The 63,232-nt window shown below is 43.1% G+C and overlaps 1 protein-coding gene across 2 annotated transcripts; it reads left to right on the forward strand.

Annotated features, from left to right (window-relative positions):
* Positions 1-33,758: 33,758 nt before the first annotated feature.
* USPL1 (ubiquitin specific peptidase like 1) lies at positions 33,759-57,702 on the forward strand. 2 transcript variants are annotated; one of them, XM_075265975.1, is made up of 9 exons: positions 33,759-33,862; positions 40,693-40,863; positions 43,200-43,328; positions 43,421-46,142; positions 47,031-47,120; positions 50,124-50,253; positions 53,092-53,217; positions 54,365-54,519; positions 55,616-57,702. In XM_075265975.1, exons 2-9 carry the CDS (start codon positions 40,738-40,740, stop codon positions 57,199-57,201), a joined length of 5,064 nt encoding a protein of 1,687 aa, XP_075122076.1. In that variant the 5' UTR covers positions 33,759-33,862; positions 40,693-40,737; the 3' UTR covers positions 57,202-57,702. The 2 variants fall into 2 exon arrangements, with proteins under 2 accessions (XP_075122076.1, XP_075122077.1); XM_075265976.1 differs by lacking the exon at positions 33,759-33,862 and having other exon boundaries at positions 40,610-40,863.
* Positions 57,703-63,232: the final 5,530 nt, after the last annotated feature.

Genomic DNA, 63,232 nt, shown 5'->3' on the forward strand with positions numbered 1-63,232 from the left:
CCCATATTACACTGTACATTTATTATATATAACACCCCATATTACACTGTACATTTATTATATATAGTACCCCATATTACACTGTACATTTATTATATATAGTACCCCATATTACACTGTATATGTATTATATATAATACCCCATATTACACTGTACATTTATTATATATAATATCCCATATTACACTGTACATTTATCATATATAATATACCATATTACACTACATTTATTATATATAATACCCCATATTACACTGTACATTTATTATATATAATATCCCATTATAACACTGTACATTTATCATATATAATATACCATATTACACTGTACATTTATTATATATAGTACCCCATATTACACTGTACATTTATTATATATAGTACCCCATATTACACTGTACATTTATTATATATAATATCCCATATTACACTGTACATTTATTATATATAATATCCCATATTACACTTTACATTTATTATATATAATAACTCATATTACACTGTACATTTATTATACATAACACCCCATATTACACTGTGCATTTATTATATATAATACCCCATATTACATTGTACATTTATTATTTATAGTACCCCATAATACACTGTATATTTATTATGTATAGTACCCCATATTACACTGTACATTTATTATATATAACACCCAATATTACACTGTACATTTATTATATATAATACCCCATATTACACTGTACATTTATTATATATAACACCCCATATTACACTGTACATTTATTATATATAACACCCCATATTACACTGTACATTTATTATATATAGTACCCCATATTACACTGTACATTTATTATATATAGTACCCCATATTACACTGTATATCATATATAATATCCCATAATACACTGTATATTTAGCATATATAATACTCCATATTTCACTGTACATTTATCATATATATCACATATTACACTACACATAAAATATTCCATATTATCCTGTACACACATATAATATTCCATATTGCTCTGTGCACTTATAATATCCCATATTACATTGTACACATATATATTATACCATATACTGTACACATGTATAATACCCCACATTGCACTGTATACTTACTATATATAGTACCCATATGCTGTACACTTACTGTATATAATATCCCATATTACATTGTATACTTATGGTACATATAATACCCCATATTACACTGTACACTTATTATATATAATACTCCACATTACACTGTGTACCTATTATATATAATACCCCATCTTACACTGCATGCTTATTATATGTAACATGCTACATTACTCGGTATAGCAAAATGTAATACCCCTTATTACACTGTATACTTATTATATATGATATCCCACATTCCACTGTATACTCACTATATATTATATCTTACATTACACTGTATACTTATATATAATATCCCGCATTGCACTGTATACTTATATATAATACCTCACATTAAACTGTATATTTATTTTATGTAATACCCCACATTACACTGTGTATGTATATAATCTCACCATACACTCTACTGTATACTAACTATATGTGATATTCCATATTACACTGTACACTTATATATATATTATCCAATATTAGACTATTGTATAGTTTTTATGAGTGATACTCCCTATTACACAATAAGGTTAGTTTGTTTGATATCCTTTGTTACACTGTATGGTTATTATCTATGATTTCCCACTTTATACTGTGTTGACCTAGTATGTATACTGTATGCTATCCCACATTACTGTGTATAGTTATCAGATATAATAACCACAATACACTGTATAGTAGTATATATTATATCAAACCTTATCTATTTATTTATTACACTGGATGATTATTATATGATATTCCATATTACACTGTAGAGTTATTAAAAAGGGATATCCAACATTACACAGTACATTTACTATACATCACATCCGAAATAAGGCTTCTTGCACACAAACTTTGCCAGCATGCTAGCAGAATACTTATACAGTACGCTATAACACGTACCTAGCTCACATTCCTGTCCATTTAGCGGTCCTGGCCTACTGCAAGAATGCACAGGTCCATGGAGGGCATGGGCAACACATTGATATCATCCCTGGGCCGTCCATGCCATTTTACTATTTGTGTGCATAAAGCCTTTTATTGTATAGTTATTATATATGATATTGAACATTATGTTATATAGTAGAACTTCATGTACACAATCGTCTGCGGGTCAGTGAAAATGGCACGGATGGTATCCAGGTGTCATCTATGGCTTTCACTAATCCATTCTATTATATAAAGATATAAAACCTGCTCCAGTATTTGTGGCTCTTAAATGTGGCCTGGACATACAACTACGGCTGTGCGTATGGGCCCTTTGAAATATATGGTCCCATACTTTTATATGCAATTGTGGATAAAATTGTGGTCATGTGCATGAGACCTTATTATGTATGATATCCCACATTAACACTGAATAGATATTATATATGATATTCCACACTACACAATATGATTATCATATATTATACTACATGCTATATTTTATAGTTATTAAACGTGATATCCTACAATAGACTATCTAATTAGTGTGCATGATATCCCACATTCCACTATATAGAATATGTTAATGTGATATACCACATTACACGGCTTAGTCAGTATACTATATACAGTGTTGGCCAAAAGTATTGGCACCCCTGCAATTCTGTCAGATAATACTCAGGCCCGAGGGGTCAGACAAGGCTGTAGCCTGAGCCCAACGCTCTTCAATGAACTAGCTACAGCCCTGGAGGCCTCACCAACCCCAGGCCTTACCCTGAACGACCGTAAGGTGAAGTTCCTGCTATACGCTGACGACCTCCTACTCCTGTCCCTCACTGAGAAAGACCTCCAAGAAAGCCTGTCAGTGCTGGAAAAATTCAGCACCACATGGGCCCTACCCATCAACCAGAAGAAGACCAAAGTCATGGTATTTCAGAAGAAGGGCCACAACAAAGCCTCCACCCCACAATTCACACTGAACGACTCCACACTGGAGAAAACCAACAGCTACACCTACCTGGGGCTGGAGCTCAGCCAATCAGGAAGCTTCAAAGCAGCAATAGAAGCCCTGAAAGCAAAAACCTTCAGAACCTTCTACACCATCAGAAGACAACTGTACCACCTCAAACCACCGGTGAGGGTCTGGCTGAAGATATCATTCTGGACTCAAATACAGGGCAGCAGCCCTGGCTCTTACCACCACCAAGCCTGGCTGAGCCACAGAGCCCCGAGAAAAACTGATACCCCGCAACCAAGCATCAGCCATCTGCCAAGCCAAAACCCCCAACATGCCCTGAACAAGGCTCAAATAAAAGGAGTCATTGAGAGACACAAAGAGCGGTACATTGAGGAATGGAGAAGCGCAATAAATAACTCCAAGAACCTCACCATGTACCAGTCATTGCAAAGAGACTACACCATGGCCACCTACCTGGAGAGAATACCCCACCCCAAACACAGACAGACCCTGAGCTGGTACAGACTGAGCGCCCACAACCTGGAGATGGAGACGGGGTGACACAGGCAGACGTACAAGCCACGGGAGAACAGACTGTGACCAGGGGGCCCTAGAAGACGAGACCCACTTCCTGCTACACTGCACCAAATACTCAGCTGTGAGGGCCGTCTACTACCAAAGACTCTCTGCCCACATCCCAGACTTCATATCTGCAGACGAGAAGAGGAAACTCTACATCCTACTGGGAGAAGAAGAGGCCACTGTGGAGATCGCTGCCCAATATGTGTTCAGCGGTCACCAAACAAGAGGAAGATGAGACTCCACCGACTGTTATACCCCAAACCACCCACCCCACCTCCCCATATAGCGGTCACCAACTAAGAGGAAGATGAGACTCCACGGACTGTTATACCCCAAACCACCCACCCCACCTCCCCATATAGCGGTCACCAACTAAGAGGAAGATGGGACTCCACGGACTGTTATACCCCAAACCACCCACCCCACCTCCCCATATAGCGGTCACCAACTAAGAGGAAGACGAGACTCCACGGACTGTTATACCCCAAATCATGGGGGTATCATACTGTGTGTGGAGTACTCTGAGCGCATTATATAGTGTGGGAGGTCCAATAAGGCATTATACTGTGAAGAAAGGAACAAACGGGGGGTGATTATATGGTGGAGGAAGTACTAAGTGAACATCATACTGTGTGGGAGGCACTAAGGGGGTATCATACTGTGTGGGAAAGTACTACTAAGGTGGCATCATATATGGAGATCCCTGCAGGAGCATCATCAAATGTAAATGTAAAGCACCATGGAATTAATGGTGCTATATAAATAAATAATAATAATAATCATCACTGTGGAGAGTAAGTCAGAATTATACTGTATGGAAGTAACTAAAGTGTCATCATTATGTGTGGGAAAGCACTAAGGGGCATCATTTTTATTATTTTTAGAACATCATTAGTGCTGTACATTTTAGGGTTTACATATAAAATACACAAGAACAAGTTCAAAACTAACATAGTGACCAACTCATATAGTGGGATAGAGGGCCCTGCCCACAAGGGCTTACAGTCTATGAGGGAATGGGGCAGAGACTGTTGGTGAGGGTAGAAGCTGTCCAGATGCTGGTTGGTGGTATTGGGGCTGCAGAAAGTTGAAGGCTTCCCTGAAGAGATGAGTCTTCAAAGTACTCTTGAAGTTTATGATTGTAGGGGTAGTTTGTGCTCTGTATGTAGTGTATGTTCTGTGGAGAGTCATTCTAGGGACTTTAGTTTTTGTGGAGAGGCACTATGAGGGCATTATACTGTGTGTGTGGAGCTCTAAGGAAAATTCTGCTGTGTTGAAAGGAGCAAAAATGGGACATTATACTGTATAGGGTGGCACTAAGGATCATTAAATGGTGTTCGAAGGCACTAAGGTGGGTTCATCATATGGTGTGAGGAAACACTATAGGAACAATGTATTGTATGGAAGGGACTAAGGGGGCATCATACTGTGTGAGATGCTCTATGGGGACATTGTACTTTGTGGGGTGGCACCATGGAGTCATCACAAGAATTGTTTTAAAGTTAGGAAGCGTCAATATGATAGTCCATATTTTATTGCATATTTAGTATATATGATATCTCACATTGTACAGTATAGTTAGTATATATATGTTACATTACACTGTATAGTTAGTATGTATGATATCAAATAGAACACAGTATAGGTTCATGATATCCCACATTACATTGTATAGTTAGTTAAAATTATGTCTTACCTTACACTTTATAGTTAGTATAACCTATGTCCTACATTACAGTTAGTATATATGATATCCCACATTACACGGTATAGTTAGTAAATTATATCATATATTGAAATGATTAAGGAGGCGTTCACACTATGGTTGTTAATGTCCATTGCTGTGTTCCGTCATAGGTTGACAGCAGCGGACATTAAACTGTTGCAGAGAACGGACACAGTTCTTTGTCAGTTCCCATTGACACTAATGTAAACAACATGAATCTATATTCTGTCATGTTTGTTTATTTTTATAGTGTAAGATAAAGTCCTGTGTGCACAACTTTATCTTCTGTTACAAAGGTAAACAACACATTGTGGAATATAGCTTCTGTCATGTTATTTACATTAGTGCCAATGGGAAATGACAAAATCAATCTGTGTCCGTTTTCTGCAACAGTTTAATGTCCGTTGCTGTTATCCTAAGACAGCAATGGAAATTAACAACCGTAGTGTGAACGCCACCTGACATTTATAAACTTGTCTAATTTCCTAAAAAGTAATTCATTAATGATTTATATAATAATAATAATAATAATAATAAGTGTATAATATAAAATATTTTTTACTAATTAATCATTTTGTTTTGCATCTGGAGTTGGAGTTATTAACTTTTTTCTAACGCTCAACTGACCCTGATTCCACAGCCCGGCTGCAATTTTTGGTCTGTAATATGTATTTTAATTAAAGTACAGATCATAAGTTATTACATATTACAAAGACTGAATATAATATACAATATACACTATAGGATAATGTAAGACCCAGTTCACATCTGTGCTCAGGTTTCTGTTTGGGAAGTCCGCTTGAAGCCCCCCCTGGACGTAAACCTGTATGCATTAAAAAGTGGTCACCTGGGAAAACCGCAGATCCCATAGACTATAATGAGGTCCATGTGATTTCCGCTCGGTGTCTACACGAGACATGCAGAAAGAAAAGTACTACAAACAGCAATTTTCTCTCCGCATGTTTTGTGTGGACACTGTGTGGAAACTACACGGACCCCATTATAGTCTATGGGGTCCATGTCTTTTCTGAAGGTAACCGCTTTTTCATGCGTATAGGTTTATTATTATTATTATTATTTATTTATATAGCACCATTAATTCCATGGTGCTTTACATTTGGGTTTCTATTCCGGGGGTCCCCAAGCGGACTCCCCGAACAGAAACCGAACACAGATGTGAACCGGCCCTAAATTCTGTTTTATCAGGGCCCCTATAGATGACCGCCTCTGCCAGAGTTTTCTTCCTTTTCCTTATACTGTATGTTCTTGAAGGTTTTCCTAGGAATCTTCTATTGCTTCCTGCACAGCTCTGATGTTGTCTGGTGTAATCTGAGGGTCTTGTTTGAAATCGGTTCTCAAACGGCATAGATGACTCTTTTTGTGTGATCTGTTCCCCTCTTGCATTATCAGAATCACCGTTTTGTTTTTATAGAGGAGTTCTGCATGCAACTGCCCGAGCCTGCTCTTCAAGCTTTCATACTGCCATGCAAAATGTTGAAATCTCTTTCTCATTGTGAGTCGGGCTCATTCACATGACTGTGCCGTGTACTCGCTGATATTCTGGTGTGTCTTTTTCCATATAATAATATTATTGGGAGTGTTATATACCATTGCAAAGCTAACAGTGCGCTGAATACAGCACACTCTCAGTTTTGTGTTTATCTGCCCCACTTTCAGAGATAGCAGTGCCATTAGTTTCGGCTACTGATATCACTGCACTTTCATGGAGGCCTGGCTTACAGCTCAGTCTCATTGCTGGGTGGTTAGAAACGTCCTTTTTCACAGTCCAAGTCTTCCATCATTGTGGCCTTTCTCACCATCCTGCAGTTGCGCTGAGCTGCAGTGATTTCAATAGCCAAAAATACCAGCACCCATATCTCTAGAACCGGGCCAGGACAGTGAGCTATGGTTTTTTGTACTTGTATTATATGGTAGTTATAGAAACAACCAAGATGAAGTTAGCTGGTTCTGTGAAGGCCCACCATATATTACAGTCTCCTCAGCTAGGTTGCACCAAGGTAAGTAGCAGAGTACACAGGCTGGTAGTAGTGCTGGGCAAATTGGCTGACAATGAGCTGGATTCATCCGGAATAAGAGATAAGATAATCCTTTAATAGTCCCACAGTGGGGAAATTTCAGCATGTTACAGCAGCATAGTAATACAAGTACAGGATAATACACAGTAATATATTACAGAAGTAGACACACATATGCTGAGAAGAGAAGATATACTAGGAGTCTATAGCAGCTAAGGAACAGAAGAAGAAAGAAGGAAGATTTCAGAATCATTAGTGTTCTGTGCGGAGTGATCTTCGCTTGGTCTGATGTAGATTATACAGCCTGGTCGCGGTTGGAAGGAAGAACTTGCGATAGCTCCTTCTCACACTTGGGGTGAAGCAGACGGTCACTTACAGTGCTGCCAAGTGCCATCAGGGTCCCATACATGGGGTGGGATTTATTCTCCCGCATGGAGGTCACCACAGACAGTATCCTTCTGTCACCCACCACCTCTACTGGGTCCAGGGGCTCCCCAAGACAGAGCTGGCCCTCCTGATCAGCCTGTCAAGTCTATTTCTGTCCCTGGTTGATATGCTGCTCCCCCAGCAGGCCACACCGAAAAAGAATATACTAAACTGTTAATTTTTTAAATGCCTAGGATCACTGCTGATGCCTGTGATTGGGTCTTAGTGTTGACAAGGGCAGACCGAGCATCATGACGCGCAGCGTGCCCATGTCATTGCTGGGGCTTAATCAAAGGCCTCAGCATTGATCCTGGGTATGCAATGTCATAGAAGAGCAACAGACTGTTCTGGTGCTCTTCTGAGACGTCACACACCCGGAAGATGAAGAAACACGTTGTGAGGAAGCCCGAAAGAGGTGAAGGAAGGTGAGTATAAATGTTTTTTATTTTTCATACCTCCCATGGGCCTACTCCTATTATAGTCTGGGGTCTAGACCCCAGAGTATAATAATTTTACGTCTGGTTCTATCCAAACACTGAACTGAACAATCACTTTGTCCAAACACCGGATAAAACTAATCTTCAGTGGTTTGTCCATCTTTAGAACTTCAATGCAGGTCAAAAGCTAGGACCTGTGTCTTACACATTTGTGGAATATCCCATAAATTTGCCATAAATTACATTTTTGTGAAAACCATTTTAATTAACTCATGTTTGTGGTTATCATTTTGCAAAGAATGTTTGGGCATAACACAACCACTACATGTCTGTCGTACCTTTACACACCAACCATAATTATTTATAGAAATAAAACAAAATACACAATGTATGAATTTCACTGTTTTAGAAATTGATGTTTTTGAATACAACGCAATTAAAACTATTCGCACGAACATGTGCTTTGTCAGTATGTTTTAGTCATGTTTTTTGCGGCTACTATGCTGACTCATTATTTTCTATTGCCCCCTATATAAATCTGTGTATAATCACGGGTTCGTGTATGTGACTGTGACCCTGGGGCAAAACTCAGGAGATGTTTCATACCTGTCCATTTTGAGGCCTGAACTCACTGAAGCAAATCAGTGGGCCCATAGTGGCACCAGCGGCATATGCATATCAGCTCTGTACAGTGCAGAGCCATTGCTACACAAATTCGTTTGTATTGGCCTACGGCTGAACTTAAAGCTATTTTTATTAAAGAGCTGCATCGATTTTTAACCCCTTCCCAACATCCGCCATGCTAATATGCCGGGTGTTTAACTACTGCGGCTGCCATAGCTGCCTGATGCCAGCTGTTTCATACAGCAGACCAGGGGCGTAACTACCGCAGAGGCAGCGGAGGCGGCTGCCACAGGACCCGGGCCATTAGGGGGCCCGGTGACAGCCGCTACCGCTTCGTTTTGTTTTTTGGTTTTTTTAATAGGCCGTTACGGGCCCTATTCACTTGCCGATCCTGGCTGGGCCGGGATCGGTAAGTGATACCGCGGGCCCCACAAATACTATCATTATACTCGGGGTTCTTTGCAGACCCCCGAGTATAATGATCGGAGGCCCGGGAGAGGTAAGGGAACGTAACAAACACTGTTACTTACCTCTCCAAGATCCTGCCAGGCCTCCTTCCTGACGTCCTTTCTGACATCTCTGACGTCACATGAACCCGGCCTGCGTCTGCGTCATGTGACGTATGACGTCATTTCAGAAGGACGGCAGTGGAGAAGACAGCGTAGGAGCCGGGGGACAGGTAAGAAACAGTAATTTTTTATGTTTTTATTCCCCCGGGTTTCCGAATATTATACTCTGGGGTCTGAAAAGACCCCAGAATATAATAATTGTTTATGGGTGTCCACTATGGGGTATAATACTGTGTGCAGGGGACACTTTTAGGGATGATACTATGTGCAGGGTCCAGTAAGGGACAAAATACTGTGTGCAGGGGCCAGTAAGGGACAAAATACTGTGTGCAGGGGCCACTAAGGGACATAATACTGTGTGCAGGGGCCAGTAAGGGACATAATACTGTGTGCAGGGGCCACTATGGGGGATAATACTGTGTGCAGGGGCCACTAAGGGACATAATACTGTGTGCAGGGGCCACTAAGGGACATAATACTGTGTGCAGGAGCCACTAAGAGACATAATAGAGTGCGGAGGAGGGGGCCGGTCGAGGTCTTCGACGTCGGTGTCGGTTGGGGGGGCCATGTCAAAAGTTCGCCACGGGGCCCCGCCATTCCTAGTTACGCCACTGCAGCAGACATCATGTGCTAATGCCTGCTCGCTGGTATCTACCCCTCTGGTGCCTCCGTCAAGGCTGACTGAGGTTCCATTTTACCAGCCTGGCGCCTGGGGGCCACCATTTTCCCAGAGCAAGCTCCGGGGCCTGTGTCCCATTTCTAAGACAGCTGGGAGCCTTGTGAAGGCTTGCCAGCCTGTCATTCTATACCTTCTATTGCAGGCTACGCTATGTAGACTGCAATAGAAATGCCAGATTTTTGCAATGCATTAGCATTGTAATGCATTGTATTAGAAAAGAGACTAAGTAATGTCAGGGTCTGGGGTTGCTTTAGTCCAAAACAAAGGTAGAGTTTCTTTTCACTCAAAAAGGTAGTGCAGCAACAAAACGAAACAATACAAAAATAAATACCTGCCCGGCTAGGCTCTAACTAAACATAGAATAGGTTACCTCACCTAGAATAACAGAAATCAAAATCCAGTAGAATCACTCAGGACACAGCTCCAAAAATATGACCTCTCTGTTGCCTCTCCAGCCAAGCTCTGCCCCAAGTGTTGCTGCTGGAGCTGACTTCTTAAGCCTCCCTTGATGAGCAAACTCTCTGCAGCTTAGTCGCTGCTGGAACATCCCCAAAGTATGGACTGGAGGGGGTGGAATGACATCCCCAAAGTATGGACTGGAGGGGGTGGAATGACAGGTCCCACTACCAAACAACCTGCCATTCCTAAAAATCCAGCCCAGTAACCGGAACTCTAAAATAACCCTCAGCAGACAATAGTTATCTGCTGAGAAACATTCTTTCTGGAATTTTCTCATCTCACCCACCTGAGTAGTCTGGGTAAGATGTACACCCCCTCCATTACAGTATCTTGAACCCCAGCAGGTCTGATCACTAATATAATGCAACAATGCACTGTAATGGTAATACATTGCAATGCATTGTATAATTGCTGTACTTAAAACAGCCTTTAAGAGGCACATTTATTAAGCTAATTGCACTTTTTTTTTGGCATAAATTGCCCCTTTTTGTGGTATTTTTCTGACCTGTGCTTTATCTATGACACATACAGCGTTGGCCAAAAGTATTGGCACCCCTGCAATTCTGTCAAATAATACTCATTTTCTTCCAGAAAATTATTGCAATCACAAATTATTTGGTATTTTTATCTTCATTTAATTTGTCTTCAATGGAAAACCACAAAAACAATTGTCAAAAAGCCAAATTGGATATAATTCGACAGCAAACATAAAAAAGGGGGTGGACAAAAGTATTGGCACTGTTTGAAAAATCATGTGATGCTTCTCTAATTTGTGTAATTAACCGCACCTGTTACTTAACTGAGGCACCTAACAGGTGGTGGCAATAACCAAATCACACTTGCAGCCAGTTGAAATGGATTAAAGTTGACTCAACCTCTGTCCTGTGTCTTTGTGTGTACCACATTGAGCATGGAGAAAAGAAAGAAGACCAAAGAACTGTCTGAGGACTTGAGAAGCAAAATTGTGAGGAAGCATGAGCAATCTCAAGGCTACAAGTCCATCTCCAAAGACCTGAATGTTCCTGTGTCTACCGTGCGCAGTGTCATCAAGAAGTTTAAAGCCCATGGCACTGTGGCTAACCTCCCTAGATGTGGACGGAAAAGAAAAATTGATGAGAGATTTCAACGCTAGATTGTGCGGATGGTGGATAAAGAACCTCGACTAACATCCAAACAAGTACAAGCTGCTCTGCAGTCTGACGGTACAACAGTGTCACCCCGTACTATTCGTCGGTGTCTGAATGAAAAGGGACTGTATGGTAGGATACCCAGGAAGACCCCACTTCTTACCCAGAGACTTAAAAAAGCCAGGCTGGAGTTTGCCAAAACTTACCTGAGAAAGCAAAAAACATTTTGGAAGAATGTTCTGTGGTCAGATGAGACAAAAGTAGGAAAAGGCATCAACATAGAGTTTACAGGAAAAAAAAGAGGCCTTCAAAGAAAAGAACACGGTCCCTACAGTCAGACATGGCGGAGGTTCCCTGATGTTTTGGGGTTGCTTTGCTGCCTCTGGCACTGGACTGCTTGACCGTGTGCATGGCATTATGAAGTCTGAAGACTACCAACACATTGTGCAGCATAATGTAGGGCCCAGTGTGAGAAAGCTGGGTCTCCCTCAGAGGTCAGGGCTCTTCCAGCAGGACAATGACCCAAAACACACTTCAGGTCAGCACTAGAAAATGGTTTGAGAGAAAGCCCTGGAGACTTGTAAAGTGGCAGCAATGAGTCCAGCCCTGAATCCCATAGAACACCTGTGGGGGAGAGATCTCTTGATGGCAGTTTGGAGAAGGCCTCCTTCACATCTCAGGGGGGACCTGGAGCAGTTTGCCAAAGAAGAATGGTCTAAAATTCCAGCAGAGCCTTGTAAGAAACTCATTGATGGTTACCGGAAGCGGTTGTTCGTAGTTATTTTGTCTAAAGGTTGTGCTACCAAGTATTAGGCTGAGGGTGCCAATACTTTTGTCCGGCCCATTTTTGGAGTTTTGTGTAAAATGATCAATTATTTGACTTTTATTTTTTCATTCTCTTTTGTGTTTTTTCATTGCAAGCAAAATAAATGAAGATATTAATACCAAAGAGTTTGTGCTTGCAATCATTTTCTGGAAGAGCATGAGTATTATCTGACAGAACTGAAGGGGTGCCAATACTTTTAGCCAACACTGCATGTCGCTTTTATTTTTTTCGAGATTTTATGCTGACCTCACTATTTTATTTTTTATCAGGAAAATGGGGCATGGCCCAAACGGAGATAGTTGCAAATGCTCTCCAGTACATAGGCAGCATAAAAAATCCTGTCAGATCAGATTGCATTACAATAAGGACAATTGCACCATTTTTTCTAACAAAAAAGGAGAAAAATACACATAGCTTAGGTTAGTTCCACAACTGCTCCTGTATGTCGCTTTTATTTCTTTCGAGATTTTATGCTGACCTCACCATTTTATTTTTTGTCAGGAAAATGGGGCATGGCCCAAACGGGTCAAACTGGGTCTTCCAGCAGGACAATGACCCAAAACACACTTCAGGTCAGCACTAGAAAATGGTTTGACAGAAAGCACTGGAGACTTGTAAAGTGGCAGCAATGAGTCCAGACCTGAATCCCATAGAACACCTGTGGGGGAGAGATCTCTTGATGGCAATTTGGAGAAGGCCCCCTTCACATCTCAGGGGGGACCTGGAGCAGTTTGCCAAAGAAGAATGGTCTAAAATTCCAGCAGAGCCTTGTAAGAAATTCATTGATGGTTACCGGAAGCGGTTGTTCGTAGTTATTTTGTCTAAAGGTTGTGCTACCAAGTATTAGGCTGAGGGGGCCAATACTTTTGTCCGGCCCATTTTTAGAGTTTTGTGTAAAATGATCAATGATTTGACTTTTTTTTCATTCTCTTTTGTGTTTTTTCATTGCAAGCAAAATAAATGAAGATATTAATACCAAAGAGTTTGTGATTGCAATCATTTTCTGGAAGAACATGAGTATTATCTGACAGAATTGCAGGGGTGCCAATACTTTTGGCCAACACTGTAAGTAGACACCACAGTAAAACAGGTCTTAAAAAAATCTGCATCCGCATCTTCAAGAAATATGGCCAAAAAAGGGAAGATGATAAATAACCCCCATTGGATTCAATTTGTTCTCACAACAGTTGTCAGACGTCCATTTTTTACTGACATGTAAAGAAGCCTTTACACAGCAGTGAAATGTCGGGGATGGGATGCAGCTATAGCCACCTTTAGGCTGAGGCCCTATTCTGCGGAAGCACACTGTTTTTAGTTGCAGATTTTGCTTTTTTTTTTTTTTTTTTTAATTTGAGCCAATGCCAAGAATGGCTACAAAAAGGAATGAGAACTATATACAGTGCCTTGCAAAAGTATTCGGCCCCCTTCAACTTTTCAACCTTTTGCCACATTTCAGGCTTCAATCATCAAGATATCAAATTTTAACTTTTGGGGAGGAATCAACAACAAGTGGGATACAATTGTGAAGTGGATGAAATTTATTGGATATTTTTAACTTTTTTAACAAATAAATAACTGAAAAGTGGGGCATGCAAAATTATTTGGCCCCCTTGTGTTAAAGGGATTCTACCATTAAAACCCTTTTTTCTGTGGCTAACACGTCGGAATAGCCTTTAGAAAGGCTATTCGTCTCCTACCTTTAGATGGGATCTCCGCCGCGCCGTTCCTTAATAATACCGGTATGTAAATTAGTTCTTTGGCAGTGATGGGGACGGGCCCCAGCACTGAAAATGCGATGAGGGCGCCCCCACCGCTGCCCGAGAACAGGATCCTGCGCCGCCTCCATCTTCTGTTGGAACCTCCCCTTCTTTCTTCGGCGGCTTCACCTCTGTCGGCTCTGACACTAGTAGAGCCGACTGCGCATGCGCGGCCATAGTTCCGAGGCCGGAATTGCGCGCATGCGCAGTCGGCTCTACTAGTGTCAGTGGCAGAGCCAACTGCGCAGGCGTCAGAAGAAAGCCGAAGAAAGAAGGGGAGGATCCAGCAGAAGATAGAGGCGGCGCAGGATCCTGTTCTCGGGCAGCGGTGGGGACGCCCTCATCGCATTTTCAGCGCTGGGGCCCGCCCCCATCGCTGCCAGAGAACTAATTTACATACCGGTAAAAAACGGTATTACTAAGGAACGGCGCGGTGGAGATCACATCTAAAGGTAGGAGACGAATAGCCTTTCTAAAGGCTATTCCGACGTGTTAGCCACAGAAAAAAGGGTTTTAATGGTAGAATCCTTTTAATACTTTGTAGCGTCAACTTTTTGCTGCGATTACAGCTGCCTGTCGCTTGGAGTTTGTCTCTATCAGTTTTGCACATTGAGAGAATGAAATTCTTGCCCATTCTTCCTTGCAAAACAGCTGGAGCTCAGTGAGGTTGGATGCAGAGCATTTGTGAACAGCAGTTTTCAGCTCTTTCCACAGATTCTCGATTAGATTCAGGTCTGGACTGTGACTTGGCCACTCTAACACCTGGATACGTTTATTTGTGAACCATTCCATTGTAGATTTTGCTTTATGTTTTGGATCATTGTCTTGTTGGAAGATAACTATTGGTCCTAGTCTCAGGTCTTTTGCAGACTCCAGCAGGTTTTCTTCCAGAATGGTCCTGTATTTGGCTCCATCCATCTTCCCATTAATTTTAACCATCTTTCCTGTCCCTGCTGAAGAAAAGCAGGCCCAAACCATGATGCCGCCACCACCATGTTTAACAGTAGGGATGGTGTTTTCAGGATGATGAGCTGTGTTTCTTTTACGCCAAACATATGGTTTTGCATTGTGACCAAAAAGTTTGATTTTGGCTTCATCTGACCAGAGCACCTTCTTCCACAGGTTTGGTGTCTCCCAGGTGGCTTGTAGCAAACTTTAAACAAGACTTTTTATGGATATCTTTGAGAAATGGCTTTCTTCTTGCCACTCTTCCATAAAGATTTGTGCAGCGTACGACTGATTGTTGTCCTATGGACAGACTCCTCCACCTCAGCTGTAGATCTCTGCAGTTCATCCAGAGTGACCATGGGCCTCTTGGCTGCATCTCTGATCAGTCTTCTCCTTTTTTGAGATGAAAGTTTAGAGGGACGGCCTGGTCTTGGTAGATTTGCCGTGTTCTGATATTCCTTCCATTTCAATATGATTGCTTGCACAGAGCTCCTTGATAAGTTTAAAGCTTAGGAAATCTTTTTGTATCCAAATCTGGTTTTAAACTTCTCCACAACAGTATCTGAGACCTGCCTGATGTGTTCCTTGGTCTTCATGATGCTCTCTGCGCTTTAAACAGAACCCTGAGCCTATCACAGAGCAGGTGCATTTATACGGAGACTTGATTACACACAGGTGGATTCTATTTATCATCATCAGTCATTTAGGACAACATTGGATCATTCAGAGATACTCACTGAACTGAGCGGAGTGAGTTTGCTGCACTGAAAGTAAAGAGGCTGAATAATATTGCACGCCCCACGTTTCAGTTTTTTATTTGTTAATAAAGTTTAAAATATCCATTTTATTTATCTATTTTATTTGAAATATTAACCCTTTCCTAACATGTTAGGTATTTAAATATGGTGGCCATTCAGCGACCAGGTGTTATTGCCCGCAATCAGTGTGGGCATTAACCTTCCCATAGCCTTGGGCAAAGATGAACAAGGTACCATTTTCACAAGACCACATGGGTGTCATCATTATGAGGTAGATTGCCGATTGCACTAGGCAATTTTATAGTGCATTGTAGCATATTAGCCTTGTATCAGTGATCAGACACCATGGGGTTCTTAAAATAACAGCAAGAGGAAAAAACGTAAAATTATATATATATATATATATATATATATATATATATATATATATATATATATATATATATATATATATATATATATATATATCATCACAAGCACAACATTTTAGTCTGCTGGTGTGGCAGCAAAAACAAGGGTTACCAACAGATCGCATTATAGTCAATGGAGTACTTTGTGATCCATTTTAATGTTTAGTTTATTCTTCTGTTCCTACAAGGGAACAGATGAAAATAATGCAAGTGTGAAAGCACCCTTAGTCATTTTCATTGACGTAAGAAAACCAGACATCACATGAGTTAATGTAAGCAAAAAGCTGCGGTGTAATAGCACATTAAAAGTAACATGGAGATCCTCAATAACATACTCTCACAAAATAATCCGTGAAATGTCTGATTTCCAGCTATTAAAGATCATATAACTAGTAAGCAATAAAGTTCATTGTATTATATAAGGATGAATTAAAGCCAATGAAGCCTGACATCGAGACGTAAAATGTAATTTATACTAGTGCCACCATCTGTTCACTTAAGATATTACTATCCATATTTTCAGTGAATTTCTTCCATGTGCATTGCTAGAGATTGCATTCAGGACATGTCATGTGACCTTCATCCATTATCTTAATTCACTCGTTAAATATTCCCTATTAATTAAAGCCTTAGTTTAGCTTTGTACACCATTTTACAGTTAACATGTTGGTATAACCTATATAAAAAGCAAATGAAAGCTGATCATAAGCGTCATGAGAACCCGAAATTTTGGGGGTACACCACCCACATACTATTTTATACTGTAAAGTCTTTTCAGACCTAAGAGTTGTAAGCCGATGGCTGGTCAGGTAATGGCGGGGGTGAGATGAGAAAACTCCAGAAGGAATGTTTGTTTGTAAACCACAAAACCTACAGGATACCAGAGGCATGTAGGGAGGTAGTGTCAGCTGAGGTTAAACGTATGCTGTGTAATTGGTATTGTAATTGAGGAATCGAAAAGCGAGTGGTCTAACCCAATTGTATTGATACCAAAGCCCAATGGTACTTGGCAGTTCTGCAATGATTTTAGAAAAATGAATAAAATTTCCAAGTTTGACGCTTATCCCATGCCCAGGGTTGATGAGCTGATTGAGAAGTTGGGTAATGCCAGGTACATAACCACACTGGACCTGACAAAAGGTTACTGGCAAATACCTTTGTCTAAAGAAGCCAAGGAGAAAACTGCCTTTGTTGTTCCGGAATGGCTGTTCCAGTACAGGGTTATGCCATTTGGTTTTCATGGAGCTCCTGCTACCTTTCAGAGGTTGATGGACCAGTGTTAAATATTATGTATACATTTACAATATTCTTTGGCACTCTTAGGGTTAATACACTGACATCACACTTCTATATTCTGGGTACATGAGTGCGGTTAGTGTACACCATTTTAGAAATCTCCTTACATAGCAACAAGATGGAAAACTACATGAATATAAATGAGTAAGAAATACACATGTCTAGGTCTGTCTTTGGGAAGACCAGGGTGGGTGGTCCAGGCAGGTGGTCATTCATGGACGTCGTGACCAGCCCAAGTCCATCAACCAGATGACAAGCATGAACCAAGCTGTAACTACAAGATATCAAGATGAAGGAACCTAACTTCTCTGAAGATGTAAGCTAATGATACATTGACTGATATTTACTGTTATTTTGGACATTTTCCCTGTTCCTGTGTTTTCCTTCAAGACTTTAATTAAACTCTACACTGATTCATAACACGCTGGCTCTTCCTATCATGTTAAGGCCTACAACATGTTGTCGCAAGTTTGTCCGCAACTTCAGAGATATTTAACAACCAGATCTTGCGTCCACATCTTGATTACGCAGCGGCTTACGCTGGGTTCACACCTGCGTTCTTCTTTCCGTTCTATGGTTTCCGTCTTCTGCATGCCAGAAGACGGAAACCATAGACCGGGTCCGGCCGTGAGCGGCGGTGAGCGTTTTGCGCTCTCCGCCGCGAAACCGGATTTTTTTAATCATGTCTGACTCTGTGTCCGGATTATAAAACCCGGTTTCGCGGCGGAGAGCGCAAAACGCTCACCGCCGCTCACGGCCGGACAGCTTTCTCACCCATTCAAATGAATGGGTGAGAAAGTCTCCTGCAGGTTTCCGTATCCTGCCTGTGTTTTAGGCAGGAAACGGAAACCTAAGTACGGAGTGCCGGGCCGCAGATGTGAACGAGCCCTTACCTGGACGATGTTGTCATTCATAGCACAGACTGGGAAAGTCACCTCTGTAAGGTGCAGGCAGTACTGGACTCCATAAGTGAGGCAGGCCTTTCTTATCAACCCTGAGAAATATGCTTTAGGGCTGGAGGAAGCCAAGTACCTGGGCTATGTCATTGGCAAAAGGGTAATAAAGCCCCAAATCAATAAGGTGGAGGTAATACATAATTGGCCAAGACCACTGACCAAGAAGCAAGTCATGGCATTTCTTGGCATTGCGGGCTACTATCGGAGGTTTGTGCCAAACTTTGCCTCTATTGCAGCTCCTCTCACTGACCTGAAGAAAGGTGGGAAGTGATGATCCACTGGACACCAGAGGCAGAGGAGGCGTTCCAGAGGTTAAAGCAAGCTCTATGCCAGCAGCCAGTGCTGATAGCCCCTGACTTTAGGAAGGAGTTCCTGGTGCAGACAGATGCCTCAAATGCAGATCTAGGAGCGGTGCTGTCCCAGGTTATAAATGGTGAGGAGCATCCAATAATGTACTTGAGCAGGAAGCTGTCCCCCGCTGAGAAAAATTACGCCATCGTAGAAAGGGAATGCTTAGCCATTAAGTGGGCACTGGATGCTCTGAGGTATTACCTCCTGGGGAGAAAGTTTAAGTTAATAACTGACCATGCTCCTCTTACATGCATGAAAATGAATAAGGACAGAAATGCTAGGGTTATCAAATGGTTCCTAACCTTGCAAAATTTTTCTTTCAGTGTGGAGCATAGATTTGGGAAATTATTGGGAAATGTTGATGCCCTGTCACGGGTCCATTGTATGATGGCCACAAATGCCCAGCCCTCCGGTCTGGAAAAGAGGGGGGGGGATATATAAGCCGATGGCTGGTCAGGTAATGAAGGGGGGTGTACATCTCACCCAGACTACTAAGGTGGGTGAGATGAGAAAACTCCAGAAGGAATGTTTGTTCTCAGCAGACACCTTTCGTCTGCTGAGCATTTTGGTAAATGCTCAGTATTGGGCTGGATTTTTAGGTATGGCAGGTAGGTTGGTAGTGGGACCTGTCATTCCACCCCCCTCCAGTCCACACTTTGGCAACTCAGCTGCAGAGAGTCTCCTCGTCAAGAGAGGCTTAAGAAGCCAGCTCCAGCAGCAGACTGGGGGCAGAGCTTGGCTGGAGAGGCAACAGAGAGGTCATATTTTTGGAGCTGTGTCTTGAATTATTCAACTGGCTTTTGATTTTTGTTATTTTAGGTGAGGTAACCTATTCTATGTTTAGTTAGAGCCTAGCCGGGCAGGGATTTATTTTTGTATTGTTTCCTTTTGTTGCTGCACTACCTTTTTTGAGTGAAAATAAACTCTACCTTTGTTTTGGAGTAAAGAATCTGGACTTTTGTGTCTATGCCACCCCACCCAGCAACCCCAGACCCTGACAGAGTATAACGATCGAATGCCCAAGGGAGATGAGAAACATAAAAACCAGTGGTACTTACCAGTCCTAGGATCTGCCACAACTCCCTGCTGTTATCGATCCTCTACAATTTCGGGTTCTCCAGCTCTTTGTTCCCATCCATTTCGGGGTGCTTTTTGAAAATGTTTGGGGACATTGTCCTGCTGGAAGACTTTCTGACAGTGAGTCCTACATTTCATATCAATACCCTTTGTTAACAGTAAGATCCTGTTACTATATACAGTCCTATGAAAAAGTTTGGGCACCCCTATTAATCTTAATCATTTTTTGTTCTAAATATTTTGGTGTTTGCAACAGCCATTTCAGTTTGATATATCTAATAACTGATGGACACAGTAATATTTCAGGATTGAAATGAGGTTTATTGTACTAACAGAAAATGTGCAATATGCATTAAACCAAAATTTGACCGGTGCAAAAGTATGGGCACCCTTATCATTTTATTGATTTGAATTCCCCTAACTACTTTTTACTGACTTACTGAAGCACAAAATTGGTTTTGTAACCTCAGTGAGCTTTGAACTTCATAGCCAGATGTATCCAATCATAAGAAAAGGTATTTAAGGTGGCCAATTGCAAGTTGATCTCCTATTTGAATCTCCTCTGAAGAGTGGCATCATGGGCTACTCAAAACAACTCTCAAATGATCTGAAAACAAAGATTGTTCAACATAGTTGTTCAGGGGAAGGATACAAAAAGTTGTCTCAGAGATTTAACCTGTCAGTTTCCACTGTGAGGAACATAGTAAGGAAATGGAAGACCACAGGGACAGTTCTTGTTAAGCCCAGAAGTGGCAGGCCAAGAAAAATATCAGAAAGGCAGAGAAGAAGAATGGTGAGAACAGTCAAGGACAATCCACAGACCACCTCCAAAGAGCTGCAGCATCATCTTGCTGCAGATGGTGTCACTGTGCATCGGTCAACTATACAGCGCACTTTGCACAAATAGAAGCTGTATGGGAGAGTGATGAGAAAGAAGCCGTTTCTGCACGTACGCCACAAATAGAGTTGCCTGAGGTATGAAAAAGCACATTTGGACAAGGCAGCTTCATTTTGGAAACAAAAATTGAGTTGTTTGGTTATAAAAAAAGGCGTTATGCATGGCGTCCAAAAAGAAACAGCATTCCAAGAAAAACACATGCTACCCACTGTAAAATTTGGTGGAGGTTCCATCATGCTTTGGGGCTGTGTGGCCAATGCCGGCATCGGGAATCTTGTTAAAGTTGAGAGTCACATGGATTCCACTCAGTATCAGCAGATTCTTGAGAATAATGTTCAAGAATCAGTGACGAAGTTGAAGTTACGCCGGGGATGGATATTTCAGCAAGACAATGATCCAAAACACCGCTCCAAATCCTCAGGCATTCATGCAGAGGAACAATTACAATGTTCTGGAATGGCCATCCCAGTCCCCAGACCTGAATATCATTGAACATCTGTGGGATGATTTGAAGCGGGCTGTCCATGCTCGGCGACCATCTAACTTAACTGAACTTGAATTGTTTGTCCAAAATACCTTTATCCAGGATCCAGGAACTGATTAAAAGCTACAGGAAGCGACTAGAGGCTGTTATCTTTGCAAAAGGAGGATCTACTAAATATTAATGTCACTTTTCTGTTGAGGTGCCCATACTTTTGCACCGGTCAAATTTTGGTTTAATGCATATTGCACATTTTCTGTTAGTACAATAAACCTCATTTCAATCCTGAAATATTACTGTGTCCATCAGTTATTAGATATATCAAACTGAAATGGCTGTTATAAACACCAAAATATTTAGAACTAAAAATGATTAAGATTAATAGGGGTGCCCAAACTTTTTCATAGGACTGTATGTTCCTCCTTCAGTGTTCATTTTACTTTGTAAAACATTTAAACTCAATAAAAAAAAAATTGAAAACAAACAAAATCCTTTGTTAATCTTCAGATTTCATGATGCCTTGCACACAGTCACCCAGTGCCAGAGGCAGAAAAACCACCTCGAAACATCTTTGAACCTCCACCATATGTGACTTTTGGTACTGTGCTCCTTTCCTTATAGGCCTCATTTTATTCTCGGTAAACAGTAGAATGATATGATTTACCAAAAAACGTTGTCTTGGACATATCTGTCCACAAGACATTTTCTTAGAAAGATTTTGGCTTACTCACGTACATTTTGGCAGACTGCAGTCTAGCTTTTTATGTCTCTGTGTCAGCAGGGTCTCCTGCCATGGTGTTTCATTTCATTCAAATGTTAACGGATAGTTGGTACCGACACTGACGCCCCCTGAGCATATAGGACAGCTTGAATCTCCTTGGAACTTGATTGGGGCGGCTTATCCACCATTTGGACTATCCTGCATTGCAACCTTTCATCATTTTTTCTCTTCTGTCCACGTCCAGGAAGATTAAGTAAAAGTACCTTGGTTGTAAACTTCTTGATTATGTTGTACACCATGGACAAAGTGACATCAAGATCTCTGGAGATGGACCTGTAATCTTCATTTTGTTGATATTTTTCCACAATTTTGGTTCTCAAATCCTCAGACTGTTCTCCATGCTTAGAGTGGCACACACAGCACAAAGATTGCAACAATTTCTCTCCTTTTTATCTGGTGTGATTTTGATATTGCCCACACCTATTACTTGCCACCAGGGCTGGCGTCAGCGCACGGCATAGTCGGGCAAGTGCCGGGGCCCACAGAGCCTCTGGGGGCCCCCCGGCACTTGCCTGTCACGATTTCAGCTCATCGGCGTCCGTCCGCCGATGAGCTGGAATACATACGCGATGCAGGAGCTGTGACCTCAGCTCCTGCTTTAAAGCTCCGGCCCGGCTTGCGTGTGTAGGCGCGATGACGTCATCACATCACGCTTACACACGCAAGCCGGGCCGTAGCTAAGCAGGAGCTGATCTCACAGCTCCTGCATCGCGTATGTGACTGGAGAGAGGAGCATCGGGGGAACGATGGAAGGTGAGTGATGGAAGGTGAGTGTAAGTGTTTGTTTTGTATTACATATTAAGGTGAAACATAATGAAGGGGGCCCATGAAACTGGGGGGCAAATGAAGGGGAGGGGGGGAACGGCATGACACTGGGGCAGATGGAGGGGGGGAGAACAGCATGACACTGGGGCAGATGGAGGGGGTGGGGAGAGAACGGCATGAAACTGGGGACAGAGATGGAGGGGGCCCAATGAAACTGAGGGGGCAAATGAGGGGGGGGAACGGCATGACACTGGGGAAGATGAAGGGGGTGGGGAGAGAACGGCATGAAACTGGGGACAGAGATGGAGGGGGCCCAATGAAACTGAAGGGGCAAATGAAGGGGAGGGGGGGAACGGCATGACACTGGGGCAGATGGAGGGGGGGAGAACAGCATGACACTGGGGCAGATGGAGGGGGTGGGGAGAGAATGGCATGAAACTGGGGACAGAGATGGAGGGGGCCCAATGAAACTGAGGGGGCAAATGAGGGGGGGGGGGGGGAACGGCATGACACTGGGGAAGTTGAAGGGGGTGGGGAGAGAACGGCATGAAACTGGGGACAGAGATGGAGGGGGCCTAATGAAACTGAAGGGGCAAATGAAGGGGAGGGGGGGAACGGCATGACACTGGGGCAGAGACGGGGGACATGAAACTGTGGGCAGATGAAGGGGAAGAACGTGATGAAACTGGGGACAGAGATGGAGGGGGGACATGAAACTGGGGGCAGAGGAAGGGTGTATATGAAACTGGGGGAGAGATGGAGGGGGGGCATATAATTTACGGGTGACTGTAGGAGGATTATACTGTGTGGGAGCACATAATAAATGAATGAGAATGGGTGGGGTCAACATAAAAGTGGGTGGAGCCAAATTTGCAGCTCCCAAAAGATTGGGAGGTATGGCGTTGGTGACGCCACACTCCTGCATGACGTCACTCGCTTCATCTGCAACGCACAGTGTCTCGACTCCCCCACCTCCTTTACAAGGGGGCCCACTGAGGCTCTGTCGCCCAAGGGCCCATAAAAACCTGGAGCCGGCCCTGCTTGCCACAGGTTAGTTTCAATGAGCATGACATGCTTATTTATCCACAATTTTGAAATAATTTTGTCCGGCCCATTTTTGAATTTTTGTGTGAAATTATGTCCCATTTTACTTTTTTTTCCTGTTTTTTTTTTGTGTTGTTCCAACACACACAAAGGAAAAAAAAACATATGTAATTGCATTAATTTTCTAGGAGTAATACTTCATTTTCTGGAAAAATGCTATGCTGTTTCTGTAACCCTGTCTCCCAGAAGTGAATGGAAATTATGGAAGAAGTGTAGTTCACTATTTATACACAGTCCAGTCATATTAATGTGAACACCGCCTACTCTTGACGTCAACGTTAAATAACCAATCGCAGAAGGCACGTGTCATCAGTCATCTGGGTGTTCTCATCATTGTGGAAGGCATGATGGATCAACACAAGTACCATGTTCACCCCTACATGCAAATTGTTTTTCCTCAGGATGATGGCATCTACCAGCAGGACAATGCGACGTATCATAAAGCTCGCAGTGTACGTGCGTGGTTGGTGGAACACCAGGATGAGTTTACCGTCCTCTCTTGGCCAGCAAATTCCCCGGACTTGAACCCAATCAAGAATCTGTGGAACCACCTCGATCGGGTTGTTCACATCATGGATGCTCAACTGTGTAATTTAGCACAGCTGGCCACGGCACTGGAGTTGGCATGACTCAACATCTCAGTGAACATCATCACAACATCCCCTCTCTTCCTGCACGTCTTGCAGCGGTCCGCTCTGCCAAAGGTGGTTATTCTGGATTTTGACAGGTGGTCACATTAAAGGGGCTCTATCATTGGGAAAAGTCATTTTTAACTAATCACATCCTTGCATAGCCTTTAGAAATGCTATTCCACACCTAGCTTTAGTATATAAATTGCCTCAGTGGTTTTTGAATAAGTCCGTTTTTATTCATATGTTAATGAGCTTCCAGCCAGCACAGGAAGTTTCTAGCAGCACTGCTGTCTGCTATTATCTCCTATATGTGTGTGTGTGTGCAAACAGGAATCTGAGTCACCATCAGCAGCAGCCTGTGCTGTATACACCCATAGGAAACAATAGCAAAGAGGGTGCACGATGCATCGTGCACCCAGTCTAATTAGCATATGAATAAAAACAGACTTATTCAAAAACCGCTGAGGCAATTTACATACTAAAGGTAAGTGTGGAATAGACTTTCTAAAGGCTATGCAAGGATGTGATTAGTTAAAAATGACTTTTCCCAATGATAGAGCCCCTTTTAATGTGACTGGACTGTGTAGTTCATTGTATGGGAGTTATAGAAACATTGTAGCTCGGAGAGATATGCAGTTTCTGTGTAATCCAACTGGTGCTGACAGTCTAGATCTGCATGTGAATGGGGATTGGGTGAGTGAGGATCAAACAATGGAGACAAGAGGTTCATGTTAGAGATCGGTACTGTACCAGAGGTCTCAGAAAATTATGGCATAAATCCTGTGGCAAAACCCTTTAAGGATAAGCTATCATCTTCTAAAAGATGGATAACCCCAGTGGCGTAACTACCACCATCGCAGCGGTAGCAGCTGCCACAGGGCCCGGGACATTAGGGGCCCGGTGACAGCTGCTATCATTATGCTCGGAGGTCTTTTCGGACCCCCGAGTATAATGATTGGGGCCCCCTGTTGGTGGAATACTTTCCACCAACAGGGGGCCCCGAAGCTGCAGCAACGGCTGAGACACTGGAGCTGCAGGTCTGGCTCCTGTCAGCGCTGCAGGACGCTCTCCCTCTCTCCCCCCTCCCTTTCTCTGTCTGTCCTCCGCCCACCAATAAGAGGAGGAGGCGGGGCTTATCCCTGCCGTCCTGCACAGAAGAGGAAGAAGCTGCTCCAGGAAAATGAAACTGAAGCTACACAGGTACGTACTGGGGTTACTTATTACTATCAGGCATTTGGGGGGATTACTTGTGTTTTAGTAACTCCATGTGCCTCATAGTAATAGCAGTTAACCCCATCATCTCCCTCACATTAACCCCTGTTTGCCTCACCATAAGAGTTACTGATATGTGAGACATATGGGGGTAATAGTAATGAAGATACTTTATTATTACCTCCATGTCTCTCACATATCAGTAACTCTTATGTGAGGTACACAAGGCTTAATGTGAGGGACATGATAGGGTTAACTGCTATTAATATGAGGCACATGGAGTTACTAAATTGTAATGCACATGACCAGATTTTTTTTTATCCACAATTTGTCCTGGTATAGCGGTCAGCGGTGACAGTATTTAGTCCTGTAGGGGCCACTAAGGGACATAATACTGTGTGCAGGGGCCACTAAGGGATATAATACTGTGTGCAGGGGCCACTATGGGACATAATACTGTGTGCAGGGGCCACTATTGGGTATAATACTGTGTGCAGGGGCCACTATTGGGTATAATACTGTGTGCAGGGGCCACTATGGGACATAATACTGTGTGCAGGGGCCGCTATTGGGTATAATACTGTGTGCAGGGGCCACTATTGGGTATAATACTGTGTGCAGGGGCCACTATGGGACATAATACTGTGTGCAGGGGCCACTATTGGGTATAATACTGTGTGCAGGGGCCACTATGGGACATAATAGAGCGCGCAGGAATGCGTAGGAGGGACTCGGTCGAGATCTTCGGTGTCGGGGGGGCCCCATGTCAAAAGTTCGCCACGGGGCCCCGCCATTCCTAGTTACGCCACTGGATAACCCCTTTAATACTAAGCTACAAAATGGGGGAAAAGCGACCATAACATGAGTGTTTTGTCTTCTTAACATTCTGTTAGTTATCGTTTACACTCATTGCCAATGGTGAATGATGGAATCTAATGTTACAGAAAGAAACAGAAAGCCCTGTCTTGGCTTCTCTCTTGTTCCCTGCTGGTTTATCACTGAACCGCACCTAACCATGAGCTATTTATTACAAGAAATGACTTGTACTTCCTGCTATACAGAGCCACACACTCTTTAAACATTGTCTGAAGGCATGAGCAAGCAGATACCTGTCCCAGATGTGAGAATCAGTCATGGTATATTAAACAAGACATTACTGTGTTAGGCTTACAGGCTATAAGAAATGAAAAGTTGGGACACCATCAAGCATCCCTCTAACAAAATGTCTCTCTTCTTTTATTTAACTTGCATAAAACACGCAATTTATTGCATTTTTATCATTGTGATTTTCGTGACAATTTCAGTTTTTTACACTTCTAATAAGCATTTTTCTCTATAATTTTTCACTTAGATTTTTCCATCTCTCCCTATAGCTTAATGCAAAGGCTCTCATCTAAAACCAGACCATGACCACCAGCTGTTGGAATAAAGACTGATTTCCATCCTTCCGTCCATCTGGTACTGATGTACAGTAATACTGCAGTAGTGCAGCAGGCATCAGCAGTTGTACCACATTTCTGTGCAGGAAGCAGGTCCAATTGCCAATCCCTTCTGACCGCTACTAAAGTAATACATCAGTGCAAGAGAGACAGCAAATTGGAAATCAGTCTTTCTTCTGCTGTCATTACGCAAAGAAGGGAAGGCATTACATGCGGGCACCCGCCATCTTCAGTGGAGACACTATGGGGGAATTTATTATGTGTGGGGTCACTAATGGGGTATTATGCTGTATGGAGGATACAAATGTGACATTATACTATGTTGGGTGCACAATGGAGCATTATATAGTGCGGGGGATCTAATGGGGCATTATACTGTGTGGGGACTCTAATAGAGCATTAAAAGGATTCTACCATAGAAATAAAAAATTTTGTCGATCACACGTAGGAATAGCCTTAAGAAAAGGCTATTCTTCTCCTACCTTTAGATGTTTTCTCTGCGAGAGAACTCTCCAGCGCCGCCTCCATCTTCTTCAGGAACTGCCTCTTCACGAGTCTTCTTCCAGCGCTGGGAGTCAAACTTCTAGGCCTCGGACAGAGTTGATTGTGCATGCCCACAGCCCACAAGAAAATGGCCGCTTACGTACATTTTTCTTGTGGCTGCGGGCATGCACAGTTGGAAGAAGACGCATGAAGAGGCAGTTCCTGAAGAAGATAGTGGCGGCGCTGGAGAGTTCTCTGGCAGCATTGTGGACGCCCCCAGTGCTGTTTGAGTGCCGGGGACCGCCCCCAGTGCTGCAAGAGAACTCATTTGCATACTGACGAAAACTGGGACTTCTACCGAACGGTGGTGCAGAGAAGATATCTAAAGATTTCTTCACACGTGCGCGGAATAGCGTATTTTGGTCCCGATTTTGACACGGGAAAACACGTCAAAATTGGGACCAAAATACACTTCCCGCTCCAGAGTAGGCTCAAAATTAATGGTCTGGAGGGTACTGCCGCAAGGCGGACACCGCAGCTCACTTCTTTTTTCCGTGAGTGGCAACATGCAGTGTTTCCAAAGACTGCAAAGAGAGTGTTTGCAAAGACTGTAAACTTCTATAGCCTTGTGAGGAAGGCCTAATATGTTTACATATCTCATTGATTTAAATAGGGAGAAACATGATGCAATATGCCATGTGATAGAACATGCTGCAACTTTGAAAATGTGCCTATAGTATCACAAAGTGAGCTTTGTAGTGAAGTACCATGTTTATTTGTTGGTTGTAAATACGGTACAAATACAACACATCCACATGGTCATCTGAATAATGCCAATCTCATGTCTCCAATTATACAAGGCACTTCTTAAAGAATTCAATAGACTTTTCAAAACAGCTACATGCAAAAAAAATTTTTTAACAAAATCTTATGTTTCAATACCCAAAATTTAAACCCCATTATGTTGAAAAGAAACATAGGGCCTTGTGATTTATCTAAATTATTACCGGTAATACAACAATTTTTATTGTAAGGTTAAAACCTGAAACCCAGTAAAAGCAACATGGCAAATGGCAAGCCCAAAATTGCTGTTGTAAACCCTCAAAAACTGTGCATTAGGATGTGCCCTATTGTAAGGCCAGACCTATACAGCAAAAGAAATCACACTTACCCACCACCACTCAAGCTTTTAGGGAGAGTTCCTGGTGTTGCAGAGCATTGGATTGGATGACTTCCCAGAGGCCAGTAGTGCAGTTGAGATTTCCCAGAGAAACCTCTCGATGGACAATACTATGCACCCTATGTAAATGCAATGCAAAGGAGATTTGTCTCAACTAAAATGACCACCACAGTGTACTCTGGGGCCTCTTCAGGCTTCAGAGTATATTAGGTAGAGGCCAAGGTGAGATTAAAAAAATAATAATTCATACTTCAGCCTTCACTCACCTGGCGCTCTCCTGATCATGCACCTGGGCTAAGGACTGTGATTAGGCCACCAGCGGTCACATGGGAACACTGAGCTCAGTGTGTTCAAGTCATCGTTGAGGCCCTGTCAAAAGCCTCACTGGTGACCCTGGGCGCATGATGTCACCAAGGCGGTGAAGAGAGAGTGCCAGATGCAGTGAGGAGAACCAAAATGGTAAAGGAAGGTGAGTTTGAATGTTTTCTCTTTATATTTTTGCCACCTCCACCTAAAATACTCTGGAGTCTGAAGAGACCCCAGAGTATAATAATGGATAGATACATTCCTAGGAGCGCTAAGAGCATTTACACTGTTTAATTGACAGGTTCCTAGGAGCACTAAGTGTATTCTACACTATGTTTAAAGAGGACCTTTCATGGTTTGGGGCACAGGCAGTTCTATATACTGCTGGAAAGCCAACGGTGCACTGAATTCAGCGCAGTCGGCTTTCCCGATCTGTGCCCCGGGTAAAGCGCTATCGGTCCCGGTACCGTAGCTCTTTACAGTCAGAAGGGCGTTCCTGACAGTCAGTCGGATACGTCCTTCTTCAAAGCAGCGCCTATCGCGCTGTACTGTGTGAGCTCACACTGTACAGCGCGATAGGCGCTGCTTTGAAGAAGGACGTACCTGAATGACTGTCAGGAACGCCCTTCTGACTGTAAAGCGCTATGGTACCGGGACCGATAGCTCTTTACCCGGGGCACAGATCGGGAAAGCCAACAGTGCGCTGAATTCAGAGCACTGTAGGCTTTCCAGCAGTATATAGAACTGCCTGTGCCCCAAACCATGAAAAGTCCTCTTTAATAGACAGGTTCCTAGGAGCCCTGACAGTGTTATACACTATGTTTTATAGACAGTTTTCTAAGAGCACTAAGAGTATTCTACACTATTTTTTGAGCCATTTTAACCCCCCTACAGTTTTGGACGAGCAGGACTCAGGGACTGAGTTAAGTGCATCATTGTTCGCCACAAGTACATTATATTCAGAGACACTGTAACATTAAACGACTCTAACTGGTGACTAAGATCATGTCTGTAGCTCCCATAGATTTGACATTATCACTGGTTAAAGCAAAGCTGCATATGATCATACTTTATGATTCTACTGTCACTTTAGAAAATCCTAAGGTACATTACAAAGAAATAGTCACTTCACACAATGGGACTGAGGGCCCTGCTCGCAAGAGCTTACAATCTATGAGCCGTCTAAAACTATGAGCCATCACCAGTTGTGTCCTTTAACATGCAGATTGTGCCTGGACATATAAGGTTAGCCTGAAATGGCATCATATCATGTGTGGTAATGTGGGAAGTGGAACAGAGGGTTCATTTTAGGGATTCTAATTATGGTATAGAGGGGTTTACATTAGAAATTGTGATAGGCCTGTCTGATAAGATGTGCCTTTAGTTTGCTCTTGAAGCTGTAGAAATTGGGAATTAATCTGATTGTCCGGGGTAGAGCATTCCAGAGAAGTGGTGCAGCTCGGGAGAAGTCTTGTATACGAGCGTGGGCGGTTCTGATAATAGAGGATGTAAGTGTTAGGTCATTGAGTGAGCGGAGAGCACAGGTTGGGCGGTAGACAGAGGTGAGGGAGGAAATGTAGGGAGGTGCGGCATTATGGAGAGCCTTGTGGATGAGGGTGATAACTTTATATTGTATTCTATAATGAACAGGCAGCCAATGTAGCAACTGGCACAGACTGGAGGCATCGCTGTAGGCTGCTGCATTCAGAATAGATAGAAAATGGCAGTAAATCCTTGTATATAGCCACCTTTAGAGAGCAACAAGACGGGATATTCAGTAAGGTTACAGTGTGACAGGATAAAAAGAACAGGAAACCTCAATACTAAAAGACTGTGATATACAGCTGTGACAGAATGTATTAGAATGTTTTAGAATCCATTAGATGAGTTCAAAAGACCATTTATTCCTAAATTTATGTTAGTAGGCGGAGCCATGTAAATCATTACTTACTGATCTCATCAGCTATGCACCAGAACTTGTAATGTGTAGTTTAATGACAGCCTAAAAACAATTTAAAAAATATCTATTCCAACCCACATATACTCACTTCATGTTTTTTTGCCCTTTTTGTGCAACATAGTTCCCAGCATCCCACTGTAGTATCACCTTACTGACTGTCCTAACTGGTTACTCTCCAAGCCTGAGTGTAGCATCTAATTTATCCACATAGATTTGTCCATATGTGCTACATACTGAATCTTGTGGATTATGGTGGGCATTCAGCAGACAGGAGAGAAATCACTGCTTGCTATGTTATCTGTTGCAGTAAGGAGGTGTTCACACTTAGGAATTTACCACTGAGTTTCTGAAGTAGAAAATTTCTACCTCAGAAATTTGAAGCAGATATTTTCTCCTTCTCAAAAACCGACAAGGATTTTGCTATTCAATTTGAAGCAGAATTTGGAGAAGAGAGCCGCTGAAGTTTGCCTTTATTGGGCAGGGCCAAATTAGAATAAATTGTTTAAGGCTGAGGCCCCATGTTGCAAAAGCGCAGCTTTTTTGTTGCAGTTTTTTAAGCCAAAGCCAACAATGGCTACCAAAGGAATGGGGAATATAAAGGAAGTTTACATACTTTTCCCTTCTGCTCAATCCATTCCTGGCTTTGGCTCAAAAAACCGCAGCAAAATCTGCAACAAAAAAAGCTGCTTTTTGGCAACGTGGGGCCTTAGCCTAAAAATAAATGTTTCCACCACGTTTTTTTCCCGCATCGCTTTTTGGCTGTAGTGTAAGGGTGCATTCACACTGAGTAAACGCTAGCTTATTCTGAACGTAAAACACGTTCAGAATAAGCGGCGTCTAAAGCAGCTCCATTCATTTCTATGGGAGCGGGGATACGAGCGCTCCCCATAGAAATGAATGGGTTGCTTCTTTCACTCCGTGCAGTCCCATTGAAGTGAATGGGAAGTGCCGGCGTGTACGCTCCGGCATGAGCAGAGCTTGCCATATACGCCGGCACTCCCCATTCACTTCAATGGGACTGTACGGAGTGAAAGAAGCAACCCATTCATTTCTATGGGGAGCGCTCGTATCCCCGCTCCCATAGAAATGAATGGAGCTGCTTTAGACGCCGCTTATTCTGAACGTGTTTTACGTTCAGAATAAGCTAGCGTTTACTCAGTGTGAATGCACCCTTAGTGTACGGCTAAAGCCCCACATTGCAGAAATGCAGCTTTTTTTGTTGCTGATTTGTTGCGTTTTTTTTGAGCCAAAACCAGGAGTAGATCAAACAGAAGAGAGAAGTATAAGAACTTCCTATATACTTACCATTCCTTTTGCAGCCATTCTTAGTTTTGGATCAAAAAACCGCAACAAAATCTGCAACCAAAAAAGCTGCGTTTCGGCAATGTGGGGCCTTAGCCTAAAGGTTTTCCCATAATCAACCTGTCCTGTGTGATTCCCCAGTCTGACTACTGAGATCCACACCAATCCGGGGTCCCTGAATCCCTAATGTGAATGGATTAGTGCTGTGGATGTGTGAACAGCCCTCTATACACTTCTTTTTTTTTTCTTATGTAGATTGTGAGCCGCATATAGGGATCACAATGTACATTGTTTTTTACTATCAGTATGTCCTTGTAAAATGGGAGGAAATCCACGCAGACTCGGGGAGAACATACAAACTCCTTGCAGATGTTGTTCTTGGTGGGATTCAAACCCAGGACTTCAGTACTGCAGTGCTAACCACTGAGCCACCATATTGCCCCTTTATACACTTCTTTAGAGCTGACAGTGCTCTGTACTCTGCTATCTCCATCAGTCTCAGGGCCCGTTCCCACGGAGTAATGCTGCGCTCATTCTGACATGTAAACATGTGTCAGAGTGAGCGCTTCAAAACAGATCCCATTGACTTCAATGGGTTCCGTCTTATGCTCGCTACACATTGAAATCAATGGGAGGCTTTTTAACCCATTGATCTCAACGTGTTACGCGTGTTAAACGGAACCCATTGAAGTGAATGGGATCTGTTTTGAAGCGCTCACTCTGATACGTGTTTACGTGTCAGAATGAGCACAGCGTTACTCTGTGGGAACGGGCCCTCATAGACATGAATGCCAGTCCATTCACATAGGGTACATGTGGCATTCTGTTCTTATGATCTGTGTGGTCCAACAGTCAGACCCCCAGAATTCATACATTTCCATCTTGATTACTAAAAACTTCTTTTAAAGATAGCGGTATGTAGTACTATGTGAAGGATGTGTATATACTCTTTAGTCTCGTATATATGTAAGGTATGAGTACTGCCAGTAGTACTAAAACTATTAGGAGCTCCACTTCAATCCAGTGTACACTTCTATTAGACTCTAGAACACATAACAAGTACAGTTGCCCAGACCCAACATGGCTGCGCATGTATTTCCGTTATTACTCCCCGCGGCGGATGTGGGGCCAGAGCGCCAAAGATAGCGGAAGTGACGTCGTTACGAATGTCACTACCGACGGAAGTGGGGACGTTTGCCTCACGTATTTCTCTTCACGTGTAGCCGGCTCAATCCCGAGTGCTCGATCCGGAGTATCAAGGGTTTCGCGGAGACACGTCCGAGATACAGGTGAGGATGTGATGGCGGCCGGGTGTCCCCTCATCCCTTATGTACAGGGGAGTGCGTGCGAGACTGGTAGCCGCCATACACATGGAGCGATAACGCATCGTATGTTTCATTGTATGACTGAGCTGTCCGTGTGCTGTAGTGCTCGGCTGCACATTGTCTCCTTATACCCTCACCCATTGATGGTGGGGGTGACTGTGGCAATATCACCTGTCACCCATCTTTCCCAGGAACAGATCATCATCACTTTTTAATTTAATACATTTCCTCTAACGTAGGTCGAATGTGAAAAGTATTGTGACTGGACATTTACGCCTGAAGACTTAGATGTGACGCAAGTCTGTGACCCCAGTGTCACATCAGTCATCAGAGCTGGTGTGAACTGAGCCTGAAGTTTGTCAGATTGCGTTTATTTTGGCAGGGTCATGGAGTGTCCTATATCTGGGGATGTTGTTGTGAAGTGTATGGGGGAGACTGTGAAACAGGTGCATGTAAAAGTGTCACGTTTCTTTCCATACGACTGTTTTGAGCTTTAGGGTGCGTTCACACAATGTAAAATGGAGCACAAGCTGGCACGTATACGTGTGTCAGCATTTTGCGCGCTCAAAAGGATCCCATTGAGTTCAATGGGAGTTACGAGCGTATACGCCGTGTTACTTTGCGGCTGCAAAATAACGCGGCTTATCCGCTCGTAACTCCCATTGAAATCAATGGGATCTTTTTGAGCGCGCAAAATGCTGACACACGTATACGTGCCAGCTTGTGCTCCATTTTACATCCTGTGAACGCACCCTAAAAGTGACACTTTTTGCGTTGCACCCACCATTTTATAGGGATCTGTCACCTCCACTTACCATGGCAGATAGGTTTGCATCATCTGGATCACACCATGTTTTCCCCATGTACAACGCTGTTTTGTCAGCATGCAAATGAGCTCTTTGGAGCGCTGGTAACATCAATGTTGCTCCAAAGAGCTGTTTTGCATATTCTATCTCGGCAACAGAGACTTCTATTCACAAGGGAAGACTTCATGTGCTTGAGGTGACCGAACCTAATAAATTGAGAGTCTTCAGTAGTTGATACCTCTTTTTAATGGCTAACTAAAAATGATGACAGACTGCAAGCTTTCTGGATTTTTCTTCGATCCAACCATGCCTGAGGAAGGGATCTAAGAAAAATCCCAAAAGCTTACAATCTGTCATCATTTTTAGTTAGCTATTAAATATATCAAATACTGAAGACTCTCTCAATTTTTTAGATTTCATCTCCACTGACGGTACAAAGCTATGTGACCTAACCTATCTATCTGTGGCTCTGGTGACAGACTCCCTTTAAATACAAAGGTTTTGGGGATGAAGGTTGGCCATGGCAGGGACAGTGGATTTGCTATAACTTATGCCAGAAACTTGTATGAATTACAACTAGAGTCCCTGATTGCTCGAGGCTTCTGGCTCCTAGGATCCCCTGATTTGTGCAAGGTGGAATCTCTTAATAATTCTGGAGCATTTCCTGCCACTGGAGGAAGCAATTTAGACTGGTATGCCTAATAAGCCTGTGTAGGTTAGGTTGGCAGGGGCCTGAGACCGGGAACCCCTGCTGCTCAGGCTGGGTCCGCTTGGGGATTCCGTTACACATTCAGTTTGAAAAATGTGGAAAGAAAATCGCTGCAAAGCTTTTCTCTCTACATTTTTTTCTTTTTAGTGGAAACCCGTCTGACCCCGTTATAGTCTGAGCGTGAAGGAATCGCTTTGCCAAGCCACTTGGCACACCTGCGATCACCCTTCTTGCCTTCCACCCTCGCCCTGTGTCTGCGTTCATAAGATAATATGAAACAAGCTTTATAAATAAATTTGATATATTTATTAACCCGAGTGGGTCGGTACTAGCCACTAATGTATACAGAAATATTCATCAATGGATGGTTAAGCTAATACAGGTAAAAGCACAATACAATACAGGAGGTAAAATGGGAATAAAAGAGAAAAATGAATACCAGAATGAATCCGTAATACGGTTCACCGAGGCCCAGTGAGCCCTGTTCCTCTTCCCCCACTGCAGAATCTTAAGAAAGAGGGATACCTTCCTGGCTGCTGGGAAAGATGTGTCTAGGGGTAATAAACTAGCTGTCCAGAAAGAGCAATCTCCCATAGTATGCACATTAAACCACTCAAGTGAATTGACTACCAATGTAAACACAGATTGAACACAACATTCCTAAAGGTATGTCTTAGGGGGCGTTCACACTACCGTCGGTGTCCGACATGTAGTGTCCGCTCCTAGTGTCTGCTCAAAATCTGTCACGGACACTAGGAGCGGACACTAGATGTGTCCGTGACACCTGTCATTCAAATGAATGGGCATCGGGTGCGTTCTTTTGCACTCCGTGCCCGTCCTTCCCTGTCCGCAAGAGAAGATGTCTGACTTCTCAAGCGGACAGAAAAGCCCAACAAAAAGACACACTGAAACAAGACAGACCCGGTAGCAGGGAGAGTGGAGAAGGCAGGGGGTACACATAGTGAGAGCAGGCAGGTGAATTATGGGAAATGTAGTTTGTCCGTAGATTCACTGCATATAACAGATATACAAGGAGCAGCAAGTAAAATAAGGCCAAGCAACAGTGGCACAAGGTAACAATGGGGCTTCAGCACTGCTGTGGATGTATTTGCAGATAATTTTTTGTGACAGACCTCCTTAAGCAAAGCAAATCGTTCTCAACTGATAACAGTAAGGCCGGGGCCCCACGAGGCGTAAACACTGTGATTTGCCCACAGCGGAGACCCTGCGGGAAAAATTGCGCTGTTTTACAGTGCAAGCAAAGGGGATGGTACTCATGTGAATCCCATGTCCACTTTGCGGAAAAAAATGTAGTGCAGACACGCTGTGATTTGCAAAGCCGTTGCGGCTTTGCAAATCGCAGCATGTCAATTATATCTACGGAAACGCTGGCAGCTTTCCCGTAGATATAATGGGAAAAGAATGTCCATGGAGGAAAACTCAGTGAACTTTCTCTTCAAATACTGGGGAAAGAACCGCAATGCGATCACACAGCGGTTCTTCCCGCCGCGCTTTATCACTGTGTTTACGGTCCATGGGGCCATATCCGCCTCAAAATCCTGACCAAAAAGATGGCTCCCATTGAAATCTATGGGAGCCGGTCAATTCTTTTTTCCAGGAGCCATTTGTTCCGGTTCCCAGAAAAAAAGAAGCGACACGCTCATTCCTTCAGGTGGATTCACCTCGCAACATCCGCCTGAAGACACCCCCTCCTCCCCGCTAGGCTCATTCATTTTGGCCTAATCCGGAGCGGAGTGTGCACTGCAGCGGCATCGAGTTGTAGCTACTCGTATTTTGAACCAGAACCTGAGGCAGCCTCCACCTCAGGTTCCGGACCAAAAAAAACCCTGTGTGAACTCTGCCTAAGGCTTTGTTCAGACTGAGCCTCCATTGATAGTCTCTGAAGACTTGATAAAGAGACTGTGACCTGCCACACAAGACAAAACACTGGAACTTGATTGTCCCATTTTAAATCAATGGTATCCATAATACTTCTTACAATGCAGTGTGAACAGACCCCAAGTGACTCAGCTGGATTTATTGTTATAAACACAGCCATGATATTGTCTTCTCTCTGCAGATCCCGGCTGTTGCCTGGGGGAATATGACCGCCTGCTTTTCTTTTGTATACCTTGGAGACGACCTGCTGTGATAGAGCTGGCCCATAGGGAGAGGTGTTTAATACACTTAGCAGTATTACATGTGCCCAGACCATAGGGGTCTATTCAAGAGAATCTGTCACCTGAGAATGGATCTAAACTTAAAGGGGCTAATCACTGGGAAAAGTCCTTATTAACTAATCACATGCTTGCGTAGCCTTTAGAAAGTCTATTCCACACCTACCTTTAGTATGTAGATTGTCTCAGTGGTTTCTGAATAAGTCCGTTTTAATCCATATGCTAATTAGACTGGTGCACGATACATTGTGCACCCTCTTTGCTATTATTTCCTATGCACAGGCTGCTGCTGCTGATGACTCAGGTTCCTGTTTGCACACACATAGGAGATAATAGCAGGGACGAGTGCTGCTGGGAACTTCCTGTGCTGGCTGGAAGCTCATTAGTATATGAATAAAAACAGACTTATTCAGAAACCACTGAGGCAATCTACCTACTAAAGGTAAGTGTTAATTAGACTTTCTAAAGGCTATGCAAGGATGTGATAAGCTGAAAATGATAGAACCCCTTTAAAGGGGTATTCCTTTAGATTATACTCTAAATCCCTGATGGCTGCAAAGCCCACTCCCACCTCCCCCTTCAGAACACATGTATATGTGGCAGATCGCAGTGTGTAGGGGTAGTTACGACTTAGCCTTCATCTCAGCTGTTATAGAGGTCTGGGCACCCATATGCCTATTACTACATTGGATATTGTTTTCAGCTTGGCCTCATGCAGACATGTGATGTATATTCAGTACTCGGCCTATGTACGATGCTGCGATTATACTGGTTCAGGCTGTAATATACAGCTGCATTTGGCAGTGTGAATGAGGTCTTAGGTCCACAATACAGACTACTATGTATTGTTATTGTACAGCACCGATCCTAATGTAGTCCTCTAGTCATAGAGATGGTCTGCGACCCACAGGACAGGCGTCGTATCCATGTTACCTCTGTCCCGGTAATGGGAGTAAAATGAGATGTGTAAATCTGTGAGACACTCATCCTCCTACCAGTCAGTAGTGGCATGGGGCTGGACTCGGGGCTGGAGTATGTTGCAGCTGTCTGATCCTGAACCTTCACACACATTAATAGTTCAGGCTGGTGAAATGTGCTTCAGCTCAGTGTAATGTTACCAGCGGACAGTCACACTTGTCGCTCTGAGATTGTCATCCATAGGAAACCGTAAGGGTCTGTCTTCTTGGTTATTCCTTGACGTCTTTGACTGTCTTCACATCTATTCCTATATGTAGAAAAATACATTGGAAATCGGAACACATCTGTGGAAATTTTAATGAATTTATCATAGGATGGAAACAAACAGATCTTGATGATCCCCCATTTATTATTATGGATCCTTTGGGTAACTGTTAGGTTCCGTCTGACAAAATAATGGAAAACTTATGTCATAGATGTGAGCATAGCCTTAAAGGGGTTGTCCAGGATTTATTTTTTTTATGGTCTATCTTTGATCTATGCCATAAATAACTGATCGGTGGGAGGTCATCAGCCACCCCCGCATTAACCAGCCGTACGGGTCCACTTCAGATGCCCATACAACACACAGTGCTGAACCAGGATCAGTTGGCTTTGTGTCCTGTATAGTGGCCAGGCTCTGTCGCTGCAGCGTGGCTCCAATTGACTTCGTACTTATGAGATACGGCTAGGGCACGCACCCATAGAAATGAATGGAAGCACCTGTGACGCTGACTTTGCCGGCCGGTGTCACAGGTGCTTCCATTCATTTCTATGGGTGTGTGCTGTTCGGATCGGCTGATCCGAACAGTGTTTGCTCATCTCTAGTTGCAACCTCTAGGATACTGGTCTCAATAGGTATTCAAAAAGGCTGACTACTACTGAATGTTTTTGCGACTACAAGTTGCAGTTGTTCCCTAGGGGTTGCAGTGCCAATCCATTCAATAGCATTAGTAGTGTCGGCCTACAAAAGAGTCTGAGCCGGTAGTTTGGCCTACTGACTCCACAGGAGCGATCAGGGCTGTGAAGGGTCCCACAGACAATTCATGGCCGTCATTATCTTTGTGTGTATGTGTGATCAGATTTTGAGGGGTTATCAGTCCTTTTTCAAGTGAGGCAAACAGGACGATCAGCTGATCGCTGTGCAAATACAGTACAATAGAGTGGGGGGGGAGATGCAGCCAGCCATATATTTGTCAATGAACGCCCAATATTTAATTTCACAGATGGTTTATGTCTGCCAGTGACTCCATGCTGGCTTTTGTAAGGGTCTAGTGTGGGTTTACCTTTCCATCACAATGATATACCCTAATTTTAAGTTGATTGATTCTAATGCAGATGTATGACCGTGTACATCGTTCATGTGAACAGAGCTTAAGGCCCTAGTCACGTCATGTTCCCAGTGTACTCACTAATTGTATCCATAGGACTCTCTTTACCTGACAGTAACCAAAAAAAAAGCATCCATCTGGCTTCTTTTGAGCTGTTAGTACACTGCAAGTACGGTGTAAAATAGTGTAGTGAAAACCACTATTCCAGAGAAAGATCTACAATAACAAACACTACAATGTATATACATCACGCCATGTGTATGTATACCCCCGTGTAGCATTGAAGGTATATGTCGGGAGTCTTTCTTGCAGGACAATAATATGTGAACGGGGCCTGATGATTGTAACTTATTCTAACAAAGGTAGAATAACCTTCAGCACTATGGTTGTTGTGAAACTACAACTCCCAGCATGCCTGCTTTTTCTTGGAACTCCCATAGAAGTGAATGGAGCATGCTAGGAATTATAGTTTCACAGCTGCCAGAGTGCTGAAGATTGCTAAGCACCCACGGTGTGGAAATGCAGCTTTTTTTTTTGTGTGTGTGTGTGGTTTTTTTCAGCCAGAGCCAAGAATGGGGAATATATCGCAAGTTCTTATACTCAATCCACTCCTGGCTTTGGCTCAAGACCGCAGCAAAATCTGCAACAACAAAAAGCTGCGTTTCTGCAAGAGGGGATTGACTGCTAAGGAATTAGCCAATGGTATACTATGTATTTTTTTATTACTGGCCTGTCCACTTGTAGGGATATTAATGGAAACTCTTATGACTTCATTAAATAATGTCAATAACTTCTTCCGCTCATTGTCTTTCAGGGTTCTCTGACATGTCCTAAACGGTGCTGGCAGGTTACATGTGCTATGACAAAAATTAGCCAATGGGTGACCACAATGGCTTCCACGACTCCAGGATCTGCAGTGTCATTGGTTGGACAAGGGTCATTTTTAGATAAGACCTCACTTCACATGGTGGGGTACATGGGAAAAGTCAGTCAAACTTTTTATTTTAAACTTTTTTCTTCCAGTATTTTTTTCTTCTGCGCATCTGTTCTATTGTTTTAATTTTTTTTGTTCTCTTATCCACGGAAATCTTTAAAAATAAATAAAAGGCGAAAGATAACCAGAAAGTAAAATGATGGCCATTGTTATATGGTCCTATGGGTTTGGGCAATGCCCAAAGTTGTTTCATGTAAATGCAATGCTTTTCATGTTTCTGTATATTACTTATACTCTCCAAAATGTGTTTTCTTTAAAAAAAAAAAATCACATTGGTATAGGTGAAAATTTCAGGGCTGACCATGGGCTTGATCATTCAGATTAATTCCTTCACATGTTAAAGAGAATCTTTCATGTCCTCAGGCACGTGTGATTTTATATACCACTAGAGAGCAGACTGTGCTGAATTCAACGTACTGTCGGTTTTCCCATTATGTGTCCCCGGGATGGAGTTATTGGAGCCGTTACCAATGTCTGGCCACTGTCAGAAGGGCGTTCCTGACAGTCTAGGTGGGCTGTGAGGAACGTCCCTCCTGACGACACTCGTCCATAGCCCTGAATGGTCAGGTGGTCTTTCTCACTGCTTGGCGTCATCGCTGGATTTTCTAGCGCTATATAAAACCGCATGTGCCTGAGGACATGAAAAGTTCTTTTTAAGTGATGCTACGGTATTACTGTGGGTTTTCTGAAAATCGTGACAAATCCTTAGAAGAACCATGATATGTGGACACACAGTTAAAGGGATTTTATCATTAAAATTACATTTTTTTTTTTTTTGTGTCCCTAACACGTAGGAATAGCCTTAAGAAAGGCTATTCTTCTCCTACCTTTAGATGTCTTCTCTGCGCTGCCGCTCGGTAGAAATCCCGGTATGCAAATGAGTTCCCTTGCAGCACTGGGAGCAATCCCCTGCGTTCAAACAGCAATGGGGGTGTCCCCAATGCTGCAGAGACAACTCTCCAGCGACGCCTCCATCTACTTCTGGAACGCCCTCTCCCTGTGTCTTCTTCCGTTCTGGGTTTCAATCTTCTAGGCCTCGTGCAGAGCAGACTGCGCATGCTTACTGTTTAAGCGGCCATTTTTCTTGTGGCAGCGGGCATGTGCAGTCTGCTCTGCCCGAGGCCTACTACATTGAAACCCAGGACGGAAGAAGACACAGGGAGAGGGCGTTCCAGAAGAAGATAGAGGCGTCGCTGGAGAGTTCTCTCACAGCATTGGGGGGGCCCCCAGTGCTGTGAGAGAACTTATTTGCATACCGAATAAAACCCTGATTTCTAATGAACGGTGGTGCGGAGAAGACATCTAAAGGTAGGAGAAGAATAGCCTTTCTTAAGGCTATTCCTACATGTTGGGGACAAAAAAAATGTTCATTTTAATGACAGAATCCTTTTAAGTTGACCATAGGTGTAAGGTGTTATTCACATGACCTGTTTAAAACTGTGAAGGTCTATTCATGTCTATTTTTATGAAAGACCATTTTTCTCATCAGTTAAAAATCTAATAACTTTGTTCATCTGGATAGACCAATAGATATTCATGGGTGGCCATGTCGCATCTTTTCGAAAAATGGCCATATGACTAAGCTGCTTCAGTGAACCAATATGTCTGTTGTGTGAACTAGGCCTGATGTTCCAACAGATTAAGATTTGGTGATAATAGTAAAGGACCTTATTACATGGGCCGACTCTTGCCCCAGGAGAGAGCCAATCACAGATAAAACAAGTTGATTGGCTCTTGTTCTAAAGGCCATAGTTGTCGGGATGCTATACGGTTTTTATCATTGCTGTCCAGGTACGGTTTGTGCAGGGTAATGCATAAGATTAGCTGACCACTGGACTTATTACATGAAGTGGTCACATAGCGGGTGTTCTTACAAAATGTGACTTCTATAAAAGGCCCTTAAAGGGGGTTGAACCATTAATAAGATCAGCGTCTGTAATGTCAGATTGCTGCAGTGTCAGAAGAATGGTAGCCCCAAAATTTCCTTCAAGTCCTCTGTGAGTGAAATGCCAGTGTATCGTGTGGCCGCTGCTCGTTTCACTTCAGTGAGTCTATTGAGACTAAATCTCTGGCAGTCCTATAGAAGTGAATGGAGTGCTAGTCATACAAGGGATCATTCACAAGGGGACTTTTGGACCCCCATTCTCCAGATCCCTGGTGGTCCCAGTAGTCGGCCTCCAGAGCAATCTGTTACTTATTTTGTCACATTTTAACTTGTACATCCACTTGAAATCATGTTATGAGAAGGCATCAGATACATGTTCTTGTATATCTTTGTAACAGAATTTATTCAATGTTATATATTTTATTTGTTTTTTTTTCTGTAGAGCCCTCACAACATCAGCGCACCTCATGATGCTTGGTGTCCAGTGTGCAAGACCAAGGGCCAAACGCAAGCGCTCAAGACATACCGCATCAATTTTACTCAGTCAATATTTCTCTGTACTAACCCCCAGGTACGTTGTCTTTATTGTTGAGGTGGGTTTTTAGTTATTTGCCATTGACAGATGCCTTCAACTTTCTTTTTTCTTTTTTTTTCTTCACTTAGTGTATTTATCCTTTGGGCTATACTCCCTTGGATAACATAATTGCAAACACAGCTGACCTTAAGAATAGCAGCCCAAATAAAAAGCGCAAATTCTCCGACCTGTCATCGGATTCACTCCTCTGTAAGAAGAAACCAAAACTTGATCTCTCCATCCTTGGTAACTCTCCTACGGTAGTGGCTGATCCGTGTAAATCTGTGCAAACATTGGAACACGAAACCAATTTATCTACAAGTTCACAAGATGGTCAAACAGAAAGCGCAGGTTCTCAGGTGCAAACGGTCTCAGTAACTGCTAATCCTTCTTGTAGTTCTGCCTTATGGGACAATTCTAGTTTTCCAGAGTTGCCTAAGGAATTCTCTAATGGGTGGACACCGGGTCAGCCTAATGGATTGTCTGCAGTAGAGGATGGACACCAAGAAATATTGCAGAAGGGAGATCTAGAAGTAATGGATACTTTAAATAATGGTTCTGTTCTTCCACCAGAGACTTGCCTAATAGAAACTGAGGTAGAGAAGATGCAAGAAGAGATAAGAATATCAGAAATGAAAACAACGGAGTCGAATGTTCTTACGTTCAGCCCAGACCATATACAATCCAATGGCTCTCCTCTGTTACAGAACAGTCAGTCAGGCATTATATTGAAGGAAAATTGCTCTATGGATGTGTCTGTCCTCTCAAACCCTTCTGATACTGCATCAGATATGGAATCTGAATTACCACAATCTTGTGAATTTATCAAGGATGACCATTGTTTGATAGAACATCCAAAGGAACAAAAAGAAAAGATGGAAGATGAAGGAGATGAGGAAGCTGCGTCATGTAATACAAAAGCTTCTCTTCTAATTCAGCCCAGTCCCATAGCAATAAGTGGAAATCCAGCCTCCCCTGAACGGCACCATGAAGAATCTCACCAACAAATAAACTTTAGCTCCTTGCTGGAGATATCTCCTCCAACATGTCCGGAGATTCCTGTACAAGGCAACAGTTTTGGAAGTCCTGATTTATCCGAATCTCTCCGGTTATTGCAGGAAGCATGTAAAATGACAGCCGCGTCTCAGTCACAAGAAGATGTGCTACAGAAATGTCCGACAGAGGAGGGTGCGTTCATAGATTTGGTGAAGACAGTGTCTTCTCTACAATGTCCTATGGAGGAGGACAGCGAGAAATCCAGCCAATCTGCATCACCAGCACGTGAGTCTGAGACATTGTTCAAAGACTTGGCTACTCCTATGGATTTGACATCTCTCACTCCAGATGGGTCTGTTGTAGTCACAGAAGACTTATCCATGCCAGTTCCTAAATTGCCATTGGTGCAAAATTGTCAGAATACTGATCCTGAAGAACACAGTCCTTCTCACTTTTCGCAAGAAGTTCTGCCTGAGACCCAGGATGAGGAGCCCACATTGAAGAACCCTTGTGATGGCTCTACTGCTTCAGAACCTTCTCTAAAAGACCAGGCTGCTGCAGATGTTGCAGCGATATCCCTTCCAGACACAACTCTTACCTCCCAGATAACTGACATGGCTTCTCCTGCAGATAACCAACCTGTTTGCCAGCCAGATAATGGTTCCTTAGACAAAGTATGTGAACCTCATGACACTTCAGCCTGTATGAGAGATGACTGCAATGCACACACAGATACTAAACCTCTAAACCAAATGTCATTGCCAGGTCCGAAAATCCTTTTACAGGATTGCTTGAAGTGTCATTGTGGAATGAATCTGCAGAATTTGTGTAAGAAACCTTGCAATGACTCTCCGCTTTCAGTGCCTTCCGTAGAAGACCAGGCCCCTGCCGATGCTGCAGCAATAGCTTTGCCTCATGGCGCTTCCACTTCTAATATGACAGATGATGGTAGTGCACACAGAGAGGACAAATCTCCGAACAAAATGTCCCCCACTTGTCCACAAATTTTGTTAAAGGACTGTTTGAAGTGTCATTGTGGAATGAATATATCATATCAGAGTTCGCAGAAGACGCCAGTGAAAAATCCTGCGTCTGAAGTTGGAGGTTCGTTGAATGGGGTCAGGGCCATTACCTTCTGCGAGAATGCTCCAGCACAGTCAGACAGTCAGAAGGATAGTAATACGGTTTCTGAGATTGAAGACACAACAGCTGCCCCTCCATTACATTGTAAACAACCATTGTCCAGGCAGAAGAAAACGTCTTCTGAAAACACAATTTTACCTGATTTGTTACTGGATATTCAGCCGCAGCACCGAATGGAAGAGTCTCTATCGGCTGCCCCCAGTCCTGCATATGATGCTGCAGTGACCATGACTCTTCCGGCAGACGTGCACATAACAAAACATGATATGTGTCAGAACGGACAGGTCAAAGAAGGTGATGGCATACTAGAAAAAGAGCCAACTGAAGTATCAAGGGACAATAGTCAAGATGACAGCATAGTGGAGACCGCACTAAACAGCGATGGATTGGCTGATAGCAGTGATGAAGTGGAAGAAAGAAATGAAGATCCAGTAGAGGTTGCGCCTGCAGCTAAGAATTTAAGAATTCCAGAACGTCGTCTACAATGGAGGAACAGACATTCCTTATGTTGGTTAGATTGCATCTTATCGGCCTTGGTCCAGTCCGAAACCATCAGCCATTTTGTTGCAGTGCGTCGTCATATTAGCAAGGAGTCCGTCATTTGCAATCTATTTGCAAGATATGATGAAGCTACTACATTATATATGAATTGCATCAAAAAGCGGAGATCAGGTAGGTGCTTTCTAAGTTCTATACTGTGTACAGGCCGAGGTTCTTCTGATGGGGGGTACGATACTCTGTTCGGAGGATTGTAAAGCAGTTCCTATGCTGCTCTGTAATATCAAAACAAAACCCATTCCCCATTGAAGTCAGTGGGAGACTGAAGACACTCTGTTATCAGAATGCATTTACCCCTCCCCCCCAAGACTTTGAGTTTAGTTGTTCACATGGTGGTATGTCGGTGTTAAAGGGGTTGTCCCTTATCAGCAGTCTACAGGATAAGTAGTTACAGATCTTTTGGGATCCCACCTTAAGAGACCCTATAGGAGAACATTGCTCTTGGAGTCCGCTGTGTGAGTGGAGTAGTTTCAGGCATGCTTGATCATCTCTCCATTTAGTCCAGACTTATGGAGATTCCTGTATGCTATATTTGTGTGCACCACAGGCGACAAGACAGGGACCCCTAGCAGGGGCGAACCTGCCCCTTTTGCCGCCCGAGGCGAACTACAGAAAGCCCCCCCCCCTGCCGGGAGGAGGGGGTGTGGCAGAGCAAAGTGCAGGGGGCGGGGCTTAGCACCGTTCTCCGGCAGAGAGCAGGCACGGAGACGACCTGCTCTCTGCCTGAGTGTGAGGGGAGGCTGCTGGAGCTGCGCTGCTCCAGTGGCCTCCCCAAACCACCGCTCAGTGCTAAGCCAGTCCAGGACAGCTTGTCCTGGACTGGCTTAGGTAACCAAAAATGCCGCCCTCCCTGAGGCCCCTGCATAGCGCCGCCTGAAGCGGTCGCTTCAGGTCGCCTCATGGGAGGTGCGGCGCTGACCCCTAGAGGACATGGTTTTATAAAATCCTAGCCATACATCAGTATTTTGGGATGTGCTTCAATCAACCTTTTTCTTTTCACAGAACTCAAGCGCCCAAAGTATGACAAGTGTCTGAATGAGGTCAGAATGGAAATCTTTGAAAAACTGAAACCCCTTCTGAAGTGCCATTTGGGTATGTATGACTCCAGCATAGACTTTGCAGATTTCCATGGTACATGCACACCAACAAACCTTATGCGGACTGGTCACACTAAGGCCCCTGATCCAGCCTACTGATAACATGTGTGGGATAATACTTTCCTGAATTACAACATAAAATGTTGAACTGTTCTCAGTATGGCTGGGCGATTAATCGAAAAATAAATGAACATCAGTCATGATAACGGATGGGATTTTGTTCACGGTTGTCATTTTGGTTATTACAGTGTTTACGATTTCATTCTGGCTGAACATGGAAATCAAAATTGCTATACTGTGACCCTAGAGTATAATAAGTGGAGGCCCAGGGGAAGTGAGCAAACAAAAAAAAAAGTGTAAGGCTGAGGCCCCACATTGCGAAAACGCAACTTCTTTTGTTGCAGATTTTACTGAACCGTTTTTTTGAACCAAACTTAGGAGTGGCTACTCAAGGATTGAGAACTATATAGGAAGTATTTATACTTCTACCTTATGCTCCTGACTTTGGCTCAAAAAAAAAAAAAGCTGCAGTTCCGCAACGTGGGGCCTTAGGCTAAGGCCCCACGGGCTGTATCCACAGCACTAAAGCGCTGCGGGAAGAACCGCTGCGTGAACGCATTGCGGTTCTTTCTGCAGCGCTTTTAAGAGAAAGTTCAGAGTTTTTTCCTCTGCGGACTTTCTCTTAACATTGTCTACAGGAAAACCACCGGCATTTCCATAAATATAATTGACATGCTGCGATCTTTTCCGCAAAGTGGGGATGGGATTCGCATTCCACTTTGCCTGCGCTGTACAACGCTGCGATTTTTCCCGTAGCGTCTCCGCTGTGGGCAAATCACGGCGTTTCCGGTCCGTGGGGCCCCGGCCTTAAACTCCTCTCCTAAGCTCTGGCGCAGCTTTCTTCTTTCTTTGATGCTTCTTCTTGTAGTCAGGACCTGCTGCCAACTGTGATTGGGGCCTCAGCTTTCAAGTGGTGTTGCAACGCTTGCGTCTGTGTCACAACGCCACATTTTGCTGAGGACCAATCGCAGGCCACAGAAGTCCCAGAGATCAGTCAGAAGCACTGAAGACAGCGGGGAGTTGCGCCGGAGCCCAGGAGAGGTGAGTAACACGCAATATAATAAATATATATATTTATTTATATTTTATTATACTCAGGGGGGGTCTGAAGAGACCCTGGAATATAATTATAATTTTGGTTAAGCTGTGTTTAGTGCGCAATGTTTGTCCAACACTTTTAAAAGGGACGTGTCCTAAATAATCGCCATTAATTGTATTAAGGTAAAATACCTGATTAATTGTGATTTTGATGTCTGTCATAATCACCCATCCCTGGCTGTCAAACATTGTAAAGGGAGTCTGTCACTAGAACCCCAGCCCTGCAGATAGATGGGTTAGGATCACCTAAATGAAAATGACTTGGTGCCTCTGTTGCTCATATGCATAGACTTCTGCCAGCCATGTAGTAAACATTAGCACTAAACTTATAAGAATCTCTCTCTATAACACTTGTCAGGGTTTTGTAGCTTGTGACTCCCCAACTCTTCATATGAGGATTGGTCTAAGGGACACTAAATCTAAATATTTAAGGCTTCTTATGGCGGCCTATAGTTCTCAGCAGCTTTGTCAGTGACAGATGTGTTTGTGTGATCATCTCCATTTTTAGATGTCATACTTGTTTATTAGTAGTGTAAGCCCTGCACTGCCTAAAAACTGTATAATGGCAGAGGGTAGTCCTAGGAGTGACCAGGTTTCTAATGTACAAGGCTCTAGGTCACGTATTAACCCCTTCAGCACTAGGAGCCCAATCTGTCACAGTGGATTAAAGCTTTCGTGTGCAGTTTATCTTTAATTAGGTGGCACCCCTTCATTGCAGGTGTCTGAGAAGTGACTTAACGTTTTTGGACATAAAGGACTGCATTCTAGTGTAAGTAGAATAACAGCTGCAAGGTAGGCATGTACCTGGCTCTGCCATAAATCTCAGCCTTGCTGGGCACCATCCTCAGCCGATAAGTGTCCCTATTACAGTGACCTCTAACTACTTGGCTATAGTAACCTGGACATAGAATTCGGGATTACTTTATTGAAGTAGAAGTCGTAGTTCAACATGTAATGGTCGTGTTTTTCACTAGGTTACACGCAACCACAAACCAGTTGGTGTGCATATTACGTTTTGCTTCCTGAAGGCCATTCCCCTTGACTTATGTGTGTTGTTTTTTTTTTTTTTGTTTTTTTTCATGGTTTTTAGTTTATTATAGAATATAGATATATATATATATATATATATATATATATAGGACTGTGCTGTAATACCAAGCATGGCCAGTATTCAGTGTACAGTAGTAAAGAGGCTTCAGTGCTCATCTGAACTCTACAGTCTCTTCTAACAGCTGATCAGTAGTGGTGCCGAGTGTCATACCTCCACCAATCTGATATTGATGATCCATACTGAGCACGGGTCATCAGTATTTGTTAGAAAACTGCTTTAAATAGATATGTACGCAGTAGCTCAGAGATAGTATCCTATCTCTCTGTTTTTACCTGTTTATTCTGCAACTTCTCTTAGTGGTGACAATTTATCAGGTAATATTTATCAAGTTTTATATTACAAAATGTGAGCAGGACAACCCCATTGCAGCAATATAATCTGCTTGTTTGTCTCTAGCAGAAATGATTTTATACATAAATCTTAAATTTTTACACCTGAAGGTCTTACATTTTTGTCCATAGAGCAAGCCACCCCCCCAAAAAATAAATAAATAAATAAATTAAAAAAAAATAAACCCAAAAGATATTGCCTAAGGACAGACTATCTATAGGCATCATATAGTGACCCTCTCCATATTACAATGTCAGCTGCAGGAAGGTCTTGCCTATAAAATGTGCTCCCTTCTGGTGCTGAATGGGTTAAATGCACAGAACGAAACTCAGTCCTGTATTCATATTGCAGTCAATAATCTCTCCCAATTCCTTTTTTTTTTTTTTCTCTTTTCAACAGGAAAGAAGGAGAGCCCGGTCTTTGCATTTCCTTTGCTTCTTAAACTTGACCCAGAGACTGAAAAGCTTTTCATGTTCTCATTTTTGTGGCAGTTTAAGTGCGAGAACTGTGGATACAGCTACAAGCACAAGTAAGAGCAACGTAATGTAGGGGTAATACTGCAAATCTGCCTTCTGTTACTGTACAACTGAATGAAACACTAAGACTAACATATACTGGGAAATCCCAGATAATCTTGCCCAACATTTATTTTTATTTTTTTCCTTTTCCTGTAAACTTCTGGTCTGGGCTTTTCAGGGTTAGAAGGGTTATTCTGTTTCTGACATTGATGGCCTATCCTTGGTTTAGGCTATCGATATTAGCTATACAAGGATATGACTCCTGGGACCCCTGCAGATCAGCTGTTTGGGGGACAGCACAGGTCCTTGTAATATTAACGTGTTCTCACTCACTGTATCATATATAGCAGATGCTTTAGTTACTGTAGTGCTGCCCCATAGGCTTCAGTAGAGCAACGCTGCAGTACCTAAAGCAACTCCTACACTTTGTACAGCATGTGAGCAGCATGGCTCCCTGCATGTAAACATTACCAGGAGCTGCGCTGTTCCTGAATGCTGATCTGCGAGGGTCCCTGGTTTAACCCCTTAAGGACCAGGCCATTTTTTGGTTTCGCATTTTCGTTTTTCCCTCCTCACATTTCAAGAGCCATAACTTTTTCATTTTTCAGTTCACAGAGTCACATGATGGCTTATTGTTTGCGGGACAAATTGTACTTTGTAATGGCACCATTCAATATGCTGTGCAATGTACTGGGAAGCTGGAAAAAAATTCAGAATGAGGTGCAATTGGAGAAAAAATGCATTTGCGCCATTTTCTTATGGGTTTAATTTTTACAGCGTTCACTGTTTGGTACAAATGACATGTTACCTGTGTTCTACGTGTCAGTACGAACGCGGTGATACCAAATTTATATAGTATTTGAAATGTTTTGATACTTTTAAAAAAATGATAAACTTTGCAAAATAGAAAAAAAAATTTGTGTCATCATGTTCTAACACCTGTAACTTTTTCATATTTCCATGTATGGAGCTGGTTGTGGTGTCTTTTTATGCGGGACAAGATGATGTTTCTATTGATACCATTTGGGGAAAGATCTGATGGTTTGATCACTTTTTATTCAATTTTTTATAGGAGGCAAAGTGTTGAAAAAAACGCTTTTTGGCTGTTTTTATTTTTTTTGCCGCTACGCCGTTCGCAGTACGGGATAAATGTTTTAATATTCTAATAGTGCGGGCATTTTGGAGCGCGGGGATAGATAATATGTTTATGTTTAATGTTCTTTAATTACTTTTATAGCTAATCTAGGGAAAGGTGGGTGATTTGAACTTTTATATTTTTTTTATTTTTTTAATACTTTTAAAAACTTTTTTTTTCTTCTGTTACATTTATGATCAGACCCCTTAGGTACCTTGAAACCTAGGGGGTCTGATCGCTCATACTATTCACTGCAATACTACAGTATTGCAGTGAATAGGAAAATCGCAGCACTTCTATTAGACGATGCCTCTGGCCTCGTCTAATAGATCTCATGCAGAGACAAGCCTGGAAGCCTTCAATAGGCTTCCGGCTGTCATAGCAACCGATCACCGCCCTCATGTGACGTTCAGGAGGGCGGCAATCGGCGAAACATGGCGGCGCCCATGCCGCCGGCGCCGTTTACACACTGCGGTCACGTTTGACCGCAGTGTGTAAAGGGTTAACGGCAGCGATCGGCTCGGGCACCGACCGCTGCTGTTATTGGCAGGTCCTGGCTGTATTATACAGCCGGCATCTGCCGTGTATGGAGCGAGCTCAGCGTGTGAGCTCGCTCCATACATCCCCATGCGACCCATGACGTACAGTTACGTCAAGGGTCGCTAAGGGGTTAATATTAATGGTCTATCCTAAGGAGGCAGAAACACTGAAAGTGCAATGCAAACTGCAGACAGCATGTTAAGCAGAATGTGAGAGAGTTTTTACTTTGTTCTTTAAAACCTTTAGTATTTTAAGATTTGGATCTCCTGCTGGCTATAGACTGTATTATGGCCACCACTACTATTAAGACCACTGGTACAATGACCTGAACTTTACAGGATAATAGCTATGATGCAAGAAGTTTGAGTAATTTGACCCATTGACGGGACTCAGTTTTCAGCCTTAGGCTAAGGCCCCATTTTGCGGAAATGAAGTTGTTTTTTTTTTGTTGCGGTTTTTTGAGCCAAAGCCAAGAATGGCTACAAAAGGAATGGGAAATATAGAGGAAACTCTCATGCTTCTCCCTTCTGCTTTATCCACTCCTGGCTTTGGCTCAAAAAAAGCTGCATTTCCACAATGTGGAGGCCCCAGCCTTAAAGAGGGCCTTTCACCACTTGGGGCACATGCCATTTTATATACTGCTAGAAAGCTTTCTAGTGGTATATAAAACCGCTTGTGCCCCAAGTGGTGAAAGGTCCTCTTTAGAGATGAGCGAGTACTATCTGAAACGGCTGCTTCGAATAGAATGCATCCATAAGAAAGAATGGAAGCAGCCGGCACGCAGACTTTGCCGGCGACCGGCCGCTTAACCCCCCTGCGTGAGTTTCGAATAGTACTCTCATCTCTAGTCCTCTTTAATGATTGTAAAATCTGGCTGCGTTGCTGTGCATTGGAGGACTTGGTAACTTATTCTCTATCTGCATGCACACACAAGGAAGACTCAGTTACTGGGTAGGAGCACTCAGTGGATTCCTAAACCCAAAATGAGCAGAAATTTCAATTAATGAAATACAATAGTTCTGAAATATTAGGTGGACAGCAAAACCCCATCCTTCCAATGCAGTATGGATTATCAGGACATGTTTTGGATTATTTATTCACTTATGTCATTATAAAAAATATATATTTTAGTCTATTGTGCATTCTAATGTGATTTTTTTTTGTCTATCTGTAGATATGAAAAACTATTGATTACCTTCCCAAAGGTACTTCCAGAATGGCATCCTCTGAATGCTGTACATACTGGGCCATGCAATCGGTGTAAGAGTACTGAACAGAAGCGGGCCATGGTTCTGGAAACGTAAGAGTTTAGGGGGTTTTTTTTTTGTTTTTTTTTGTTTCTTGGTTTGTCTTTGCTGTAGCAGCTTTGGTTGGTAAGCTCCGTCACTTCACAGTCATAGTGTTAGGGCTGGACAATTAACTGAACATGAGCATGGATAACTGATGTGACTTTGTTCATGTCATGTATTTTGGTTCAGTTATTACAAGATTTGCAGTTTTGTGCAGACCAAACATGGCTGCATTGAAACTAGGGTCTGAAGTAACACCACAGTATAATAAGTGGGTGGCCAGGGGATGTGAGGAAACCTAAACAACTGTTACTCTTCTCTCCTGGGCTCCTGCACAATTCCCTGTTTTTGGCCTTGTCTTAGGCAAACCCTATGAGACCCCATCACTTAATAATGCTGTAAAATGGCTGTGGTTTGAAAGGATGTGGCCTAAATCGGCATTAATTGTAATCGAGGTAAATTTCCCAATTGACTGCGATTTTGATTTACCGTAGGTCATAATCACCCAGCCCTACATAGTGTATAATTATCACCAATTGAGCATTTGCCTTGTTACCCTGTTCAGTGTATATGGTGCTGGAGCTGTGCCCTCTGACTTTACCTGATAGACATTGAATGGTGAAACGATGCAAATCCATTCCAACGCCACCTCATTGTGGTCTTGTAGTAAGGTGGAATGTTTGGATTGTGATTCCCTTTGTTGTGGTTCGTGGGAATAACGTCCCTTATCCCAGCAATTAGATATTTAAAGGAGTTGTCCAGGAATTGAAGCAACCTGCAGGACGTGGAAGGCCCTCAAATTAAAAACAAAAAAACACAATCCCCTATCCCTTTGTGGTTTGTTCTCGGTCACCGGTACCATTTCAGCCTTGTGCTGGGGCTACCTTACCAGAAGCCGAGAGGTGCACATGACTACTGAGACCAATTAGTGGCCCGTCGGTCAACCACTTTACCGATTTGTTTACCAGAGACTGCCGAGGCCCTGACTGGTTTAGGCAGTGACATGAATCTTCCGGTTCTGCCAATGGTTTGCAACAATTCTTGAACAACCCCTTTAAACAGCTATACCATAATACCAGGAAAACCCCAAAATGTCATCACATCTATACAAACATTCACATGACTTGCATTTCTATATTGTGTTTCTATTTCTTGTAGGCTGAATTCCATGTTCATGGTTCACTTTGTCGATGGTTTGCCGAGCACTGATCTCAGCAAATATTCATTTCAATTCAAAGGCCATTCCTATGAAGTGAAGACGATAATAAAGTATAAGAATAAACACTTCTCTACGTGGATATCAAATAAAGATGGTGAGTAAAAATATGCCAAAATGAAAAGTGTTTTTAATATATATATTTTTTCCTGTTAGGAAATTGAACCTATTAGGAAGAGTACACTTGGATTTTTCTATAGTCCACGCTATATACTGGCTAGGTTCTGATAGTGTGAGATTATGTATGGACATGGGGGAATGGTAACACCGGATTTTCAGGAGTAATGGGATAGGAACAGCTCAATTCGGTGCAGAGCTGTAAGAAAATCTCCTCCAGAATTTTTATGCTTCATTATTGTATTCAATGTGTCAGTCTCAAACTAGTTATTTTTCTTGCTTCGTCTGACTCTATAGCTTACTGACTCTGACATCAGTGACTCGCTTTTCTACTTGAGTTGGTGGAGATCTGTGCCCCCCTCGTACATACACCAGAACTGCTGCAAGGTGGAATTACCAAATAGTCAAAGTTACTGCTGACATTATTTATACAGGCCCCTGATGTGCAGATATAACAAAGATTGACTATACACTTAGTGTTTTACATTGTTTAGTAGGGGTAGGATAATTACTTCCAGCAGCAGAGATGGTACTGACTGTAGCTGTGCTGAGGTATCGTGGGACTGGTGACAAAACAGGGTAAAGAAAGCAGCGGAAATCTAAGATTCAAGATGATGTCTGGTCAGAAGAAAAGAAAGCAGTGCAAGAAAGTTAGTTTATGTACACTGTACTATGTGCAATGTGTGATAAACTGGTGCGGGGCGCAGAGGTGGAAAGTGGTGTTGCTTTTCGGCATAGTCTTTAACCCCTTTATATGGAGTCTGTCACCAGAACCCATCCCTGCAGATAGGTTAGGGTCACCTCAATCCAACATTGCTTGTCTCTTGTGAACCAGCGTCCCCTTTTGCTGAGGTATTACCTTTTTTTGTCAACATGCAAATGAGCTCTTCACAGCAATACCCTTGTTACTCCAAAAATCTCATTTGGATATTAACAAAATTGGTGATGCGAATTGAATCTGTTGCAGAGACTAAGGAAAAACAGGTTAGCGGAGTCAAACACGGTCTATGGGGCTGGGTACTGGTGACATTTCTATTGTTTTATTGTTAATTTTTTATATTTATGTTCCCCTCTAGGTACCTGGCTTGAATCTGATGACCTTAGAGGCTCATTCTGCAGAAGGTACCAGAAATTTAGCGTACGTGCTGATGACATTCATATCGTCATTTGGGAGAGAAGCGAAGGGAAGACTTTTGTGGAACATGAGCCGATGGATGTTGCAGAGCAAGATATAGAGCTTATGTCAGAAAACATATCCCTCAACTCTGAGAACAGCTTCTCCACAGTGGGCGCCACTGAGCTTTCCCAAGAAGTTGCCCCTACAGTGCCATCTGTTACTTTAGACACATCCGATCCACTTGCAGGAATGGAAGGCTATGCTGAAAATGACGTCATAACACTCACACTAGTTGAAATCCCCCTTGATGGAAATGGCCACCCTATCGAAACGCCTACAGAGTTTCAGCCAGCTCATACTAGCACCTCTCTCCAGAAAGAAAACCAAGGGAATGAGCCCCACACGGCTGAACTTGAGATGTCAGCTAATTCTCAGCCGGAGGGTCAAGAGCACTGTACCCTTAGGTCCCCTGTCTCCTCGGACTCCAATGCCGAGACTGTCCCTCTGAAGAATTGCAGTGTTACGTTAAGTCCTTTCAAACAAAGTTCCTTTAAACCAGTTCCTGAAGCTATTGCAACCAGCACACCCGCACAACCGTCCTGTAGCACTAAAAGGAGAATGCCTCACAACTGGATGACTCAATTGTTAAAAAAAGATTATTATAAGTTTAAGTCAAACTCCTTTGCTGCAAATAACATAAATCGAATGCAAAAAACCTGTCCTCCGCAGAAGGTAACGGATTTAAGTGACGCTCCGAGGAAGGCTGACAATTTCAGTGGCTTTAACGGTAGGTCTTTCAGTAAGCCGTCCAGTGTATTTCCATCAAATGTTACAGATAAGCCTTCCTTCAGTGTGCCAAATGAAAAAGCAGCTCCAGTTGTGAAACCGCCGCCGACACAAGAAGCTTCAGGTTTTAGGACTCCGGGGAGCAGTGGTTTAGACTGTGGGAAACAATTGTCTAAAGAAGGCTGCTCGCCTACGGAGGATAGAATCCAGAAACTCAGACTCAAGTTGTTGAAAAAATTGAAAGCCAAGAGAAATGAGCTGACCATGTTAGAAGTTCTGTCCAAAAAGCAACAGAGTGGCTCTGTAGGTGGCCAGGCTAATGGAGCTCCTCAAGGTGGCTTTAATCGGAAGGAGCACCTCCGAGACTTCTTACAGGAGCTGCAGGAACAAATAGACAATGCTGACAATGAATCTGTTTGTACGATGAGCTCTAACACTTCTATATGTAGTAGTCCTGGAGATGCCGAATTCTTTGCCGAACTTTTCTCTCCCTCCCCTGTTAACAACCAACCACATGACAGCAAGTATCTGGAGATGTTGGCCGATGGCTGCGGACTGACTGCAGCTGACCCGAAACAGCAGACAAATGGCCATCAGGGAGATGGAGGGGTCCTGCTGTCCACCTCGGGAAGTAACTCCGGCCCTACAACCGGCTCACTTCATTCTACCAGCGACGAGTCGCTAAATCTCATGTCAAATTCTACACTGACCGCTCTGAATGAGGACAATGATTATTTCGATTTTTCTGATTATTTCTAAACCGGGATTAGACCTTTTCCCTTTTTTAGGTCCGGTTCATACAGTGCAGATGTGTTGCAGGTTTTGATGTTTTCTTAGCTCAAGCCAAAGTGGGTCCTGAAGACGCGAAAAGTGTGAAGGAAGGCTAGGTCTCCATGTTGCCATTTGATCACCTACAAGCTACGTACAACCTCATTGTTTCTTTATGAAGGTAATTGCTGGGGATGACAATTTAGGTTTGCACTTGTTTTACCCTTGTAGGGAGACATGGAAGGTTACATGCACACACATGTAGACTTTGTAGGGTCCATGGTCAAACGAGACGGGTGGCACATGGATTTATATGTGGCATCCATGCCCTTCAAAGACCCATTCATTTTCTACAGCAGGGGTAGGGAACGTACGGCTCTCCAGCTGTTGCAAAACTACAACTCCCAGCATGCATACTGGCTCAGCTGTTCTGGGAACTCCCATGGAGGTGAATGAAGCATGCTGGGAGTTTTAGTTTCACAGCAGCTGGAGAGCCAAAGGTTCCCTACCCCTGTTCTACAGTGATCTTGGGCTGGAATGGGACCTGTCCTGAGTTCTTCCCTGGGCTTGTATTCCCCCCCCCCCCCCACGCACAGGTATGGATCGGTGAAATAGTCGTGTAAAAGCTCAGCTAACGTGCCATGTGTGTGCGTAGTGCTTAAGGTTGTGGTAGTGGCATGTTACTATCACTCCTCAAAGAGCCCAAAAGTCGCCTTTGAACCCTGGCCTAAAACTCAGTGCTGCGTGCTAGTGGGCTTGATATCAAAATATGGCCTCACTAGTGTGTACAAACTGCACAGAAATGGTCTTGCATCTTTATTCTTCATTACACATGGGCTTCTGCACTTTACAGATGGCCAGTGGCCCCTTTTGCACGATATTTGGGGTAAGACAAGGTCTGTCTCCACTGTATTTCCCAGCCCTTGCAAAGTCAATTTCTAGTACTATAGCTCCGTGACTCAACATCCTGAGCGTTCAGGACAGCGGACCAGCGGTAGTTCTGACATATGCGGCATCATAAATCACTATAATGCTGTAAGTACAGTTCACAAGAGCCACGGTTAGGCTGGGGTATATGGCCGACACATGGACCATACCTTACAATCTGAATGTGCAGGTGTCTTGAAAGGGCGCTAACTTGTTATTTCTACTATGAGACTTGATAGCTCATTGCCTATGAATAAAATGGACTTTTCTGAGACACTTGCGTCCTGCACCTTATGGTTTGATAGTACCCATAAAAGTATAGTCGCCACTCAGTCACTGGTAATACATAAAGCAGCACCTGGTATTCAGAAGCTGCATAAATGGAAATAACTCCTGCTTTTTAGATAGTGGAATACAACTACCTATGTGTAAAGAAGTCTGGCAACAGTTTTGTGACTTGTTTGGAAGGATTATATATTATATAACACCATCCACATGCCGTATCTAGAACCCATCGTTCAAAGTCACTCTCAATTATTGGTGCAGGTTCTATCTTAAGCATTTAACCTTTGCAGGGTTGAAGGTTGCAGGAGACCTGCAGCGATTCCTGCAGCAAAAAAACAAGCTGTGGCTACGGCCTCACATTGTGGAAACACAGCTTTTTTTTTGAGCCAAAGCCAGGAGTAGAGGTATAAGAATTTTCTATATATCTCCCATATCCTTTTGCAACAAACTCTACAACAAAAAAAGTTGCCTGATGGGCATTGAGCACCATGCCTGTCTTGGGTCACCCTGGGCCTTTAAAGGGATTTTAGGACAGAATAAAATGTGGAACTGAATGGGCGAAGTAGGGCCTCCGGCTTCTAGGTCCTGGCTTGGCACAACAGGAAGTGACTGAATATACCCGCCCAGGAGGCGATCGGCTGATCAGGCATTTCCTGCTGTATCAAGATCGGAACAGGATATGGCAACCAACAGGAAACTGGTAAACTTCATAGTAATGGTGAGATGGGTAATGTTTGTCCATTCTGCTCTAGAATTGTATACTGCCCAAAAAACGAACACACAGGTACGAGATGACTATTTAGCAGTGGCCTGGTATCAGATGGTAACACAACTATGCAGTACAAACAAAAACATTCTTTTTTTTCTTAAATGCAATAGTGACATTAGATTGTAGTTCCTCAGTGTTGTACATTCTCCGCACTGACCATAGATATCGCCCGTCCTTAAATGGGGCCTGGTCTGTACATTTCCTGACTTGACTTGAAAGTTGTACGTTTTGGTTTTGAATATTTTTTTGTTGTTTAAAATAAATTTATTTGAATGTGTATAATTTATTTGTTTTATTGTAAATCGCATCAGTTTGTGAGAATAAATAAATTTTGAGTATCAGTGGTTTGTTTAATGTATAGTCAGAATGAAATATAAGTTGGTCGTCATGACTAATTATAATCACTGCTTTGGGTACTTTAACTTCTTCCCCGCCACCCACATATCTATATCCTCCTAGGGTGCCACTTTATTTTCTGAGGACATATCTAATACATCCTTACTACTAATGATGAGATCTCACGATTGGTTAGGATTAATTGACTTGCTTTTGAAAACGCTATTTGGCATTGAGATCCCAAAGCAGATCTCAATTCCTGACAGCATTGTTAACAGCAAGATCGCTCTGAATCTATAAGGGATATCCTGATTTATCTCATGGGATCATTTTATAGATGAGATTTTCATCTTTAAAATGAATCCAAAATCACCTTCATAGTCCTAACTGATCCTGAGCTATGGGACTCTAAAATGTCCTCCCCCTTCCTGCCTAAGGTAGCATCTTAAGAGCTGCAGAAGGAGGAGGAGGGGCATCATCATCTGTGGATAATCTGTATGTGATCCAATGGGAGGGGGGAGAGGAAGAGGGGACTTCTGTCCATGTTATCCCCTCTCCTATCAATCAGGGAGCATTCTATAGTTTTACCCTCTGATTGTCAGAAAGAGGGATAATGTAATACCCCTCTGAGGCTTATTAGAGGGGTATTCTTAAGTAATACCCCTCTGAACATAACCAGGAAGTTTATTGGCGCTGTGACAAGAGTTGCACCAAACACATGCATGAAGTCATCTTCCCTGTCCTGTCCATACCGGATATTTCTAAAGTAAAATACGTCGACCCCCTCCCCCCCCTCTAGCGATATCCATTACACACTAAAATAATGGTAATAAGGATTATCTCTGGAGATGAAGGTATAAATTGCTACAGTTTTTGTAGAGGGATAGAAAGTTCTATTTTTATGTAAACTCCTATTTAATTTGCATGCACAAAATCGGTTGGCGCATGTCTACAATTTTTGGTGTTTCTTAAACACCCAGACCTGTAAAAAATGTATTTATTTTTGTTACAATTTAGGTTTTATTTGTCAATCTCAAAACTATTAAAATTGCCTTGGCAGTCAGAGAGAAACATGAAAACACCTGGCAAGGAAGGGGTTAAAGGGGGTTTTCAGGCAACAAAAAAATCATGACCAATTCTAAAGGTGCCCCCCCCCCTTCCCCATCGATTAGTTCTCAGCAGATGATGCAGAGAATGGAGCCAGGAGCAGACAGCGCTGGTCTCTGTGTAGTCGCTGACTGCAGCTCAGTTCCTATTAAAGTGAAAGGGACCTGGTCTGGCCACTACGCAAGGGAGAGAGCAGTTTCCTGCTACAGTTTGTGTACTGACTGCTGAGAACCTGGTGCTGGTGATTCACTCACTTCACCTGGACTGTAAAATGTAGCATTTGGGGTTTTTGTTTTTTTAATGTATTTCTTGCATTGTGGGGCCTTAGGTGGGTTGTCTGTTTGTTTATAGTTTTTAGGAAAGGGTGGGTATGGGCTGAGCTGGTGAGAAGGCACAGAGACCACCCGCAGGGGACCCAGAAGCATCAGGCTGCTGTGACATAATGTACTGAATGTGGCTATAGCTGCGTTCAGTTCTGGGGCCACCAGCGCTTTCGTATCTAAATATATAAAGATATTGGTGGCCCCAGCATTGGATGCAGCTATACCCGCATTCAGTACACTGTTGCGGCAGGCTGCCTGCTCAGCCAATCACTGGTTTCTGCAGTAACCTTCCTCTGTCCTTTTAACGGGCCGAGTGTGCATGTCCTGTGTGTTGAAACATTGGTTACCATTCCCTTCCAAAGCAGCATTACTTGTGCCAGAGGTCTCGGCCCAGCCCAGTTCATTTGAACGGTTCAATGGGATTTTCAAAAAGAAAACTCCCCTCCCCCGCAGTTACTCTATCTACTCAACCACCTTTTTTTCATGACACCTGCCAAAATAACCTTCACTACCGCTGAAGAATCTTCTGATTGCAGTGGGAAATGGTTCCATTGACAGTTGTGACCTCACCAATCTCCGCTCTCCCATTATTCCTTGCTGTCTGGTTACATGACACTTCAGAAGCTTCGGACGTGAACACAGACTGAAACCATGTAAGAGGGTGTTCACACTTGTACCCGTGTCCGTAAAAAAAAAAACTGGATAGGGGACGGCTTCCCGGTGGTCAGTTTTAAAACACATTCATTTGAAAGGAGTTTTTAAAGCAAACTGCCGATATCCGCCTGTGGCCTCTCCGCGGGGAAATTGTTTTTTTTTGTTCTTTTTTTTTTTTTTTTTTGGCATGGGCACAAAGTCGTACATGCAGGACTTTGAGTTTGTCCAGTGGCGTAACTACTGGGATAGCAGGTGTAGCGGCTGCCACAGGGCCCGGGACATTAGGAGACCCGGTGACAGCCGCTACTGCTGCATTTTTTTTAATCTTTTTATTTTTATTTTTAACTCCTTAAGGACCAGGCCATTTTTTGGTTTCGCATTTTCGTTTTTCCCTCCTCACATTTCAAGAGCCATAACTTTTTCATTTTTCAGTTCACAGAGTCACATGATGGCTTATTGTTTGCGGGACAAATTGTACTTTGTAATGGCACCATTCAATATGCTGTGCAATGTACTGGGAAGCTGGAAAAAAATTCAGAATGAGGTGCAATTGGAGAAAAAATGCATTTGCGCCATTTTCTTATGGGTTTAATTTTTACAGCGTTCACTGTTTGGTACAAATGACATGTTACCTGTGTTCTACGTGTCAGTACGAACGCGGTGATACCAAATTTATATAGTATTTGAAATGTTTTGATACTTTTAAAAAAATGATAAACTTTGCAAAATAGAAAAAAAAATTTGTGTCATCATGTTCTAACACCTGTAACTTTTTCATATTTCCATGTATGGAGCTGGTTGTGGTGTCTTTTTATGCGGGACAAGATGACGTTTCTATTGATACCATTTGGGGAAAGATCTGATGGTTTTATCATTTTTTATTGGAGGCAAAGTGTTGAAAAAAACGCTATTTGGCTATTTTTATTTTTTTTGCCGCTACGCCGTTCGCAGTACGGGATAAATGTTTTAATATTCTAATAGTTCAGGCATTTTGGAGCCCGGGGATACCTAATATGTTTATGTTTAATGTTCTTTATTTACTTTTATAGCTGATCTAGGGAAAGGGGGGGTGATTTGAACTTTTATATTTTTTTTTAATTTTTTCAATACTTTTAAAAACTTTTTTTTTTCTTGTTATACATTTATGATCAGACCCCTTAGGTACCTTGAAACCTAGGGGGTCTGATCGCTCATACTATTCACTGCAATACTACAGTATTGCAGTGAATAGGAAAATCGCAGCACTTCTATTAGACAATGCCTCTGGCCTCGTCTAATAGATCTCATGCAGAGACAAGCCTGGAAGCCTTCAATAGGCTTCCGGCTGTCATAGCAACCGATCACCGCCCTCATGTGACGTTCAGGAGGGCGGCGATCGGCAAAACATGGCGGCGCCCATGCAGCCGGCGCCGTTTACACACTGCGGTCACGTTTGACCGCAGTGTGTAAAGGGTTAACAGCAGCGATCGGCTCGGGCACCGACCGCTGCTGTTAGTGGCAGGTCCTGGCTGTATTATACAGCCGGCATCTGCCGTGTATGGAGCGAGCTCAGCGTGTGAGCTCGCTCCATACATCCCCATGCGACCCATGACGTACAGTTACGTCATGGGTCACTAAGGGG

Source organism: Leptodactylus fuscus, chromosome 2, assembly GCF_031893055.1.
Source record: "Leptodactylus fuscus isolate aLepFus1 chromosome 2, aLepFus1.hap2, whole genome shotgun sequence".
Lineage (NCBI taxonomy): Eukaryota > Metazoa > Chordata > Amphibia > Anura > Leptodactylidae > Leptodactylus > Leptodactylus fuscus.

What these genes read in the sequence shown, in the direction of transcription:
- USPL1 (XM_075265975.1), top strand. Translation starts at nt 40,738, where the DNA reads ATGACAAAAATTAGCCAATGGGTGACCACAATGGCTTCCACGACTCCA. An exon ending in CCTTCTGAAGTGCCATTTGG is followed by an intron (nt 47,121 to 50,123) that starts GTATGTATGACT and finishes TCTTTTCAACAG; the next exon opens with GAAAGAAGGAGAGCCCGGTC. An exon ending in GTGGATATCAAATAAAGATG is followed by an intron (nt 54,520 to 55,615) that starts GTGAGTAAAAAT and finishes GTTCCCCTCTAG; the next exon opens with GTACCTGGCTTGAATCTGAT.